The sequence below is a fragment of the Tinamus guttatus genome, unplaced genomic scaffold (assembly GCF_059628265.1).
Source record: "Tinamus guttatus ecotype Peru unplaced genomic scaffold, ASM5962826v1 Tinamus_guttatus_pri_ptg000389l, whole genome shotgun sequence".
Taxonomy (NCBI): Eukaryota; Metazoa; Chordata; class Aves; order Tinamiformes; family Tinamidae; genus Tinamus; species Tinamus guttatus.
The window spans coordinates 7757349-7828300 of record NW_028288923.1 but is presented as its reverse complement, the minus strand read 5'-3'; the positions used below and the strand labels follow the sequence as shown (position 1 = coordinate 7828300).

Genomic DNA, 70952 nt, shown 5'->3' with positions numbered 1-70952 from the left:
AGGTGAATGGTATTAGCAGTGCGTGACAGCCCAGGAAACATTCCTATAGTATAAGACAGGAATTCTTGTCTCAAATAAACGAACACAGCTTTTTAAAAGTCTATGGAGATTGTAGTATAAATTATGAATTGATTTAAGATTGTTCCCTCACAGTTTATGGGACAATTAATTCTCTCTTTCTGTCATCTTTAGAGGGTAGCCAGATACAAATACAGTGTAATATCTTTCTACCCTAATGATGTTAAGTAAAGGTAGATTTCGGTATCAGTTGTCTGAAGTGTGAGATAGACAAAATTACTTATCAGAGAGTATTAAATCCTTGCAAACATTTTGTAAATCTTTCAGAAATTCCTAATCCAAACCCTAAGCTAAAATAAATTACTGTTTTTATTATTTCTTTGATTAATTCTCCTGATTAAATCTTCTGCCTTACCTTTATAAAACACACTCACAATGGTATTTTGATATAGAAACTGAAGATCTGCATCATATTCGAATTGCCAGCTTGCATTTGACAAAAATGCCCCATCTTGTGGCCACAGTGGTGTAGGAAGGACCATGCAGATGCACAGGAAATTTTGAGCAGCGCCTGTTAACTGCATGAGAGGAAAGCTCAGCCCTTCCTCAAGGGCTGGCTGCAAAACTACTTTATGCAAAGTACTGCCACAGTTAAACCTACTGGTTCTCATTATCCTCTTACTCTCTGTGACACTAAATGGGAACTACTTGAGCCAAATGGTTATGAGAACAGAAATTGATTCCTGCTGTGTTTCCACTGTCAATTCAACTTGTCCTTTCTTGCTTTCCAGGCCCTGGTCCCCTAATGGAAGTTCACTCTGCCCTTCCCTCCTGGACCAAAGCCAACGGATGCCTTCCAGGAGGAAATCTGGGAGGAAATCAGGAGCGCAGCCCAATTCTGTAGTGCAAGTCCCATCGAGTTTGCCTCTCTTCTCCTGGGATGCTCTTCCAGAGCTATTCTGGTAAGCCAAGTGCCCTCCAAGGTCTTCATGCCTTGCAGTACACAGTCTCAGGGTCAAGCTCTGTAAATACCCTTGTGGCAGGATGCCACAGATATTTTGAACTAAGAAGCCTCAAACATTTTTGATAATTATATCCCAGGCTTAGAAGGGCATTGTGTGGGGCTCCAAGGAGACTCTGCTTTAGTGCTAAGCAGTGTGGACATACTTGTCTGCTTGCTGATAGTCCAGAGGGATAAGCATGCTCTGTTGTTCAGACACTATCAGCTGTGGATAGAACACTTCCCAAGGAAGAGGAATTAGAATCCCTCAATACAGTTCCAAGAGCTGTACTCAAAAAGAACAAACTAAATGGTAGTCCTTGGAGAAAGAAAAATAAAAAGGGATCTGATTGCAGAAGGTAACTGAAAAAAAACTTTACTTAACAGTGTCTAGAACCAGTATCTATTTAGCAATGAATAAAAAGTTCCATTCATTGGAGTGTTCAATGGGCTGGATAATGCATGCTCTAAGTCATTAGGGCTCTATAAATCAGTTTGAGTTTGCTGGGAATCAAGATCTGCATGTTTCTCAGTAGAAGTTAATGTTTTAGTGCGCCTTAAAACAAGAGCAGAGCAGTTCCTGGCCTGTTCCGGAGCTGCAGGCCTGAGGATGTGCCGAGAGGCAGCCAGGTGTCCGTCGCGGCAGTGCACACATGTGTGCGTGCGCACACAGACCCTCCTGCTCTTTTCCTCTGAACACAGTCCAGAGACGCCCGTATCTTGGAGCTATCCCTCTGTCTTAAGTAAAACCAACACACATCTCAAGCTAAACTTTCTCCTGGGTGTTCCCTGATAACGCCTCTTGCACAAATTCACTTCTCTGTCCATTCTCCCTGTTCCCAATATATTTACTTTCTGTGCTAGCCTTGTGTCTTTTATGTTGATGCTCACAGGTTTCACACAATATTTGCCTGGGCATTTTGCAAAGGATTCACTACATCTGAGTGTTGTTTCTAGCTCTTGTTACTAGGGGGAAGTTGTTGTCCTCACTGTCGAAACCTGAGAGCCCAGCCCAGTCTCTGTCAGAGGTAAAATGGTGTAAGAATCTGCCTTGCAGACAGGGACACATCCTGCTAAGGGAGGTCCCTGAAGCTGCTTCTGCTGAATTCATTTCTCCTTGCTGAACTGGTAGCAGGCAGGTAGAAGCAGAGGCAGGAATCTAGTCACTTGAGCTTGCAAGTCATGCCTGGCAATGACCTCCACAAAGGCAGGCACTTCGCTAAATGCTTCACTTGCATGTTTTTAGTCCTGCTGCAGTAAGTAGGACCCACGTTAGATTTTGGGGCTTAGACGGGGAAAATATTGCTGAGCTGGCTCTGAGAACAAGTTAGACAAAATACATTAGCATTTGGTCTTGCTGATGCTGACTGAAAATAACGGTACTCAACACCAGGAGTCCACTGGGGCTGTCCCTCCAGAGAATCCTTGTCCCAGGTTCCTCACCTGAACTGGCTGCAGGGCTGACAACTTGACAAGTTTCCCTTCTATTTCTCTGGGTAAGAAAAGCTTCAGACTGACGATGGAGAATCTCGAACTTCCAGTGCTTGCAAAGCTGGCACCTTCCTGACGAATTCACTTGAAAACAAAAGAAAAAAGTAGATTTATAAGGAAAAGAGGGACTCCAGTGAATTGTGTGAGAATGAGATATAAAACTAACTGTTTTTCTTTTTTCCTTTGAACTGAACCCAGGAGTCTCAGTAAAGTTTACCCTATTTAAAGCATTAATTAGGGAGCTGACTGTACATAAAGATAAAACAGAACTCTTACGAAAGTCTCCAGGGACTGCAAAAAAACCAGTTTTGTCTACATGAGGCAAAAGAATTTTAATTAGAAGCAATCGAATTGAACTGATATGAGCAACAAAAAGAGAATTTATCCCACAATGTATTCATGGGACGTAATTGAATGTTCATTAGCTAAGAGTTATATACTGACTGTTAATGAGCAGAAATGAATATGTATTATTTCTTATTAAGCTGGAAATGTATGGAACTAATTGCATTTAAATATAGTAGCTATAAAGCTCTGTTTATTAAGTGTCACTGCCAAGAACAGGAAGGCACGTAGGTGAATTTGCGTTCTTTACCATGGCTTCATTTTAAATATTTATCTTGCTAAGTGGTTTCAACACACTGCTTTTTGTGGAAGGGGTTATTACACTGTGCTAGCAGCAATGCCTTCGTGTGGGGAGGCCTGATGCTTTGTGTGCCAGAAGACAGGGGAGGCACCGCAGCCACGCGGTGCCGAGGGGCATGTGGGTCAAACACGAACACCAAGTTGAGTTCAAATTATTTGCATGTTGCCTCTTCCTTCCTTCAGAGAAAGTTCTTAGAGCTGCTTGCAGGAGACAGGCAGGAGGCTGTTTCCTCATCCCCTGTTGTGTCTGTTAATCCCAGAGATGAGGATGTGCCGCGCTGTGCGGCAGCAGCAGGGCTGCAGCTCTGCCCGCGCTCGCGGGAGGGCGGTGGGTGCCCGCTCATCCCCCCGCAGGCTCCGCGCTGGGCACCGCACGCGCGACACGCGCTGCAACACCCTGCTGCTCCTCCTGCTTTGTGGCAGCTCTAGGCTGGGCTCTGCTCATTCCATAGGAGAGTTCTTCACGGTGTTCCCTCCACCTCCTGTGCGCTGACTAGCACGCGATCAGATGAATCCACAGGCCTTAAGTAACATTATCTCCAGCATACTGTTCAGGAGAGCTTCCTGCAGTCCAGAAGTTGTTATTTACGTTTATTTTTATCTCTTAGTGAAACTATTTTTGTAATCATCAGTATTTTCCCTTTCTTAATCCTTGGCTTCAATGACAGTGACTGTTCTGTTGCACCTTCTCTGTTCTGTTGTACCTTCTCTCGTAATAGATGATAATTGTACGGGCAACTGTTGGTCATGCTGTGGTTTCTCTATTAGCATAGACATTTTTGTTATTTTTAGCTGTGTATCATCCTTCTCTTTTAAACGTTTAGGTTTATTCACTCCTGTGTGTGTTCTGTCTCTGCAGTACTTCGTGGTTTGCATTGCTCTTGCAGCAAGAATAGTTCAGTGCTTTTGCACGGAATGCCTTTAAGGAGTAGGGGGGAAATCAAAAGAGCAGCTCAGACACTATCCTGAACTGCCTTGTGCCTCTGTTCATGCAATGGGAGTTCATTCCAGCTCCTGGGTTTGACGGAGCTGGACTCCTTCCATCTCTCATGTTCCACAGACCCAGCACATGCAATTTTAAAGCTGTCAGTATTAGAACAAATTCTTAATAATTTATGTCCTCGTATGGCCTCTGAAGAATATTTTCACTGTCGCTATATGAAAAATAAATAAATGTCCAAGTCTGTGGCAAAGCACTGAGGTGTTCAACACCCACCCGGACGTGACCCTGTGCCTCGTGCTCGAGGTGACCCTGCTCGACCAGGGGGTTGGACTAGATGATCTCTAGAGGTCCCTGCCAGCCTCAGCCACTCTGTGATTCGGTGGTTTGCTCAAGGCATCAGTGCTGTGTCCAAACGAGCTGAAGTGCTGCAGATGATGGGATTTCCCGCTTATCTTTGAAGAGTAAGAAAGATCCCTGGCTCTTGAGGCCGCTTGGGCTCTCTCTGGCTGCAGAGCTCCAGGGTTGGGCCTGACCCTTGCCCTGCCGTGGGCCCAGGGCAGCCGGGAGCTGTTAGAGAGCAGGGCCACCCTCACCTTTTATCTTCTGCTGCCATCGTGCCAGCCCTTTGCCAGTCACCTCTTGAAACACAAGCCCCTGCACAGAGGTTCTCCCCACGCAGACAGGTGTTTGGGCCATTTTAGCAAAGACCAAAATTGTACAACAAAAACATGTGGCTCTGAAGGGTGGTTTACCATGAGCCGTCCCCCACACAGCAGCAGTCCTGGGTGCCCCTTAACATCTCGGGGCTTCTTTGGCAGACGGAGCCACGGTTCTGCTTTGCGTCCAGGGGTATGAAAGGCTTCACAGGGCAAAGTTAATTGTAAGTGTGATGTGCCTTAGTTTAATGCATAGCTCGTGCAAACCCTTCTCACCAGAAGCTGTGTGCCCTCCAGAACTGCATCCGTGTGGCAGAAAGTTGCTAAAGAGTTGTGTTTTGTCATAATATTTCAAGATGTGGGTACCCTGCAACAGTAGGAGAGCAAGTAAACCGGTAGCTCAAGTCCTTATATATTTGCAAGAAATCAAGAGGAATCGCGAGGGAAAACCAAGTGTGACTGAACTGCTTCCCACTGACCTACTGTCAGCTTGAGCGTCTGAGGAAAGTAAAATCCTAGAACTGCAGTTAAGGTGACACGATGTACAGAAAGTGTTTTCCTTCTAGCAACCTCCTTCTAGGAGGAAGTCCTGCAGCTTCAGCGAATTTTGTCGAGGTCTGTAAACTCCTCACAGCGGTGCGATGAGACGGCCCTGACCAGCTTGTCCTAGCAGTGGAGAGATGAAGGTTGGGCTGTGCCCCTGGCTGCACAAAACCCCGCGGAGGCCGTGGGACAGAGCCAGCTGGTCAGCCCACGAGCCCCGTTCACCCCGTGCGTGGCTAAAAGCCGGGGCAGGCCCCTCGCAGCCTGTCGTGCAGCACTGCAGGCAGCCGCCCCGTTCTCCTGGGTGCCTCTGCTGGGGCAGGGCTGCCCGCCAGGCCGGAGCAGGCGGTGGCTCAGGTGTGAGCCCAGCCCTCTGCCCTGGGGCAGCGAGTGGCTGCAGGTGCTTTGCTAATGGGGGATTTAAAGCAGCCCAGGGGAGCCTGGGCTCTTTGGCTGTTGGGGCTGGGGCTGTGAAGATCCTCTTGGTGACTTTTCCACAGGTGCCTGCAAATAGGGCTGAATGAAGGGAGGGAGGGGGCTACAGGTTAGCAGTGGAATGGGTGGCACCTTGTCATAACTTTGGGGGCAGGAAAATGCGGGAGCATTTTTAATTTTTTTTTTTTCTTAAGGAAGGAGTAGGATGGGTAGAAAGAGTGGCAATCTTGCAGGAAGAAAGAATGAAGACTAGAGAAAGAGGTTGATAGAGCTTGGTGGTTTTCAAGGAGCTGTTGCTGATTAGATGTTAAGAATAAATTGTCTGCTGTTCTGGCACCTGTAGCTGAAATTGGGGTGTGTAGAAAGGCAAGAGAAGCTCTCAGGAAGAATGTGTAGGGGACAAGGATGTTTTCAGGTACAACTCCGGGTGCTCTCCCCCAGTGTTGGAACCCCTCATCGCAGGGCAGTTCTGAGCCTGGAAAGGCATTTGCAGGTTATGAAGCTGCCTGGGCTCTTCCCAGCCACCTTGGAGAGTGGTTTGGACCCAGTGAGGCAGTGCCAGGAGGCTCCTGTTGGGCCTTGAATCATAGAACTGTAACCTGGGCCTCTCCTCTAGTAGAACCAGATCACAAATGTGAATGTTAGGGAAGTGTTACAGAGCTGTAGCTCAGCTGCCATTAGGCACAAGGGTGATGAGTTGTTGAGGCCTGCAGACATCCTGATTCCCTGCGGCAGAGGGACTGGTGCCCCATATCCCCCCGGACAAGCGGGAGCGACTGTGGTGTTTCCCGCTGTGCAGCAGCACGTGGCCGTCCTGGAGGAGGGACCGAGCGGCATAAGTGGTCGCAGTAAGTGCTATCGTGGTGTCAAGTGGTTTTGCCTGCCCCTGCAGAGCCCAAGGGTTTCATTTGGAGGTGGAGACACGTTTCTTAATTCCTGTGGTTCGTACCACAATGATGGGAAGTACTGAAGCCTTGGGCCAGCCGTGCTGGGAGCTCGTTCCTGTTGAGGACAGTGGCAAATGTGTCCCTGCCTTGAGGAGGATGGGGCCGTTTTGTCAGGATGCACTAGGGGAATCCAAAGCCTCAACAATTTGTGTGTCAAAGAGGCCACCAAACGGGCTGGAGAGGCAGAGCAGCAAATCATTTCCAGAAGCTGCCACTGTCTTCATTTGCAAGTAACGGTGGAGTTAATCTCAATGTTGCTACAAAAAAGAATGTTAATGGATATTTTTAAAATAAAATCTGACTTTAATTTTGGTAGTGGGGCTTAGAACTCCTTGATTTTGGGGCTTAGAACTCCTTGATTTGGTCTTGGAAAGCCATGGTCCAGATCAGCCAGCTGGAGTTTTAGATGTAAGAATGACAAGCAGAAATCTGGAAAGTTTTCCAAGCTGTTAACTCGCACTGCAGTGTTTCAGCTGACCCTCCAAGGCCCACATAATAAGTAGAACTAACAGGCAGATGCACAAGTGATTTTTTTTTTTCTTATTAAAAATCAGACTAGCCCTCATTCATTTCTGGTGTTTTTTGAAGGATTTGTCATTCCAGGTGATTTTTTGCCTTTGGATTCATGTCTTATTTTGGAAAGGAAGATCTTTTAATAATCTTTAGTGCAAACCTTCCCTTCCGCAGCAGTTTGTGCTGGTGAAAGTGGTGTTTCCCTGCAAAGCTCATAACGTGCTATATGAAATGTCAGAAATGATGAAGCAGAACAAAGAGCCTCTCAAGGAAAATGTGCTGCCATTGATACCTGAAATCTACTGAATGCTGCTTTATTATCCTTAAATTTCAATACGCACTTTTCTTGGGAGCTTGTGTTTTGGTAGGCAGGGAAATATCTTTTCTATATAAACAGCAGTGTTTGCCTTTTCTTTAAAAAGGTATTGTTGCCACAGCAGGAAATCCTATAACAGACTAAAAACACAGTTTAGGCCATGAGATGTGGCATAAAATCCCTGCAGCTGCTGTCTGTGCTTGTTGGGTTATCATCCATGACAATAGAACAAAAATGCCACAAAGAGCTGATCTTCCCCATGGTTTTATGTACCCTCAAGTTTTGAAAATGAGAGAGAAGGGAGGAGGCAACAGCCCTTCCAAAGGGCACCAGGGAGCTCATTTTGCACCTTTGTTTCATGCCTTGCTCCAGGCTTTACAGCAGCCCTCTTAGCAGATTTATTTCTGAGTGCTCATCGCACCTTGGTAGAAAGCATTTAAGTTTTCCGTACGAATGCTTCCGTTCACCTTTTCCTTTATAGCATTTTTATCCACTTACTTCCCCCCGCGTGTCACTTAGAGCACTTCTCAGGGGCTGGCAGGGGTTAGTGTGACCATTAAGGCATTCCAGTTGGATGCTGAGGTGTTAATGCTCTGCTGCCAGCTGCGTTTCATGCCAGCTATCTGGGTGTGTGAGGATTTCCTTCCCAAAATGCAAGGCCAGCCTCGTCCTTGTCTGAAACCTCCCTCGAGTGCTCTCCCAGGCGTTACTTTTGGTTTCCCATGAGATGGGACTTGGGGTTTAAGACCCTGGGAGTTGCATCTGCAGCTGTTCTGCTGACGTTTGCAAATGCACCTGCTTCTCCTTGGTAGCTGCTTCAGGGTGTTTTATTCGCACCTGGGGAGGGCCAGTCTGGAGTTTTGTTTGGGGAAGAGGGTGAAGGAAAAGGAAACTTCTCCGTTGTGGTGTTTAATCACAAAGTTTGTAGCTGAGTTTAAATATGTTGAAACCTGGATGGGAGATACAGTGTTGAAGGATCTTTGAGATGAAAGACCAAGAATTTAAACTTTTTAATATATGGGAAACTGGGGAGTTTATATACTAATGCCAAGAGCGCCCTGTGGCCGTTTCTATTCGTGCAGGGTCATGCAGCAGTGCTTGGGTTGAGAATCTCCATGACAAGGTTGTGCTTTCACCCCAGCCCAGCCTGGTCCTTCCTGCCCATCCTTGGGGATGGGTCAACACTGATCCCGGTGGTTCCTTCTCGCTCCTCCAGGGAACGTGGTGCCCTGCATCCCGTGCCGGCTGCTCTGGCACCAGCAGGCGTTTTGCTCCCGATCTCTGCTTGTGCATCCCCATAGCCACCTCTGTTCCCACCAGTGCTCCATGGGTTAATTAGCTCCTGCTTCTGCTGTGCCTTGAAGTAGAAAGTGCCCTTTTTGCTGCTTAAAGCTTTTGGAAACCCTTTGTGGTATTGGGATGCAAGACTAATAGTTTTTAATTACCAAAGCAGTGCTTTTGGGCAACACAATCCCAGTGCCAGCTTCCAGGGAGTGCTGTGTGGTTTCCTGTTGTGGCTGTCCTGTTGTCTCTTTTTTAGAACGGATATTGCCTGATGTTAAAATATTTAGGTATATTTTGATTTTATTTTTAATTGCATACAGAGCTGCTTTGATTGAAAATATTTGGACGGAGAAAACCCTGTCACTGTACTTGTGTTCAGCCCTGCAGGAAATTGCTTGTCTGTTTTTGTTACTCAGCTCTAACACACTTAATGAAAATGCCTTTTTAGAACAAATCCAGTGTAGGCGGCTTTGGAAAGAAAAGGCTACTGACTTCCAAAATAATAAGGAGAAAACGTGTAAAACAATTTGTACGTGGGCCACGTTGCTTTGCAGTTCCTCCTGACTCATTGCATCAGGAGCCTTGGGAGAAGTTAAGTGGTCTTTGCTGTGGGCCGATGATGTAACTGATAAGTCAAATGAACAGGGTTTAATATGAATATTTGCCAGTTCCTCTGTTTTCAATTTACTTATTGCACGTGATATTGCAAGTTACTGAAAGGAAGAGCTTTGTTCACTCCTTCCTCTAAGGAGGATCCACGTCCTCGAGTTTGAGCCTCCCGGGAGGTTTACAGGTCCCGGTCTCAGGTGTGTCTTTGCCTGCAGAGGTGGGGGTAGGAATGTGGTGGAAGGACTTTTTTCCCTTGTACATATTTTGGTTGCATTTAATTAATTCTGTTTTAACTAGAAAGTCACCTTTAGTCTAAAAGTGATGGGAATAGATGTATTAATTGGTAGCTGAAATTTGAGGGAGAAGTTTAGAAAATCAGGCTAAATTGTCAGTGTTCCTTCCAGACTAAAAGGTGCCCCACTAAGTCCAAGCCTGGACAGAAGAAGTGACCAGCCTGTCGTTATCCCATGCTCCAGCCTGCTGCCCTGCTTGGTGGGCATCAGTTTTGCCCTGGAAACATGAGCATCTTGCTCTTTGGTAACCTGACGGGTGTTTGGGAAGAGTTCCGTGACGTGGGGCCGTGCCGGGTTGGGATTTGCCATGGGCCTTCGCTGCAGTGATTTGCTGTGGCCGGCAAGTGGCATCCTTTGTCCATACCTGCACGCCGGAGCTCCGCGTGTCTGCAATCCTTCCTGAGTTGAAATGCTTGGGAATTGCTCCTCCTGTTCATGTCTGAGGTTTGGTGCCTCTGAAATAAACTCGAGCTAGGAGCGATGCTCCGTTGGCTGCCCTAAAGCTCCCTTCTCCATAACTCTCCTCCTCGCTGCACAGATGCTCTTCTTGCCCAGCCACGTGCCTTGAGCTTGTTCAGGGCAGCCCTTTTCCAAGCGTAGGAGGAGGTTGGGCTGTGCAGGTCCCCTCACCTTTGCTTGTTATTTCCCCTGTAAATTCTGCAGAGATTCCCTTGCTGTCTTCAGTGTGTCATGTGCCGTCTACACCAGTCCAGCTCACGTCAGAGTTATTTGGAACATTTTCTGTTATTTAAATGATTCTTTGGAAATTAGCATTAGAGAGCAACAGAGCTGCATTTTCTGCCAGATAGAGATATTCAAGCTGTGTTTGTCGGAGCTTCTTCCCCTTAGGGTGCTGTGTATCTTCTCAAAGTGAAATCTGAGTAGGAATTCTTTGAGTAGTTTTTCTTTTTCACCCTATTTTTTTGCCTCTGAGCATGTGAGGTGGATCCTCGTGGATGTGAGAACACAGAAGGGCACTGTTTCGCACAGCACTTTGCTCAGGAGCCATGGGGAGGTGGCTGTGCGTGTGGCTGGGTTCTGCTGCTGCCCCAAGATAGTTCTTGCTTATAGCAAAATATTGAGTTAATCTTCATATGTGCACAGAGAAGGTAAGAATCATTACCTTAATTTTTTGAGCAGAGAAACCAGAACCAGTTCAACACATGGAAAAATAAGGTGAAGGTAATTTCAAAAATGAGCACGTAAATGGATGCTGCAACATGTGTGCTCTGAAACTCTTCAGACTCCGCAGCCTTTGCTGGCCATGATTAAAATACTGATGAGGAGGAATGAAATATGCTACAAGGAGATGAAAGGGGAATTAATCTTGATGTTTACTTGTGAGCTTTAGAAAGGTGAAAAAAGAATCTGTTCCCTCTCCTTCACTTCAAAAGAAAAGGAAAACTCGCTGTGAAGGTGGGTAGGACTTCAATGCTCGAGTGTAGCAGCAGCCTTTGAATAGAGACACAGTTTTCTCAGGAGCACTAGAAGTTGCCAATGTGTTCCAGAAATCTAATATATTTTAGACGTATTTATTATGATGTTAGTTTAACTTTCAGAGACTACATCCAGTTTTACATGGCTAGTATTTACAGAGACAAACTTTTCAAAGACTAGAATTATTTAATAAGGCATACTTTCATTCTCTACACACAGAAGCCCTGTGAGGTTGCAGAATCCACAAAACCTTCAATTTTAGGAATATTCTTGCCTGTATTACAGGAACCTTTCACAGTCCTGAATGCAGTAGTAGGATCCACCCCGCCACACGCTCCAGTTGACTCCAGGCTTTGATGTTGGAGACGGCTGGTCTGTCTCAGAATTAATTCTGTCTTAGAATTAATGCAAATAAGTTTTCAGAAGTCCTTTAGTAAGCGCAAATGGTCTCTCTGGCACTCGGTGCAGACAGTTTGGAGCACTGGAGAGGGCCACGGCTTGTGACTGAGCAAGACCACTGAGGGGTGTCGCATTTACCAGGCAGGATTCCCATTTAGTCTGGGCAGAAATTTGCATGGTTTTGCCCTGCCACGTGAGCAGTGGTGATGTCATTGCCCAGTTTGGTTATTAGCCCTAAGCACACTGAAACCCTTGCTAAGGTTAAATCCCCTGCAGGGTTTATGTCATGGGAGAATAACCATCTTGGAGTATTATAAGCAATCCATGTTTAATAGCTTCCTGGATAGATTGCTGAGTGGGGCTTTCAATAATTTAATGTGAACTGCTAACACAGTGGGAAAATCAATTGCATTTATCGTGCTGAAGGTAACCTGCTCAGAATGCCACCTGTGAGTGTCTTTCAGAGGGGCTTGGGGACAAGCACATAGGGCGTCTCTAATTGGAGAGATCAGATAAAAGGGTTATGATAAAACATTCCTATAGGTTTAAATTGGAGCTGAATTACTGCCCCCCAGGATATTATTATTCTCTGTTAAAATCTGCAGCTTTTCCTTAGTCATCATTGCAGTCTCCCTAACACTGTCTTTGGGCACCCCTTTTGAAAGCCAAACCAAGGCAGGGGCTCGGGCTCTTCACAAAGATTCATCCTGCCTGAATAAGAAATAAAGAATCAGGGCTATAATGCTCTGAAGATACCAAGTTACTAGGAGGCATCATGTGTTTGTAATTTTAATATGACAGCTTTCTAGATTTAGGGTTTAAATTTGCTCTGCTGTCTTAATTAAATACTGGGTTCCTGTTCAGAAAAGCAGGGTTGCCACTAAGTCGTCTGTGAGATGGGCTCTGTTCGTACTAGGTAAGTGAAGCTCCCTTGCTGAGGACGTGACCCCGTTGTGATAAGCAGCACTTTACCCTGAACAGTGAATGTGTTCATTAAAGGATGTGAAGTAGCCTTGTTTTGAAGTCTTTAGTTTAATGCAACTATGTTGGTGCATGGGGTTGTGTATCCAACTGACCAAAAACAGCATAGCCAAAGGATGCAGAGAATACTAAGTGCTTTGCAGGGTTAAGCAGAAGGTGATCACCTTGCTCTTGTTTAGGCACATCTGCAGGTTTGGGCTTCTAAATGTTATAGCAAGTATAACCAGTATCTTGATGCACTCTAGATTTGTTCTGCCTGTAACACATATCCTGGGTGCCTCAGGCCTTCCTGTCTGCATTTGCTGTGCCTTGCATAGGAAACTTCTCCTCCCAGCTATGAAATGCTGCCTAATACAATAATATTTTATACCTAAACAGGTCTAAATATTTATTAGTGTGAATACACTGAAGATAAAATAGCAGATCAGAAAGCTTTTATATGGCCTCTCCAACTGTAACACATACCACCCTTTTTCTGAACTCCTCATTAAAAGTAGAAAAGAGCAGTGTACTTGACAGCTAAGGGGGGTGGGTCTGGGATTGAAATGAAAAAAATGCATTTTAGGAATTAATGATTTCACTAGAGAAATACAGAGGATCAAGGACAGAATTTGCCTGTCTTGCAACTCCTGCCAGCTGATAGTTCCAGATTTTTCCAATAGCACAAAGTTTTTATACAAAAAGTAAGAATATGTGCAAACACATGTGCAAGTGATGTGGTCTTGTTTTGAAAAAGGAAGAACTTAGGAAAGGACTTATTTCCTTCTGGTTAAAATGCAGCCTGGAAGCGGATGGTCCTTTCTGTGGCTGTTGCTCCTCCGGATTGCAGCCTTAGTCTCTTTAGCTGCAGGATGTGCTGGAAACTCAAACTACCGTGTGAGGATGCTGAGAGCTGGAAGCTCTCCATTACTAACCATTATGTTTATGCAGTCAGTGATAAAACACAGGACAAGAGGAAGAGGATCAGACAGTGATAGGTAGGAGTACGTAGCAACCCATCCAAAGGTAGGACTGGGACATGGGCATAAGCACAGGGAGTGCTGCCAAGTAACAGGGAGGATTTTAAGAGGTTATAGTGGGAACCTCTTTGGGCACTGGCAAACAGCAGAAAGGGGGCTTTGAGGACGGGTCCTACTTGATGCTGTAGAGCTGCTGAGCGAGGTACCTGGGGTGCTGTGGTGATGTTTCCCGATGGCTTGGCCAGCAGCGATACGAAGTCCCTTGCAGAGGTGCTGGGTCTCTGCCCGTGGGCAGCATCCAGCGCAGGCTGCAGAGCTGCCTTCCAGCCTCGGCCCCTCTGGCTGCAGCGTTAGGGCTGGTGCAGGGGCCCAGGGAAGCTGTGAGCCAGTCCAAGGCAAAGCAGTGGTTAGAAACCTTTTTAAAGCTGCTTGGACAGCCCAGCATTGGGAACTTGCCTCTTTTAGGAGAGGTCACCTCCAAATGAAGAGCTCCAGGGACAGGCGGCCAAGCTCCAGGCTAGGGCAAATGAAAACAATTATCCTCTTACAATTTTACGTTTGCTTTGACAATGGTGGTGAGGTCTTTGCAGCACAGCGAGCTGGCAGCCCTGAGCGGCCCAGGGGAGTCGCAGAGGGTCCCACCTCTGTCTCCTAGTGCTGCCGGGGAGGGAGCCTGGGTGGCCTGACTGCCCCCAGCCTCAGCCCCAGGCTCTCCTTGCTGCCTGGGCTGGACTGCTCCGCGTGCCGAGAAGGGAGGAGAAACTGGTGCTGAGCAGCTTGTCCTGTCGCATGGGTGTTGTAATTTAGTGCTAGTGTTAAATAAGATACTTTAGTATAGCAAGGAGCTATATGTGAGTGTGCATGTGCACATGCAGGATGTAATTAATGCATAATTTTAAAAAAAGCTGTTATATACATGCACCTCTAACCGTAGCTGAGGGCATTCCCAGGCTGCAAGAGACCATGCACTCACTTAGTGCAGTCCCCACATAGCCCAGGCCAGGGGTTTCTTCCCAGTTATACTTCCTTAGCACCAACATTGCTGTGTCTGAGTGAAAGAAATGCTCCAGAATGGCAGCCAGGGGCAATGTGAAGGGTGGGATATTGATCCAGTTGGGATCCTTGTTGGCAGCTGTGGAGACTACTCCAGCTTGCCGGGCTCTGTGCCATTTTTCTGATGGACTCTGAGGTGGTGGTGGCGTTATGGGAGTTTTGTTCTGGTTTCATGGTTTTGTCCTTGTCCCTACCTTGCTGTACCTCAGTTCTTATTTGTTTCCTACATAACCAGTCTGGAACAGAGCATTTCCACTTGCAGAAATAAATCTGTGCACATGCAGAGATCCCCTGGGACCCAAGGCCTGGCTGTTTGCTGGCTGAATCTCTTCCCAAAGCCTTTGCACGGCTGTTCACCGAGTCATTGCTGTGAGAAACATGCGTGGCTGTGTCTGTAAGGAGAAATAACTTGTTCAAAATGGGCCCAAAGGACCTACTTCGTTGTAATTTAAAGAACAGTTGATGTCAATGTCTCGAATTTATGGGAAACTGCTGCTCTGAAACCAAGATGGACTAATAGGAGGCATGTGCACTTGTAACCAAAGTGGGACTAGTGAGGTGCTGAGGTTAAGCGTGCTTCATAGTGAGGCTGCCGTGTGGGTTGGGTATTAAATGCTGGCTTTCTGTGAGACCTTGGCTGCCTTTCCACTCCTGGGATGGAGCTGCTCTGAAAGTGCTGCCCTTTACCCTCTTGGGTCCCTTGTCCAAAGGGGAAGGGAGCCCTCAAATCTCAGCCCTCGGTTCTGCCCCTAGGAAAAGGCTGGCATCCCTACCTGCAGAAAGTGCAGTGAAGAAATTGTCAAGTTTCTGCTGCACCATCATGACCAGATGATGCTGGGGTGTCACCAAGGTGGTGGTGCAGGCTGTGTCCACATTCCTACAGTGATTTTTAAGAGTGAAATTAGACCCCAAACCCTTGTCAGGACAAATTTCATGGCTTCTGGCATTTTGTTGGTTGAATTTGAAAGGTAAATCAGCAGGTCCCTGCCAGCCAGTCTGCTCTATGACCTAGCAAATGTTCTAGTTCAGCAACAGATGCATTTACAGGTGGCCTGAGATAATGGCTGCCAGTCTGAAGCCAAGGATTGGATTGCTGTAAGGAAGAAAAACCTTGTATCTGGTTTTCTGACAGTACCATAGTCATTGAGGAATGGATTTACAGTGACAAGAAGCAAACAGGAAGCTGTGTGCAACTCCTTAAACCCACCAGATGTGCAAAGTCTTATAGACGGCAGTCTGTTTATTACAACCAATGTCCTGGTAGATTGCCAGGGTTGCAAAACATACGTAGGCTGGAGAGGAAAAGGAAACGGAAACTATGTCAGTCATCAGCAGAATATGATTTAGCAATTTCAGATCTGGAAGGATGGCTTGCAAGTGTTCTTCAGGTTATATCCATGATTCACAACCCTTCTTCGTATTAAATACAGATGTTAGAGCATGCAGTCTGGGGCACTATTGACACAGACTCTTAGGGGATGCTTGCTGAGGATGGATGCTTAAAGCAGTAAGAGCTCAAAATCTCCAGGGGGTTGTTGCAACACTTGGAAGGACCTCCTGACCCTCAAAGCTACAAACTGTATTCAGCAGAAGTAAAGATATTCATGATTAGGACAGACCATACAGCCCTGCAGTAGCTCAGTAGCTGCTGGAAAAACTTCAATACCAACAAGTGTAGCTAGAACTGCCCTGTTCTTGTGCCTCACCTTGCTGCCTGGGGCAGCTGCTTGGAGGGGCAAGCGGTTGCTGAAGAGACCAAGACTACTTGGGAGGAGGTGTCCACCTCTCCTCATGGCATAGTCCTGGTTCATCCAGGTAATCATCATCTAACCAAAGCTTCCCAAAATGGGAACTATCTCTGGGTATGGGCCAAGGGAAGGATCATCTCGCAAAGGCAGAAGTGCTGTCTCTTGAAAAGATCTGGTAGAAAGCTCTGGTTAGAAGAGGAGGCACTGAGATTAAGCTTGATGTTGCAGAGGATGCTGATCACTGGTGCAGGTGTCAGTTGGTTAATAGCCAGCCTAAATCCTGGACTAAGGGTGAGGAGGACACAGGTTGCATGATGCCGTCCACAGCATCCCCCAGAGCCTCCCTGGTGAGGGAAGCTTGGGGAGCTGCCTCGCAGGGTGGCACCACGGGTAGGGACAACCCTTTCCCTCACTGCTTCTCAGAGTTACCCAGTGACACGGGCGAGATGTGTGTCTGTTGGGTCTCCATGTGCTGTGGGAAATAGCCTAGTGTTTCTAAATAAATCCCAGTTGTGTACTGGGGTGATACTGTCTTTCCTTTGACAGATTTTTTGTCACAAGATGCTGCTGAATTTCATAATGCAAATGATTTAAGGAAGCAGGGCCAGGAGCAGTTGACAGTGTCATTTGATTTTATTTGTACATTGGCACTTCATGTGCGGGACATCTCTGCTTTTTTAAATGAGATATTCCATCAGATTGGGAAAGAACATTTTTCTGTTGCCCAATGCCTAAGCAAAAAACCTAACCAAACAAAACCCCAATATTATAAAGAACAGGAAGATAAGACAAGTTAAACAATAATACTTGACTTTTATGTATAACGCATTGACTTGAAAAATCTGAGTCGTTCTGTCCATATAAACAAGTTATATAGTAGTAACAAAGTGCATGAAGCAAATTGCTAAATTTAACTAAGGTATTAAAATAAAAAGTACTTTAAAACAATACTTTAATACAGATTCTTGCCATGATTCCATCATGCATCAACACAAATCAAATCCTGAGGCAACCTGTGCCTTTGACAGTCTTTCTGCATTATTATGTAAAAAAAAGTGGAAGCGATGGTCAAACTCACAAGAAAGTGAAGAACATCAAGACAAATAACAGAATTGTATTAAAAAATAAAAAAAAAGAAAAAAAATCAAAGTGCACTGCTGGTACGTCTCGTTTGAGCCTCTCTGGGATGTGTACAAATGGGTCCTGATCCAGTCTCCAAGAGTTTCTGTTTGTTTGAGCACCAGGGAGTAAAGAAGGGTGTGTGTTCTGTCAGGGGCATTACTAGGACAAGCATGAAAACTGAAAAAATTGTACCAGAATATATATATGTAAACATCTTTTGTATACTGAGGAGGCAAATGCTCTTAAATTAGCTGATGGGTGCAGTACTGGTACTTCATGTTTTGGTGCCAGTACCAGACTGGTCCAGTAATTAGCATTTGGATCTATTTCTAATTACAGATAAGGCATATAACAACAAAAAAGTAAATATTTGGTTATTATAGCTCATACAATTCAGCAACCCAACCAGTCAGTGCTTATCTTGCCGATTTTAACAATCTTCAAACTCTTGTCTTCCATCTGTAGATAGTACTGATCTTTGAAAAAGTAGGTGTATCCTGCAAAGAAAACCAAATGCATACGCAGGTTAGGGATAAGGCAGTTCCTGATCAAAAAGCCTTCTTGGCACATTTGTGTTCACTGAGCTGAGTGGCCTGGCAGAGGCATTTCTTGAAATATTGAAATTTTAAAAAGTTAGATGAAGACTCCAGACAGGTCTCATTTTAAATAGTCTTTAGTCTTGGTACCATTTTGTGAGCCTGGATTTTCTGGGTAGAAATATTTGCTTCAACTGATATCAAAACCAAAATCACTTAGGTCTTGCTGACATCAGCATTGCTGTCCCATGCTTCTCGACTAAGTTTTTCCAAACTTTTTAATATCAAGGAAGCAAATGACAAAGAAAGGTCAGATTTAAATAAAATGACTTTCACAAGAAGGATATTAAAAAGCCTATTATTATTGGCTTGGGCTGAAATATTTGGGCAAGGTGGTGTTCCCTAAATGCTTTATTTTGAAAGGCTAAGCCTGTGGTTAGTAGGCTATTTATCAATTGATGCTTACGGGAAAAGGAGGAGGAAAAAGAAGCTTGAGCCAACAGAGCTCAATGCTGCACTAGCCCCTAGCTCCAAAGTGGGAGAAGCTGGAGCTGGTTGTGTGAAGCCCCAGTGGGGCAGGACATGATGGGATGGGATGGGATGTGCCGCTTACCGCTGTCAGTGAGGCCCAGGACGGCGTCGAGGCTATCAGGAACCCCATTCCAAGAGTCGGCAATGAACTTGGGGGACGCCAGCTCCATTTTCTTCTTTTCTTCATTGTACCTGAAGAGAAGTGTATCCCAACATTATGAATCCCTGTATCCATATAATTGAAGGATTGCTGGTGAATTACATATTACTTCCTGTGACCTTTCATTCTCAGATCTTCACACAGCTTTGTCCTCCCCCTCAGTGATGGTTAAAAGATAAGTGCATGTTACAAATGTATGTGTTTCTCTGCAATAAACCCAATGGATCTTGCCCTCTGTGCTTTGGAGGGAAAACCCCAGCTGATGTAAATCCACATCACCCAGGGAAGGGAGGACAGGCAGCTTTCAAAATACCCCTTTGCATCAGGTTTGTGTGGGAAGGACAGGGGAGGGACTGTGGCGTGGAACTGTTTTGACTGCATGTGGCAGAGTCCTTGTGTAAAACACGGCAACCACATCCTGAAGGGTTTCAATGTCTGGGTTAAACACAGGTGGGTTTTTTCCCTCTGATATTTGTCAACTTCTTGCTCTCTGCTCTAAACAGATAGAAATCGCTTCAAGTTACTTCGGTTTCCTAACAACAAATGACATGTTCTGCAATGGCTGCTCTTGATAAGGCACCTTGATAAAAACACTGTCCTCAGAGGGGGAAGTGGGAGGCCCAGGGTACAGTTAATCCAGAGTGGCCGGAGCGGAGGGGGCAGCAGCCTGCCAGCTCATGGCTGCAGCTCCAGGTGCGATCCAAGTGTTGCAAGCGTCCACTCAAGCTCCTTGAGAGCAATAAATAAGATCTGTGCTGCAACAGGGCAGTAAAAATATGAGTAGTAATATCTTTAGGTTTTAAGTTTTTTAAGAGAGATAGATAATGGGAGAGTGATGTCCTTAAAGAAGCTGTAAGAAAATTATGATCAATGGGTAGTTTGGGAAAGGATATTTTATTTACCTGCAGGAAGCCACTGCCTTTAAGATAGAAAATAGATACTTGTCCAGTTTAATCATAGCAGAAAATGACTGTTCATATAAAATTGACTTGGTTATGCTAGTGCTTCCTTCATACCTGATATAGCATCTCTCTGGAAAGGGGTGCTACAAGCTTGGAGAATCTTTTAAATTTCTGCTTGGTGATTTATTTATTTATTATTTTTTCTTAACTCCTTTCCAAATAGTTAATGAATGGCTGAGATTTCAGCCTGTTGTGTGCGCTCCTTGCCCGAAGTCCTGTTCCTGACATGGGCTTCTGGGGGCAGCCTCATGCCTGGGTGAGCTCACCCTGCTTCCAGGGAGCACCTAAGTGTGGCTCCGCATTTGGGGATCATTTTTTGTGCCAAATCTGGTTTTATGATCACACAATTCCATTATATGTGTTTGTCCCACCTTTCCTTAGGTGCAACGTGGGGTATTTGGAGCTCCCACCCAGATGGGGAGGTGGCTGGTGATGCTCAGCTCCCCACTGCCACCCCCCTGCAACGTCACTCACTTCCAGTATCTGTCTCCAGCAAAAATGTACGTCCTCTTGTTCCTGCCCCAGTTGAAGGCGGCGTCGACGCGCTGCACGTCGGCGGGGAGGCCCAGGCTGCTGAGCTTCTTGGGGTAGCCCCGCTCCAGGTTGCTCGCGGAGTAGACCCAGTACTCGTTCCCTACGGGGAGAGCAGAGCCAAGGCACCGCTGAGCGCCGCGTGTGGGGACATGGCTGCTTTGGGCCTTCCCCCTGGCGCTTTCATGGCCCCGTGGTCCCACCAGCCTTCCTAGCGTCCTGCCTGCAGTGAAGCCCTGAGCTAGAGTGCAGGTGTGCTGTAATTATGGTTACTGGTTTGCTTGCTCTGCAGCTGGGTTCACCTCTGTGTGCTTTTTTCTCTCCTGCTTCTTGGCTGTGTCATTTATGTCTGTGAACGTTCTGAGGCAGAGACCGTCTTCGCCCAGTGGACAGCTCCTTGCCAGAGAGGTGTAGTTGCAGTTATTGCAAAACAAATAATACTGGTCATTTCCTGTGTGACGGAGAAGGTTGTAAACCATGCACAGGCATCTGAAGGGCAAATGCACAAGCTCATGCTCAACCTCTGTACAAACCCATGGCTTGTTAGATTAGGGGAAAATTTTGACCGATTAACTTGGAAGCTTTTGCTCAGATTCCTAATTCTGTTGCCTTTCCTGTGCAACAGTTTCTAATGTGCTTCCAAATACAAGCTAGGGGAACAAGTCCGGTCTGTGCTCTTCATGTGGAGTTGCCATTTGTTTAGTGAAAACCAGCCCCAGGCTCACTGAGAGCTGTGGGGAGATGCAATCACAAAAGGATATTTCTTCAGCTCTGGGTCTGACCATAAGCAAAGACTGGACATGAGAAAGGTGCCCAGGGCAGCGTTTGGGTTTGAGGGCGATGCTGCTTTGAGCAGTCAGGAGCAAAGGGAGGGTCTCACTAGTAAGTGTGTTAGGATAGCAGGGTTGCACGTTACGTGCAGCCAGTCTTTGATCTCATTTTTAATCTCTTTTTAAAAGCAGATTAGTTATATTTTCCTGAAAAATGAAAAGTGGAGGAGAGAGTAATGCAGATGTATTAGAATTATATCTATATGTGTGTGTGTCTATAGTGGGAAAGTGGAATGGTGATTCTCACTTGGCTGAAATAAAAGGCGTTCTGAGTTTTGTTTTGTTTTATCCTGTAAAGTAAGGAAGGGAGCCTCGCAGGCCTGCAGGATGGGTTGTTATTCCTTTTCTCCCCTCCTGCTGGGCCCAGCAGAGCGGACGGGGAGCAGCCTCCAGGGAGCCAGGCCCCCGCTGCAGCCCCCTGTGTGCTCAGGCAGGCCCAGGTCACATCCGTGACTCTGTACTCTAAAGCATCAAACCGATACCTGAAAAAAATATCGCTTTCTCGTCCTGCGGGGCCTCGTACACGGCATCAATCTTCTCAGGCAGGTCGGGCCAGAAGGTGGCAACCAGCAGCGGCCCGGTGGGTTTTCCGCGGGGGTTCACGGTCCTCCACATGAACCTGAGGCGGACAGAAAGTTGTACGAGATTTGCAGTGAACTGGCAACGTGGTGAAGGCCACGCACATGTGTGCACATGTAGTGGCTAAAAACACACAATTCCTTTGAGAGCCCATTACTAAGGCAGTTGCACGAGGCTCTGCACGCTGGATGTGAGTGAAGTCACAGGCGCTGATTGCTGTAGAGTTCCTGTTGCCTCTTGCATTGGAGCAGGATGCATCCTGAGCCCTGATTGTAGGAATAAACTCCTTAACAAGGTGTTTAACCTGCTGGGAGGCTCCTGCCATTGTGCTGGAGCAGCCCATGGGGACCGACAGAAGCAGGGGTTTGTATTCTGTCAATTGCTCTTGCAATTACTACTGTAGTGACTGAATGTTCACATTTAATAACAGTACATCAAACAGCTTGGAAGTGAATTTCACTGTGCCAGGAACTGCCAGCACTAAAAATGTTCATTAGAAAAATTCATAGGGTAATTTACTGGCTATTGTATGTATAAGCAGGATCATCATTTGAAGATGTTTTAAGTTTTTAAAGATCTTTAGAGGGTGATGCTTTGTGCTGAGGGTATTAAAAGTGGCACTGCTATTTCTCCCTCCAAAGAACAACCGACCTTTTTTCCCTAACAAAATAAAACCTCTAATTTAATAAAATGAAAGGTCAACAAGGTAGTGAGATATCGCTATTAATAAACATCATGTTAAATATCTTTTACTAATAATACCCAGTCATTAAGTCCTGCATGTTGCTGAGGCTCACGATGCTCCTAGCACCTTCCTCCTTCAGACTGATAAAGAGCAATTGCCCATTCCTACCTGTATCGCCATTTTTGGGGGAAACTTGGAAGATGAAAGAGGATTAGGGTTTTGCCTAAACCTTGGAAGATCAGACCTAAATCAGTTTTGTAAATTGCTGTTTTATCAACAGAAATTTAACTGAGAACAAATAAAGTTATCTGGGACATAGGAAACGTTCCGAAATGCATTTGCAAGTATAATTATCTGCAACATATTCAATTATGGTACTCTATAGTGTTTGCTTGCCAATGTAACTGGCAAAATGAATTATTTTCATTTTTTTTAAATGAAAAATGAATACTTATTTAATCTGACATATGCTCCTCATAACCAAGCTAGTAATACAGTTTGCATACAGGTATGTATTTTTAATGTACAAAAATATCTCTGATCATACCTCATTAGAGCTTTGTATTAAAGAGGGGTGAAGAAGAATAATGCATTTAGCTAATTACTCTTGCTCATATCAGTATTTAAATATAAATAAAAAGGCAGTAAGGAGTAATGATAAAATGTATTTCATACATGTCTGTAGAGAAATGGATCCTATGGGGTAAGAAATGGAAGTCCATATAACAAATATCTCTAACACTATGTGAAGAAAGGTAGCTCATGATCGCATTTGGATCAGATTTAGGGATGAATCAGCACTAATAATTACTACCTACAGGGACTCCAGATTTTCAGGAGCCAACAGAGTTGAAGGCAGGTTTTGTGTTAAAGCACACATTTCTTGAGACTTATTAAAATGATGAAGTCTTCTCCTGCAAAGGGAGGTTTTGTCAAAACTCGAGATGTTGAAATTAGTTGTTTTGCCTTTCTTGTTCACTTTGAAAGTTTTCCAATGTTTTAAGTCAGGTTAAGTTTTAACATTATATGTCTAGGCAGATTTCATTCATTACAGTCTGGATTTCAAATTATGCTTTAGTATAATCAAGATTTTCCAGCATTAACAATTGCAGTTATTTAAAAGCACCAAATCAGTGTGTTTGGTTTGATTTAGTTATTTGAATTCCCTGGGAAACTTCAGCAGTTTAGATTGTCATTCCTTTTGAGAATAAAACAACCTTTTAGCCTTGGCTGTTCCCTCTGCACTGACAGGATTTCTCCCTTTATCTCCTTGGGTTGAGATATGATTTGAGGGGGGAGAGGAGAGTCCTTTGCCTGGGATTCCTCAGATCCCTGCGCTCTTTCGGCCTCTTGTTGGGGTGAAGGAACAGCCGGGGGTTCTGATGGTTTTTGTTATCAAGGCAGATAAGCCATAGGAGTCACAAGACATGATAGACGTTTGTTTTTTTAATTTCACTCATGACTCACGGGGTTGCTTCCCAAATGGTTGGAGAGCTGGGGGACTCGCAGGCAAATTAATTCTGAAGCAGAGCACTTAAATAACGGCTGCCTGCTTCTGCGGAGCGCGAGCGTGGAGCGTGAGTCACTGTGCACAGGCTGTTCTGGGGCTTGCGCAGCTCCTTGGCTGACTGTATCTGGCTGTGAGGTGCTTCTGACTGTAAAACACTGACCTGGTTTTGGAATAGGTTTAAAATTGCATCTTGTTGAATTAGGCAGTAAGTGATTGCCAGCCTAGGAAAGTGAAGGCCAGTGGCGCAGGGGACAGGCAGGGCTGCAGGAACAGCCCCCAAAAGGCTCTTTGTTTGCCTTTATGGGTTATAAGGAGGCCCAGCCTGCTGGAGCTGAGGGGAACCTGATCGTGGGTGTCCCCATGCAGATGTACTCAGTGCCTTTTTTTGCCCTGAGCACATGTAGGAGGAACAGGGAATGCTGCGTTCTCGTACCCAGGACTTTTTAATCACAGTTTCTTCATTGCTAGGACACGATGTCTGCAATAAAGATTAGGTCAAACTGCAAACCCAAAACACATTGTCGGGTGTCACCTAGATGGGAACCAGAAGTAACTGCATCCGAGGAAGTGCTGTATACAAGGGACTGTAAAATTATCCATAACCCTGACTTTTCACTGTGAAAAGGCAGTGGGCGGAATTAAACGATGCAGCACAGTAATAAATCCTTCACAACTTCCAGATGGAAACTTAAAATCTGGAAGGGGTGACTGGACATTACACCACCTGCAGACACAAATAACTGTTAAGCTGCTGGTTTCAGAAAGGGCGTTTTGTGCAGGGCCACGTTTGTCACCTCCCTTGACGTTTCCGCTCGGGCAGGTGGCGAGCAGCAGTGACCAGGTGAGTCTGGTGCCTTTTCAGTCTCAGTTGCCTGCAACTGTTGCTGCATGTCCAGGGATAGCGTTTGATGTGGGCACATGTGGTTGTCCCACATCTGCATGGGGAATGGAAGATAAAAGAAAGTTCGGAAGATAAAAGGAAGTTGCAGTGTCCTTGCGGTGTCATTTGAGCATCTTTGTGTAATATTACTGAAATGATTTTAAACTCACCCTGGACTAAACCTGTTGGGGGCAAGACTGTATTCAGAGATGTCCATAATGGGGCCCTTTTGAGCAGGCCCTTTTCAGTCCAGCCATCACAATGCCTACGCTGCAGTTTTGCTCCTCTGTGGTGGCACAGACATTTGGCGTCATTACCACTAACCCTGGATGCATTACTTCTGGGGGAGTCTCTTAGAATTTCCTATTAGAAACTCAGTCCAGTTTTCCTGCAGTTGGCTTTGAAGCTTGCAGCAGCTTGTAGATTTAAGTGCAACCTATAGGGAATGCAGTCCGGAAGGGCAGTGCCTCCAGATTTCTGCTCCACTGCAAGTGATGAAATTTCCACTGCTGAATGGAAATTGTACTACAGTCCTTGTTGTATAGGCTCCGAAAGGCATCCGGAAGGATTTTATAGGGAATGAATCCTCCTTTGGCAGAGAGTAGACTAACTAATACATCCCCTCCATCGCTAATTTTGTGATTAATGTTGCAGATGGGTAAACCTCTAAAGATTCAGGGGTTACATCTGTTTTGAGTAGATATTTAGCAGTTTGGACGTTTCTCCCATCCACTTGACCCCTTTGAACTGGTTGCAGCCCTCGTGTGACTCCACAGGAGCCAGCGCAGTGACATCAGGGGTAACTTTGGCTCTCTAGTCTGTAAAAACTGGGCTGCAAATATCATGAGAGCATTTTTTTTGCCTTCTTGTGTTTCTGGCATTTCTTTGGTTTTGGCTGGAGTTACCGCCAGCCCAGTTGTTGTCATAGCATATCAATTGCAGTCTAGGTCAGAAACAAGGAGTGAAAAACCAGCACAAAACTACCTAAAACCATGAGCGAAGTTGAACATTCCAAAATCTCAAGAAAGTTTGTGTGTAGCTGTAGGAAAAGGTGAATTTGGGGTGTAACCATTGTTTATGTCAACTCTCTCGCCTCTCCCAAATTAAAGACAATCTTTTCCATATTATTTAACAGTAAACCCAGAATTTGTGGTCTCCTTCTGGTAGGAGTTGGCTAAGGCTTTTTGCTATCCCTAAGAAGAAAGGGCAGAGATGGTGCCTGATCATAAATTGCTGGTTCTGGCCAGATCTGATGGAGTTGTCCATCTGAGGCCAGGTCAGTAAGCAGAGAGCTGTCTCACTCACCTGTCTTTGAAGAAGAAGATCTCTCCTCTAATCTGCGCGACGCCGTCAAAAACAATGTCGTGCTTGCAGAGCTCTGGAGTGACAGGTCCAAGGGTTGGACGAGGGCCTGGGCCTGGCCCTGGCCCTGGCCCGGGTTCAACGTCGGTCGATACTTCTGCAATGATGAACAGAAATACTGTGAGTCTGAAATACTGTGTGTCCCCAACAGAACTGTCAGGATTTCATACATGTAAATATCAGAAGGGCAGTAGCTTGAAGACAGTAGCTGAAGCAGAGGGGAAAATATCTAACAGGATCTTTTCTGAAGCAGAGGGCCAGAGTGTAGCTCATGCGGCCGTAGATCTGAGTCCTGGCCCTATGTGGCTGAGTGACCTCATTCAAGACACTGTCTCCATATCTCCTTTTTCCATCCCATGAATCTTGAGCCACCTGTTTAGCTTCAAAGACATTCAGATGCAGCTGTACTGAGCTGAAGTGTTAATCTTGGGATTTTTTTGTTGTACTGACTTTGAGAAAGGAGAGAAATGCACTTTCATGTGTCTTTGTTCAGGCTTATCTGCACCTCAGCTGAGGAGACATCAAAGTGCATTTCTCTTCTTTCCTGAAGTGCTAGCAGTTTGCAAGTTTTAAAGGTACAAGTTTTGAGGCAATTGTGTGTTATATTTTTCCACCCCCATTCCCGAAGTGCATGAATATTTGATTACTATTTGGTTTATCTGATTTTATTGTATTTTGTTGGCTACTCCTGTATTGCCTTCTGAGGCACTTGGCTTTTTCTTAGATGCAGGGTTGATGTACTTAATTGAACAAAATATGAATGTAGCTGGTATAAGAGAATCTTGAATAGTAAAAGGTTTGTTTCATATATAGAGAGAGTGGACTTAAACAGTAGTAATTCCCACTCATTTTACAAAAGTGCCAGGAGAGAAGACAATAAATTTTAAGCAAGTACCTACATAAAAATACTTAAAGCTGCCTTCTTTCCCTGGGGCTTGCCAAGCACGTTTTTACACAAGTATTGGCTCGCAAGCATCATTTGCAAATGTAATTATGACTGTACGGCCCAAAGTGCTGCAGGGAGGGATGCGAAGGGGTTTCCAGCTGGGACAGGAAACGAAGTCCTTCCGCTCAGCCCTGGGTGGGATCTGGCGAGCCTGGGCTGATGCAGGGCAAAGCACCACACCAGGAATTGCAGGTGAGGGGAGAGCACATGTTTCCTTGGCCCAGTAAAGGCAATGTGAATTTTCATTGATGGGTTTGGCATTTGTCAAGGGAGTCTGGGGGCTTCCGGTATTGCAGAACATTTAGTGACTCCTCATCCTTAAGTTGCGCTATTAGCGAGAAATAGGAGCTCTGGCAATAACATGAAGGAGGCGGGGGAAGGAACAGGGAATGTTTCTGTCATCTGTACAATTTCAATTCCTGCAAGTCCCAAATCCCCTGATTCAGCCTGTTTTTCTGATGATTTCGGCCAGCAGAGGAGGCCCTCACCATATAGCTCCTGGATCCCCTTAATGTCATCCTGGGAGAGTCGGAAGTTCTTGGTGTAGGTGTAGATGGGGGCCATGAGAGCTCCGGGGTCCTCAGAGTGCTCCAGCCCCATGGCGTGGCCAAATTCATGAGCAGCAACCAGGAAGAGGCTGTATCCTGAGCAACACAAGATGGAAACATAGTGCACAGGCTATTCACCATATTCCCATTTCGTTTTCCCGCTACCCATCAAAAGTCTCCCCACAGCAAGTATCTTACTGCAATAAATCACAGCGAATATTTGCAGCCTCTAGTTTTGTGCATTGTATATGTTGCCAACAATGACAAATCAAATTATGGATTTTGATTTTATTGTTTTTTTCAGCACAGGTTTAAACTCTAGACTAGACCTCAAATCACATTTTGCATCGTAAAATAGCACCCGGGGGCCCAGCAAGTTGGCATGTGTGTATTTGGCCGTGAGCAGTGCCTGAACGGGCACTGCCATGCCCGTGGTCAGGTTAAAAGCAATCCGCCTTATCCTAGGGCAGCATTTTGTCAATTAACCCCCAATGGGCAAGTCTCAGAGGTTTGGCAGTTATTTTCACCCCTAAAAGACAAAGGGGAAATGCTCGTACTTGGAAAACTGATTTTAGCAGTTGTTTAGAAATGTCTTTAAAAAACCTCAAGTTTTTCTTAGCCACATTACAAATATGGGCAAAGATTAACTGAAATAAATGTTCATTTTCACCATGCAAACTTAACAGCACTGGTTTCATGTTTGGCCGATATCACAGTGTAATTCTTAAGAACTATTGAAATACTGCAATTCCTACTGGGTTTTAGCCCAGTGGAGGGAAAATTGCCAATGAGAAAAACGTTTTCCTTTTTTTGTTGTTTTTTTTGGTTGTTTTTTTTTAATATATTTTGGGAAGATACTTCCTTATAAACATAGCAGAATGGAATATACCGGGTGGAGGAGCGCGTCACCGTGGCCAGCAGCTTTACCTTGGTCAGGACAGAAGCCCCACTTGCGGTCATCATCGTAGCTGCTGGTGGACGCACACCAGAGCTTGCCGTCGTTACGGCCCGCGCTCGTGCACGACTCGTACTTATTGCCCAGGAAGATGAAGGGGAACACGCAAGGGGCCCCCTCGGAGTTTCCACCGACTGTGGACATTGCTGTGGAGAACAACAGGATAACGTGTGAGTGTTACGTGTTGCACGACTGATGTTCGGAGCTAAAATGGCTGTCACATGCTCCCGCCGCGCTTGAGGCAGCTCTGGGGCCGTTACAAAATGGCTGCTCGCGCGCAGACACGTGGTCCTCTGGCTCGGTGTCTTTGGTGCATCCCTGCTAAACTTGGTACCCTTGATTGTGCCTAATCCATCAAGTTTCATACGCTTGGGGAGGGCTGGGTAGTTTACAGCAAGGGCAAGCAAGAGAAGGCCGGAATCCTACCAGTCTCTGGGCAGAAGCCATATTTCTTGTCTCGATCGTAGTCCTCGGTGGTGCCGCACCATCGGTAGCCGTCTGTGCGCCCTTCGGTCGTGCACTGCTCGTAGGACTGGCCTTGGAACTTGAAGGGGAACTTGCAGGGCTGCCCGTCGCCATTGCCGCCCATGGTGAACAGGGCTGGAGGGGAAAGGACGTAGAAAACCGTGAGTACTGAGCGTGCTGCAGCGATGAGCGGTCGTGACAGGAAGGTCCTGCAAAGATGTTAGGTTTAGGTATCCCTTGTGCCCTGTGCTGTTCACATGTATTTCACAGCCAAAATGAACTGTTCTGGCAAGATAGACTTTGGCGCTTGTTTGTTTGCGTGTTTTTTCCTTTGCTCAGACTGATGCACTGCCAGGAGGAGACACTGATCACTTGGTTAGACTTCTTCTGGCTGAAGGATGGCCAAGGGCTCTAAGGATGGACGTACTGTGACACAGATGAATCATTTTGCCTTTCTTTTCCACTTAAATCAGTAATTGGCTGCGACCGCAGCGTTAAGGGCATGAACTCAAGTTTGCTCCAGGCGCGCCGAGGAGAGGACGTGGAGCTCGCGGGCCTGGCCTTGCGCAGCCTCAGCTCTGGCCAGGCCCTCCTCTGTGTCCTCGTCCTCCTGGCACCGAGGGCCATGGACAGCTCCTGTTGCCAGGCTAGACTCAAAGTGACAGGGACACACCTGACCGTGTCTTACTTTGTGACCCCAAAAGGGGCATGGTGCCATTTTTTGTGCTTGCACCCCAGGCTCTGTAATGCGTTAGGAAACCTGCAGTAAGTAGGGCAGTGTTTATACAGATCGAGGAAAGACTATTTTTTTAAATGAATTGGAAAGCAACGTAAGCGGAGTTGTTTAGATGACTCACTTGCCACATGAGCTGCTTCCAACTCTAGATCTGGCAAACGCTACATTTTAATAGCTTTTTTTTATTATTAGTTTAAACATGGCCAAGTTGCAAAAAAACATATGGAAAGTCAGTCTCTCCGTGCTTTGTGAGGAGTCCTTCTGAGTCACAGGCAAAATGCAGTTTTTCATTTTGCCCGAGGTACCCTCGTGTGATGCTCACAGTCTCCTTCTTCAGCAATGGTCTTTAAGCTTTCAGAGAGGCTTTCCCCTCTGTTGGTTGCAAAACTCTTTACCTTACTGCAAATTAGAATTAAAGAAAGGTGCTAGATGGGTTTGCAAGACCTGCAGCTGCTGCTAGGGGGGTGCTTGGGCTGTGCAGCTGGCAGGGGAAACATCTCTGCCTCTTGCTCCTGTCTAGGCTCTGGATTCCTGCGCTGGTCCTGCACAGCTGGCTGGCTTGAATTGGGAGCTGCCCCAAAGTGGCTATGGAACAGGAGAAGGAGAGAAACTACCTGAATGGGTAGGGGAAAGGGCAGCCATGGTGTGTAGGTGTGTGTCTGCCCAGCTGCCTGTAGTCTGTGCTCCGCTCCTGCAGTGGCTGAGCGTGCCTGATATTTTCAAGAAATAAACCTAGGTTTATCCTGTAGGAGAGGGGGCTTGGGGAAAGCAGGGAAGGAAGGAGATCACAAGGTGAGAGAGGTATGTGGTAGGCTAAAGGAGATAGTTTTTGGTAAATTCAACTCTGTTTAAAGTTTATACTCCTACTTGTGTGTCCCCTCTAAGTCATATGAGTAGCTATCACCATGATAGGTCCCAGCTGCAGATGTGGTATGTAGGCAATCAGGTTTTTAGAAATTAAAAACCATTTTTTATCATGTTAGGAGTAGAAGACTGATGTGTTCTATAACAGATTTTCTCTGAAAGCTGTTATCATCCTCATGTAGAGAAATTGAAATCCCCCTTTGGAAGCTGTATGGTTTTGCAAAGCCCTCAAGCAATCCCAAAACTTGTGGGGCAGGAATCTGTTTATTGTTTGGTTACACAGGCTGGCAGAGGAGTCCAAAGAGAGGGAAGCTGAACTCCTTCCACACACACACACACAGCCACACACACGTACACACACGCCTGTGATGTTTTAGCAAACTGTGGGTATTGAATTGGCATATAGACACACATATGTGCACGTGCTTTGCAGGATATGCCGGGCTTGCCTGGGCCACGTAGGGCTGTTCTTAGCTCTGGCAAAGCCCTAAGCCTGTCTTGTCTAGTTAGTTTTGCCCTTGAAGCAGCACAAATTTCCTTTCAGCAAAGCGCGTTCTCCTCTGACACAGACCACGCGTAGCCGTACTGCTATGAGTAAGTTGAGTGCTGTGGTTCCAAGCGGGGTTGGTGGGATTAGCCTGGGCTCCAACAAAAGCTCCATTGTCTGCCGCTTTGCTCCCTTTCCTAGCTCTGCTGTTACTCATTAGGACGCAGCGGTAGCGCGTCCTTCCAAGTGATGCTGTGCGCCCGTTGCTCGGGATGTTGGGTTATGTGTGATGAAACCGTCCCTGCTGCCAAGAGCTCCGAGCAGTTAGTTATGTTCAGTGGAAAAAAACGCATACGGGAAACTGCAGTGCGGGGAATGTGGGTGGATGTAGGTGCCAGAACTGGAGCTTGTCAACGGGATATGGAATATACAGCTAAAAGCTCCTTACCGTCTCTTCTCAACCCCCTTCTGCTAAATGAGCCCTGTAGGCTACTACCTTCTGTACTTGCGTGTCTCTCTAGAAGTTTCTTACTGAGTGATATACAGGAGATCGAATTAACACTCATACGGCTACCAATTGTCTGAAATTTTGTCCAATGCAAGCATCATCAAAGTATTCAAGCATGTATTTGTATGTTCTTAGTGTCTAAAGGGAAGCCTATTGCCATATCATTTCACTATAGAGATAATTATGTTATGTATATTAAAAAAAATGGCTACATGGAAGTATTATACAAATGGTCTCATCTGTAAATGAATGCTTCCTAAGTCAGTTCAAATAGGAAGTAAAATGCTTGTGAAACCTATAATTCTGTTTGAATGTCAAGAATCTGGAGATTAATTATGATCTTGGCTTTCTAAATCCTCTAGCATTTTTCCACTGATACAGAACTGAGCACACGGGACACACACTGCAATTCCAGAGCATGCTGTGGTGTTCCTGTACCTGAAGTGGGCAACTGGAACCGCTTCATGAGTGTCAAAGGCTGCTGTGGCATGTGTTAAAGCCTGAACTCGAAGAATGCAAATGCTTTCCTAGTTAGCAATGTGCAGGGTAACTTTGTACGAGCATTGGATTTCAACTGAAAATCAATCATGCTTATTTTGAAAAGCAGCACAGTAGTGGGAGACATTTCCATGACTTGGTGTGCTTCATCTGCGTGTTTGGCCCTATCCTTCCTCTGAAAGGTGCCCGTAGCTCATGAACCTGATCCAGCAGTGTCCTAGATGTATGAGAGGCCTGCATTGCCTCAGATGCATCTTGAACAGCTCCTTGATCTTAGAGAAAGGAGCTGGCACAGATCATCATCAGTTGCAAACGCTGGTATATGAAAGGGGTCTTTACAGAGCTAAGCCTGAGGAGCTATTGAAGAGCGATAAATCTAAATATGGTGTCATGGACATGGGAGAAGTACAAGGAGAAATAGACAGCTAAAAATAAGAAGAGAATAATCTCCTAGAAGAAAAAAACATTAGAAACCATGTTCCACTTACACTCATGGGGACAAAAGCCGTATTTGCCGTCTGCATCGAAGTCTTTGGTCGTCGAACACCAGAGGAAGCCGTCGCTGCGGCCCGCATCAGTGCAGCTGTTGTATTCCTTGCCATTGAACCAGAAGGGGAATTTGCAGTATTCGCCATCCGCGTTTCCGTACTTCACCCTAACCACTGTACACAGAGACAGCAGGCACCAGGATGAGACGAGCCAACCCTCCCGTTCGCAGGGACGATGCTGCGGAAACGTGCTCTGCGTTTCCACTCTGAAATTCTATGCCCTGCTGGGCTCTCTATTGGCAAGGTGATCACAGCTGAAATAGTAACTGGTAATTTTGAAAGAATTACATGGATATTACTCAGTGTGAACTGTTAGAATGATCAGTCCTTAAAATCTGCCGAGAAAAAATATATGTTTTTGTTACTATGGCAATGCAAACTTGCAAACAGGCTGTTAATATATTTAGTAATTTAGCTTCTGGGGTAATATGGTTTGCGATGTGCAGTATAATTTGAGAGATTCCAGACAGCACTTTGAGCACGAGCAGAATATGCCACGTGCCTCATAAACCTCTTTGGTATTTCCAGTTTGCCCTGAGCAAGCTCTGCTGCATGGAGGGATCCGGTGGTAACGCAGGCACATCCGGCTCCTGGGATTTGGATCAGTTTGTCGCATAGGAATATTTTTCTCAAGCCTGCAGTGCTGGTGCTATAGTGTATGTTAGCTTGCAGGCAATCTACTTATCCGTAGCACTTTTTTATTGGCAGTAACTGGGCATTTGTTCAATACATGCACTAATACAGAGAAGAGTTTGCCCCAGCTCACTGTGATCCAGTCTGGTTTCGGCAGCTACCAGTAAGAGCCTCTGCTGAAGTTACAGGAGAGACAGAAAATGACTGTTTTGGTCTTCAGTTATGTTTTGAATTTACACTTTAAGGTTGTGCTGTGCCAGGCCTATTATTAACTCTGTTTCTTCAAGAAGTAACAGAAGAAGAATAGAAAGTGAAGTCCTATGAAACACATACTTAAGGATTAAATAAACATTTTAGAGAAAAACAGTTTAAATTTCAAGAACCGATAACTTGAGCATGTCAGTGAAAACATTTCATGTGGTGCCTGAAGTGTCACTGAGACACAGTGCTCAAACACTGAGACCTGGTACCTTGGCCCTCGCCGAGGGTCCACAGTTCATCATCGTCAAAGTGGGAGTCTCCTCCAATTCCCGGCCCCGGTGCAAAAGCGTGAGCCAGGAGACCGTCTTTGCCATCAAAGGGGTAGCCGTCGCCGTGCTCTGCAGGAGAAAGCAGACGGGGAGAGAGGCATTTCTAATGACTCAGCTCTTTTCTTTGCACCAACTTCGAGCAGGAAAGCAAAGGGGCTGAGCACTTCTCACTCCGGTGACAAGCTGAGCCCCGTTTGATGCCCTGAGTGCCGTGAAGGAGCCCATCCCTCCTCCCCGCTGACCGCTTGAGGCTCAGCCTCCCCGCAGGGCAGCAGCGCTGTAAGTAGCTCTCCTGTTAGGACACTGTAGGCTTTTCTTGGGAGGCCGGGCCTGTGGCTGGAGCAGGCTGGCAGGGGCATAGCCGGGCATTCATCGCTCGCCCGGGCAGCCCCGTGCCTGCCAGCTCCTCCCGTTGCATCGTTCAGGCCTTCTGGCCTGAGGTCTTGCCTGAAATACAGAGGCCTGATTCTGTGCTCTGCTACACTGATTTCATGCTGGGGTTGGTCTCTTGATATTAGCTCGGTTTATTCATTGCTGTAAACTAGTGTTGGTTGTTAAGGGCCAGGTTTTCAAGTACATTTAGGTGCTTAATTCTCATTCATTTCAAAGCAGATTCTTTGCTTAAGAGGCAGCTTAGCAATGAATAAGCTCATGGAAGTCCCAGCTCCTGTGAATCTGTCACACAGTAAAGTGCTAAGAACGAAGTGGAAGAAACTTTTCCCCCCCAACTATTTCTGACTATAATCAGCAAATGTCAAAACCAGAGGAACACTTCTGCCTTTGTAAGAGTTCCCTTCTGAGACCCAAGCCAGCCCAGATGAGAATCTGAAGTTTTGGGTTCTGTACAGAATCTCTGAAGCCTTTGAGGTCAATTCATCGGTAGCTTAAGCAAGGAAAACCAGCTGGAAAGGGAGTCTTGTGCACAGAGCTCAGTTATTCCTCAAGCTTTTCACGTTAGTTTCAAGGTCTACATCCCAAGTGAGTGCTCTGCACAAGTGCCTTCTTAGCATTATAAATTCTGTGTCTATCTATAAGTTAAAATGCTCCAGGTACACACTGAAAAGCCATATATGTTCTTTCAGGGGAAACCACAACTGATGTGGAAGACATGTAGAACTAACAGGCATCATGTTGCTTACTGTGAGCTGGACCCAAATTAGACCTCAGCTTGAGGTCTGTGCTTTGAGATTCCCTGAGACTAAAGAGTACATTGCAAACCTTTGTACCGCTCTGCCCAAGAGCGGAGATGAGCTATGGAGTTAAAACTAGAAGTCATAAAGCCATTTTTAAGGTCCATCATGTTAGAATCTCTTCCACTAGCTCTGGAAGATGGAACAGAGTCAAATAAATGAAGAGCTTGATGGCATTCCTTGCTCCTCCATGGAGGGAAGCCAGTTCACATCGTCTGAAGATCTGTACCAATACTTCCCAGTTCTATTTCTGATTGGCAAGGTTAAAAATAAGATGTTGCCCCTAGCAATTCTCTTTTGGAAAGATAAATATAGCATAAGGTTATTGTATAAATATTTCTGTCTCTCTCTCTCTCTCAGTTATAAGAAAGAAGAAAAATCTTAGTGAAATTAGATCTCAGCCGGTACAAGCCAAGTGCAAACTAGGACAAGGTTTGCCAGAAAGGCTCGTGGGTGGTGCTTATTGAGGGCAGATCATTCCAGAACTGAGGATTAATGAAAGGAACAAAACCAAAAACATATGTAAAAATAGAAAAATATACCCCATCTGCCAAAATTAATCATAATGTCTGCTTCTCCATCGTTTATTCGGTTAAATCTCAGCGGTGTGACGTCACTCCAGACTTGGAACGCTCGGGCAAAAGCATCATCCACTGTCTCGGGATCCAAATCCGGTGTATAGCCTATAATCCTTAGAGGCAAAAGGAAGAGTTAATTCAAATATTAAATATTCAGGGTTTTAGCCCAAATCTTCCTGGTTTCACCTTTGTGCTAAGGTGCTGGCAAGACAGAACCTCACGGTCTTTTGCTCCACTGAGGTTTATGTTTTTGAAAACTTTTTAGTGGCTTTGCTAGTCACGCTCATGTTTTAGACTTGAACATACAAGCACAGGGCTGGTTTGTCAGAGCACTTGAGCCTTCTATTTACCCAAAAAACAGCTCACTGTAGTTTTAAAGGTTTCTGGAGTGAATTAATTTGCTCTTTAGTAAGACAACAGCCCTGCATGTGACTTCTTAAGTGATTTGGAATCCTGTGGATAATGAATTAACCTGTTTTCTTTTACTTCTTTTTAATTTTTAAAGTCCCTCATGTAGTTACACTGTTAGGTCTTTAGATTAGAAGTTAGTTTTTAGCATGGAAAATGTCCATCCTGCAGTTTATTTTAGCGGTGTTTACTCCTGGTGTTGCTGACTGATCACTCCTCATTTATGGTCAGATACTTAAGTGGCCTCTTGCTTTGGGCTTTTCAACAGTCAGGCTAATCAATAGTGACTGGTAAATGCACAATAATGCATTTGTTTTATTTTAAAAGTGTTTTGATGGCCTCCTTTTCATGCCTGCTGAATACAGGAGTTTGGTCTCCATGTGCTCTGCAGTTGCAAAGTTCTCTTGTCCCCCCTGGGCAGCCGGGCACACGAGCTGCTCGAGCTGCTCGTGCTCCAGATCCCACAGGACACTTGCAATGGAGCACAGAACAAAACCAACATCCCATTAGTCTCAACGAGAACCTTTAAGCTCAGTGTTACATGATTATTCCTCAATATTTCCAATTTAAAATTTCAGAGTGTTTGCTTGAGCATCCACTAGTTAGTGAAACCCAATTTCAGAGCAGTAATAATTCAAGAAGTCCTACCTAGTCCACCAAGCACTGCCCCACATCTGCCTGCCTCATTCAGCTGGTTCTTGAAAGCAGAATGCATAAATGTGTACAGGACAACCCTGCTAGCCAGTACCTGTATGTTATATGATTTTTTTCCCATTTTGGCTTTCTTGGAAAGAAGTTGTAGTTGGCCACATCTGGATTACCACAGCGTGGTTTCTTCATTGTCTCAATGGTATTTTGATCCAAATCTCCTGTTTCAGGCAGCCCAAAAAATTTCTGCATTTTCTTCAAAGTATCTTTCAGTACAAATAAATTGCAATTGTCTTTTGGGCACCCATAGTATTTGTTCAGGTATTGCTTGAGGGGAAAAAAAAAGGCACAAAACAAAGACTTTAAAATTCATAAAGAAGACACTTAATCACTACAAACAAGTACTGCAATTCCATGCTAATTTTCACATCTGTAATTTGCAAGTTTTCTTTTCAAAATTACTATTATTAGTAACAGAGTAAGCAGCAAAATCACATTAATTGACATTAACCATCCTTGATCACACAACAGTGCCAATTAAGCAATCATTCCCTCTATTTGCTATCACCTTTACTTAAGGAACTGCTTTATTAATAAGTAGAGCATAAAGCTTTAATGTAGAACTACAAAGTAAAAATTAGGGTTTTTTTGGGGTTTCTTTATGATGTGTAAATCTGCTTACAGTTTTAGATTTTTTTTTTCCTGTAGACTCTATGATTTTCCTGTAGACTTTATTATTGAGAAACTTGTCAAGTTAAGGTATCAAAGAAACTTCAGAAAGGGAGACCACGTTAAGTGAGAAGGAAAACGCGTTTGTTTATTCTCACTGCATGGAGCTGTTTGAATGTTGAGTGTGTGTTTTTGAGCCAACCATTGCAAAGACTGAGCAAGAAGGTCTTTGATAGCATTGCAGTTGCCTGGACACCTTATCGCATCAGTGTCTGCTTAATGTCTTCATGGAGTCCTCCAGCCAATTATGGCTCAGCGAGTCTTTCTGATGCAGCTAAGGTGACAGGCCACAAAATATCTCCTCTTAGATAGCAGTAGTCATAAAGGATTAAAAAGCAGCACAGATCCATTTGTTTTCTGGTTCTCTTTAAAATAATAACAAAACCCCAACTCTATTCCATGTTCCATTTCACATAGTATGGCCTAAGCATACTGCAATTAAAAAAAGAGGCTGCAGAGGAGTAAGGCAGCACTTCTTCCCTTCCAGTGCCGGGGGTGGTTTCCGCGCACAGGGGCAAGTCAGTGCCCCTCTGATCATGGAGCAGCAGTGGGTGGTTGTTCCTGCCACTCGCTCCCGCCCAGCATCAGGTCTTTCAAATGCTTTTGCTGTGTCATAGCAAAAATGTGTTTTGCTGTTACACTAACCTGCAAGTATGTGGCTACGGTCTCAGGTGGCTGGGCAGGGTCCCCCCTTTTGTGCACTGCACAAGTGACCTCCCACAAACCGTGTGGCTTGTTTTGCCCTTCATGGCCAATGCTGACAGCCTGTGAGCTTCTTGGAGAAGGGACGAGCCCTGAGAGGCTGTCATGGGGAGAGCTGCTGTGAAAGCAAACTCATTCGAGGAACAACAATAATAAAAAAGAGCCCTAACAAAAAGCAACCAAGAAATCTTCCTTTATCTTTACACCTGGGGGAAAAAATCCTTTGTCAGCTCCGTTCTTAGGAGGGGAACACCAAACTTTGGCTACAGAGCAGGTTGCCTGCTAGGTCAAGGTCTTGGATTTAGCATTTGGATCCAAGTTGAATTGGGCAAAATTGTAGTTCAAGCTGTTGTCTTGGCTTGGGCCGTTATGCAAATAATCACTGTTGAGAATAAATACAGGATTCAGCTATTGATTTTGCATCCTATTGAAGGGCAGATAAACAGACTAGAGTGAATATGTTAGTTTGGGCACTTCCAGAATGGTTATGACCAATAACTAAATAATTATTTTCATTCATAAATTACAAACAACTTGATTGACTAGCTGGAGGCTTAGGCTTAGGCAGTAGAGTGAATGTTTTGCTTTCCTTATAGCTGCGCTGAGATTTCAGGGTTTCCACTACCCTGTACCTTGCTCTAGAACAAAAGCTGTGGCCACGGAACGCAGCAGGTGATGCCAGGCCGCGGTGCAGGCGCCCGCGCTGGGGACCAGCACAGCATGGACAGACAGGGGCCCCGCAGCGACGCTGCTGCCGGGAAGGGCTGCGCGTTCAGCTTTCAGGTGCGCTTGTCTGTGGAGAAAAGCACCCTCGGAGAGTGCATCCAAAATGCTAACTGCAGACTCCAAGGTGGGAAAATCTTGTGAACAAGCTAAAGGGGTGTTGCCCTCAGCTCTATGAGAAATGTCGTTAATTATTTTTAACCAAGCATCCCAAGAAACTGGACAGACTGTCTGCGCGCTCAAGTCCCCGGGCCACGCGTTGCTCCGGAGGATGCCTTTGCTTTGCCCATCTAATCAACTGACTGAAGCTCACCTGGGATAAGGCCAGGGGCAAGATCTCTACCTCAGTGAGAGCCAGCAGAAGAGATGCTGTGAAAGCACCAACTTCTCATCAAGTCCTGGAGTTACCCCACTCTGCCCTGCACTCAAATGGTCCAGAGATGTCTTGAGGGGAAAACAATTTACTCAAATTTCCCTTGGAAGCTCCTCCATCCACCTAGTGAGTAAGCGCAGGTATTTCATGATTTTTATAACCCCTTCTTCTTATGGGGCATTTTCCCAGTGGAGATGGGTGCCCTGGTAATAATGGGCACACGAATCCCACGGGGGCTTCACCTCTGCTGTGAGTGAGTCTCCTCTGGCCTCTCGCAGTCAGCGAGGCCTAGTGCCCTGATGTGAAGCACATTAAGAGAATGAACAGGCCTGTTTGTAGGCTCTTCTATCGTGATTTTAATCTTGATGTATTTTGGGCATATTTTATTGGGCGTCTGTCTGTATCTCCTAGTGAAGCACCGTGCCACAGTGCAGGCCACATATCAGAACCGAAGTTTGCTAAAGCAGCAGGATGCTGCTCTTGCCATTTGTGGTTTGGGAGCATGGTAAATATAAAGCAATATAAAACGTGGCACGATAAAGAATTGTATTTGCAAGGATTATAAATACAAACCGAAGCCCTCTCAGTTTTTCCTAAAATGGTGATTTTAGTGAAGATGGGAAATGAACATAACCAGCTGTTCTATGAGGAGAGAATCCTGAAGAAAATGTAGTGTCTCTGTAAACCACATCTTGGCCTCGGCTGCAAGCTGCAGTTTCCCCAGAGTCAGCAGGGAGCTGCGGGGAGCTGGAATTTAGGTCCAGCCCATTAATGAAACAGGGTCCAGCTGCAACACAGCAAATTGTGTCCTGCTCCCGAGCGCTGGGGCCGCTCACGTGGAGGGGCTGCGGGAAGGCGGCCAGGGAGCGTCACCCAAAGACAAAGAAGAGCTGCAGCCGTCACACTGCCTGGGCTTTGCCTTGCGCTCCACAGAGAAAATTGGTTGTTGGAGAGAAATAAAGAGGAGGGGAGATGGGGCTGGCTGTTATTGAATAAAAGCCTCACTGTGCCTAAGAAAATAGATTATTTAAGAGTGGTTAAGTTACCGTTAGGCATGTGTGACCCCACTCTCCCACACGCGCTGCCCCCATCTGCTGGCTGCTGTGCTGCCAAGGCAAAAACTTGAGTGATTTTTTGGGGTCAGTTTGTCTGCTTTTTCTAAACTTTCCGCTGCCCCCATGTGCGAATTCTCAGTCCATCTGCCCCCAGAACCCCTTCAACCTGGCAAGGTTTCCCAAGAGGCACCCCAGCTCCTAAAACAAAGTGACCACCTTTCAGCCCTTTATATGCTCAAATAAGAATAATTTATCTCAATCTACCTTAAAATGGAGTTACTGCTGAAAAAGAGAAATGTCTATAATTTGCATGCTAAAATAAGAATAATCCATCTCAATCTCCCCTTAAATGGACTTTCTCATAATATGATTTTTATGAAGGTCCACAGGGCTAAAATAAGGTTAGAATAAAATGCTGCAGAGCTATAGCTGTAATTTCCTAATGTCACATTCAGAAATCCAAAGTCCTTTTTTTTTTTTTTTTTTTTGTTCCAGATTGAATTTAGAGAAGCATAAGTCTTCAAAGCTGAGATGAGATTTTCTTTTCAAAGTTAGAACTAGTCATTATGGCTTCTGAAACCCGAGCAGGCTTTTGCCTGTAATTGCTCCTTCAAGCTGTGCTTCTGCCCTGCCTGGTAAACAACCTGGAAAGCAGAATTCTGCAGAGCTGTGCGCTGCACGAGCCGTCAGCTCTGGGGGCTTAAGTCAAATAATAGATGCATCTTTTTACCCTCCTCCCCTCTCAGCCATTGGAGTCTCTTGACTATAGCCACAGTGATTTAGTGAAGTTAGTTTGCACATTCAGACTTAACACACACACAAAAATAATAGTCTCTTTGCTGGCTTTAAAAAATTTAAGAGAGGAAATGCTCCTTGGCTCTGGCTTTAGCTGGTGAAAGCTGATACTTTGCTCGCTAGCTTGCTCTTGCAGAGACTCCGGCGCGCGGACGCTGCAGTCATTTCCTCGGCTCGAGCAAGCAAGAAACATCTGCTAATGAAGAGCAACAAGATAAATCTGAAGCAAAGATGAAACCAAGACTTACCACTGCTAGTTCTTTGTCTGTTTTTGGAGTGCTGTCTCCAGGAAACTTAATGATTGGTGATGGTGCAGCTAAAGTTTTGCTAAAAAGATAGACGTGGATTAATAGTACTTCAAAAATGAAGCCAAAGGCAACGTGAGTCTTCATTCTGCCTAGAGTTGCGCTCCTTGGAGAGAGGTTTTCCTGCCCGGCTGTCAGTTACTTGAGCTTCACCAGTTGCTTATCTGCACATCTTAACTCCCTGCACCGTTTTCTCTTTTGCTTGCTCTAGCAATTCCTTTGTATGTTTAAAACATCCAGATGCGCAGCCTCAAGCTACCACAAGAGGAAGTCTGAAAACTGGTGGAAACATGAGAAAAGGGCAGTTACGATTTGAGATTGCTGTGATTTTAAGGTAGCAACAGGCAGATGCTTATTACTGCTGAAAGAGGCCACATTTTCTCCTTGTATGCGGGGACAAACACATTTAGTTAAGCCAGAGAGCACCAAAGGGTGAAATCTGAGCCAATGCTCAAGGGTCCCGGGTGCCTTTTACGTTTGAAAACTTTTCCTAAATGTTATTTTCTCGACTGAACTTTTGTATTATTTTTTAGCCCCTTTTCTTGCCACAGCCATAAGACTCTGCTGCAGTCATATGTGGCTTGGCTGCTCCCCAGCACTTTCAGTAAACATTTCTATTACAGATGTGGAGGCAGATGCTGCGCCGTGGCCGGGCCTGCTGAGTCCCAGGGCCACGAGAGGACGGGGCAGGTTGGGCTCATAGGAAGGGCCCCCAGCCACCGTCAGGGGAATGGCCCCAAATTCCCCATGTTCTCGTGCAGGGGGCTGGGCCATCGCTGTGGCTGCATTAATCTGAAATACTGCTATGAACATATCCACCTTCATGGGCAGGACAATCTCTTTATTGTCTTGGGCATGATATTGTGGGCTTTGAGATGTTGTTACGCACTGACCGTGTTTTAGCAGAATGTCCTTAATGGAGGGGCTCGGCTCGTGCCTGCTTAAGGCAGGAGGCCGGCAGTTCTGCGTGAATGAGAAGCGCGTTCCAGCCGGCCGGGCGTCCCAGAGCGCCGCGCTCCGACCCCAATCCCAGCAGCGCGGAGGGCCCTCCGAGCCGAGCGCCAGCACGGAGCCCGGCCGGGCCTGCCCTGTTACTGGCGAAAGCTTTCCGGATACGACTCTTGTTACCAAATAGCCTGTGGATGAAAAGGGAATGTTTTGTGGGTATTCGGTATTTATTCATAATATTTTGGTATTTGATTGAAAATATTTAATATTTACCATTCTTTGGCTTCCTTCTAACATCAGACCGTTTTGCTAACTGCACCCGTCATCCACAGGGTGAATGTGTGAGAAGAGCAAAGGCTTCACACAGGGGCCAGGTGGCTCAGAAAGCTCTAGCCAAAGCCTTGGGTGCCTGTGGAATTAATCTGGTTGAAAAGCAGCCCCGGTAGGTGCATGGCCCCTGGGTGAATCAGCCATGGGAATGGTGCTCGTCAGGCAGGAAAGGAAGAGGAGTTACTGGAAATTTTAACGCAAAGAGATCCTTCTTTGTAAAGAAAGCAGCTTTGGGTTTATGCCCTCTCATGCTTCCATGCCCCTTTCCAATGGCACCAGAGACTTTCCCTGCATGGTTCAACTTGGAAGTTGTGTCTCCTTTTTCAACTCGCCCTTCAGCAAAAAACGCAGTCCCTTCTACGAGTCGCCTTAACAAAAACAGTTGTGAAAACATGATCTGCTTTTTCCACAGCTGGGCATTGGGTTCTGGAGAAGGGCTCTCCTGCTTCGGTGTGATGGCAGCTCCTATGCATGCCTGGCCACAGGAAACTGGGAAAGAATAAAACCTAGGCAAGCCTTCCCGACATGTGCCAAGCCACTCTTAGTTTATTGAAACAAGTAAGATTGTGTGTTGTGTCACTGAGTACCGGGGTTCTCTCTGCTCTGCAGTAGGCCAATGGCTGTTGTGAACCTTGCAGCACCCAAACTGCCCCGTTTCTGTAAGGATTCTGGCTAAGTGGTGGCAGCGCAGGAGCTTTCCTTCCGAAGGGTCGTGCAGTGAAGCCATTTAAAGCCAAACGTCTCCTGGCACATTCCTGCCATGCTCATAAACCTCACTGAAACCACAGGCAGAAATGGATGAGGCCCCTTGGGCAGGGTCCGCAAGACCATTGCAGGTGGAAAATCTCCCTATTTTGTGTCCTAACTTTGTGGATAGGGAGAGAGCCTGGAGGTCACTGCAGCCGGCTCCTGCGGCCAGTGCTGCTGCAGCCTGTGAACGGGGATATCCTGCCCCTACCAGGCCCCAGAGCTGGCCCTGCTTGGAGACGTGCTGGATGAGATGGTTTCCTGAGGTCCGTTACAGCCTCACTTGCTCCATGAGCCTACCAGCCTTGCTGAGTTTGAAACAACCTCCTAAAGCTGCCTCCTGTTCCCTGACTAAAACAGCTTAAACCTGCAGACTGAAACATTGGAGTTGATGCATTTCGATACTGCTAGATTGACAGTGTGATTGTCATTAATATTTACTCATGGTACTCTATGGACATAGTCACTCTATACTCTGCATTTACCTCTTATATAGACTTCTGGCTACTGAATAGTTACATAGTAGTTAAAACTGAGGCGGGGAAAAAAAAAAAACAGGAAAAGTGGAAGAGAAAGAAGAAAAAGACCCACTGGGAGGGAACACAGGCCACCTAGCAACTTTATGGAAGAGCTGAAAGAGAAACCTAGATCATTTTCTCTTAATTTAGTATTCAGACTGTGAAATATTTTGTCAAGGTACATCATTGTTACCTCTGGATTAGCTGCAGAAAGTGAACACAGTTATAATTACAGCTACAGCCTGGGTTCTTTTTGTAGAAAAAAAAAATGTTTCAATGTTGCAGGTACCTTCCCTGTGGAGTAAGAGGTGTGTTTGATCCGCATGGCTTCTCCTGATGCAGGAGGGAGAAACCCTGCTCTCCAGTCACCCGTGTTGGTTTCGGGCTTTTGGCTTCATATTCCGTTGCGGAACCATCTACTTAGTGAGGAAGATGCCAGCTTTGCATGTTAAATGCCTGCTTTTATGCATCAGTAGGAACTGCATGGCAGAAAGCACACATTAGGAGACACAAAATGCCTCTTTTGAGGATAAAAGCAATGACAGCAAAGAGGGAATCATCATAATGTCTTGTGTTATTAAGCTGTAAGCTACATATCTCAGTAGGTCTAACTGTGATAACAGGCACTGTTAGTATCGCTATTTCCAAAATTATATTAAAAGCTGATGATTTCCTTGTGGTTCCAGAGAAATATTAGGCAGAACATCAATGAGCACTGTTCCTTGGAGGTTTCGACTTAGTGGATTTTTCATTTTTTGTAGTGGGTTTTTGTATTTTGGTTTGAAACCTTTTGCTGAGCTAAATAAATAAATAAATAAATATCAGGAAAATGAAGGTTGCAAGAAGGCACCTGGTCATCTGCCCATAGCCGGGTGTGGAGGGATGTGAATCTCCAAGTAAACTCTTGCTGTACTTTATATCTACATTCCCATCTTGCTTTTGCTAATTCTAGGTTCTGAAGGGTCAGTTTATAGCTTCCACTTTAGGAATCAAATCAACAGTTTGATTTAATGACCATGGGCTCACATTGATTTTAGCAGGATTTTTCAAAAAAAGAAAAAATAATACATTACAATTGGCAGAAAGTTGCCAGCGTAGTGCTCTGAGGGGGTTTCATCCAGAACTTCCAAGGGATTAGAAGGCTGGCAGTTCAGGTGATGGAGAAGTTTGCTTGGGCCTGAGGAAAGCTGTGATTGGGGCTGTCCCAGGTGCAGCTTATCCAGGTCTTTGGCTCCTTCCTGACTTGTCATGATTGTCCTGCAGCTCCTTTTTTTGTGCCCTGATGCTGTTCTGTAAGTTCGTCAGGGTCATTGCTCCATGACCACCTTCCTCCTAGCTGGAGGAAAGGAGTTTATAAGGATGGGGAAAATCAAAGAATTCCAGGAAGAAAGCCTTGGATGTGGCTAATCTCAGGGGAGCAGCTCTCTTCCCACCTGCTGCCTAGGACAGCGCTGCACTTCTAGGAGGGCTTCCCCAGGGGTGCTTGCCTGAAGCCCCACCAGACCTGAGGTACGTGAGACCCTAACCTGCTCCCTGCTGCTCTCCTAGAGGTGCCTCTGTCAAAGAGGGGCCATCTGTGCAAATAATAATGTGCATATTCTGAGGGAATACACTTTTTTCATGGTATTTTGCACTGGTAAAACAATAAGCTGCAAGTATCTGCCGTGTGCTTCATCCTGTGCCAGCAGTAGCCGTGGTGGGTGTTTGCTGGACTGACTGGTGGACGTGCCCCCTCATAGGGGCAGAGAGAGGCTTCCTAAGAGCAGTTTTCCAGCCAGACATGTCTCCTGGAAGCAGGGATTAGCCACAGCAGCCTCACTCCGTTCGAAAGGATTAATAACTTAATGAGCAAGAGCTCATTTATACCGCTGTCAAGCGAGTCCATCTAAGACGCGTGTGCTGATCCCACCAGGGTGCTAAGACTCAAGTATCCACATGGTTTGTACCCACCCTGGCTGGGTGTCCTGTCTGCCTGCTCGGTGCAGCCTCAGACCCCTGTGATCCCCATCTGCAGTATCCGAGCCCTGCACGAGGGAGTCTCGAAATGGTTGGAAACACGTGTGAATGTGTGAGCGTGTGCGGGGGCCGAGGGGCCAGATGTGGCTTTCAGCATGTAAGGTAGCAATTATACTTTTGCTTTTGTTTCTCTCATCTCTTCTGTTTTGGGAAGTTAGGTCCTAAGGACATGAAGTTCCGCTGCCACATGGCTTTGGTTTGTTAGCTTACTGCTAAATTAGAAATGAATTTTTGGTAGTTCTGTTACTCCAGATGAGGCATTTTCCATTGCATATGTTCATTGTACTTATGTCTGAAGCAGAAATTCCAGCCTGTGTCCTCAGCTGCTGCTAATTGTCATTGCAAAGCTCCTGCTGGGAGAGTTGCTTGGGCAGGACGAGGTGGAGCGGCTGCAGTTGCAACCCCAGGCCCAGCTTACATGTGGCACCGGGGCGGGCGCCTGAGGGGAGGTTCAGACTGCAAACTCTGCTGAGAAATTTCTCTCATCTTTACACGTTCCCCCTCTTTTCAATTCTTAAATTTTGAGTAGTGTACTCCAGAGCAGTTTTAGTTATGTAGTTTCAGGTATCTGATTGGATGGAATGAGATCTGGTGAGTTCATTTTGCTTCAATTTGGAGCCTGAAACTTTGTTGCGTCTTGGTGCTGTGGCATCTTTGTAAAGGGTATTTTGGCTTCAGGACATCTTTTGGAGGGATGTTGTTTAACTTTTTTCATAGAAAATGAGTTTTGCCTAGTCACGTGGATGCATGTGATGAAGCAAGTAGGTATGCGAATGCTATGGAGCTTCTTCTGTTGATTACTAATAACAATTCAGACATTGGGCCAAGTGTATAAATATTCATTAAAGGGACAAGTTGATGGCAAAAGCAGCAGAAATCAATTCTAACTGACAATGTGTAATTAATATAACCTGTTGGGGGCCATGTAGAGATGGCCTGGAGCTCCAGTATTTACAAGATCAATTAAACATATTAACAGCTCCAGCACTGTGCCTGTCCATGTGGCTTGCAGCTCAAGAGCAAAGTTTCATCCCCTCCTCAGCCATGCAGCAAGGCAAGGTTTTAGTGTGAACTTTCCGTTGCCGAGGAGCTTGAGGAAACCTTTCTTTTGGAAGATGCATTAAGCTAGTCTGAATCAGGATGTTTTCGTCTTAATTTATTGATGCTTTCTGAGGGCTGTGCCTCTGTCAGAGAGCTGCTTCCAAAGTAAACCTCACTCCTAAACACAATAAACCTCCACGCAGTCAACATAAAAAATGTGCGTCAACTTGCATAGTTTTCTTAGAAATAATCATGACTTTTGGTACCTGGTTTTCTATTCCCCCTACCACCCTTTTTTTTTTTTCCCATTTTTTCCCCATTTTGTATATTAGCTCTTTCATGATTTGCCAGCTCTAATTCACAGTGACTTGCAATGACGTGGTTGTTATTGTAGTAGGTTTCTCTTTCAAACTATGAAAAATACCTGGTTGTTCAGTGTTGGGAGGTAGTTAACTTTGTGAAGCAACCCCCAAAAAGTAAGCAGGGCTACTTGAAAACGAACTGGATTTTATGGATAAAATATGTGGAACTAATGTGGCTTTAAGAGAAGCTCTGCGCTGCTGGTGGCTGCCGCGCTGTTTGCCTGGGCTCTGTGCACGCAGCGGGGCCACGCGCAGCTCTGGGTGCAGATGCTGCCGTCCGTGTTGCTGTTGGCTAGGGCTGTGTTTTGTGGGTGATCTTGCTGGTTTTAACGTGGCATCTCTCAGTGCAAGCTGTGAGCATCCCTCTTCCTCCTCCTCCTTTGCAAGGTCTCATGTGTTTTGAAGGTCTGTGTTGGTACCTAAGGAAGGGCTGCAGTGGAACTAAGGAATATTGGTCACTAAGTCACGTAAAAGTCCTTCACAGAAAAAAATTACCAAGGGGAGGGGATGAATAATGGGAAAAAAAAAAATGTATTTGAATTCGTTAGTCACTGCAAGCTGGCAAAAAAAAAAAAAAAGAGATAGCTTATTTACTAGCTATACAAATAGTTTAAAGGTAGGGAAATATGATTCACAAACCATTCTTCAACATTAGATGAAAAAAAATTAAACTCTTTTGCATATCAACCAGCAATAGTTGACATCTTTACCTTTACTGTGATAATAATTTCTTAGTATCATAAATATAGGAATAACAGCCCTGTAGAGGATGCATTGCGTGATTTCTTCAGTGCTTATTCCTGCTTATTTTGCAAGAGGCTGCAAAGTTTCTCTGTTTTATGTTGCTAATGTTTCGCGTAGTAATTCATCCAACTGCTAAGACTATAATTTAAAAACTGTCAAAATCAAATTCCTGGGCACAGCCATGGAGGAAAGGACTTATCTGGAGTTTTTATTTTTATTGTCAGCATACTAAAGTTAACTGTTAAGTGCACGTGATTATTTAAGGTTGTTTGGCTGGCAATGCATTTGTGCAGCAGCCTTCATCCCCCTGGGTTGTTCCTACAAGTCTAGCCACTGTTCAGGCATTCGGAGCCAGGTTTGGAGCCTTTTCAGGATGCTAAATCAAAGTGAAAGTGACCTAACTACAGGTTTCCTTTGAGTGGGTGTTGTTTTGTGGCACTGTATTAGGAGATCCTGGGTTATTTTCGCGCTCAGATGCGCCCAGGTGTGTTCAGTGTCTGGAGCAAGGTTGTCCGGGAGTTTCAGGCGTCGCAGATGCAGCGGGCGCTGCTTCAGCAGCCCGTTCAGTGCGTGGTGCTCGGGGCTCTCCTGTGGAGACTGCCTTGTACCAGCAGTAATCAAGGTTACTTCTTGTCCTTCAATAAGACCTACTAGGTCAATGGGCCAGTGCTAAGGACTTGGGAGCAGGACTACAAGCTCAAAGGGGAAACATCCAAGGAATGGATGAGGCTGAGAGCCCGGGGTGGCTCTGGGGATATTGAGCTGCTGTTAGAGGGAAGACCTGGCCCAGCGGCACCTCGTGCGCGGCCGCTCGCCATCCGGGTCGGTGTTGATGGGAGCCCCTGCGCAAGGGCAGCGCTTTAATGGTCAGTGAGGTGGTTTCTCTGAAGGGATTCAATTCCGACTTTGTCTTTCAGCATTTTTACTACCCTTCCTGTGCATTTTATGGGCTGTTAATTTCCTTCATGCTTGACCGGTATTAATACAGGGCACATAAATGGCTAAATGATTTCCAGAGGTGCCTGGATGGACTGCACACTACTGTCCATGCTTCCTGTCCAGCAGCCTCGTTCTGGAGCCATGTGCACAAGTTTTATGTTGTTTTTCTCTGCTGATTTGCAGATAATATTAAGTATATTGCTACTGCTCTACATAAAATTAGGATTATGCATTTTTTCTGCTTTCAAAGAAGAATGTGGTTATGGTTTTATTCTAAAATCTAAATGAAAATTTACTTTATTTCTGGCATCAGGGCAGAGGTTAAAAAGGAAATCCATAGGAAAAGATTTGCCTTAGTAATTGTGGTGCTTAGTAATCATGGATAGAAGCTTTTTTTCATGCTCTGGATCCAAGATCAAAGGGAAAATCATCAAAGATCATGCTCAGCTTTCTGGAATTTGTTCTGATCAAGAAAACTTGTTTATATAGAAGTCAGACAACATCCTAATAATCTGTAGCATTGCAGAAGACAAACTGCAGCCTTAGTTGTGTTGGATCTCTCACGTAATGAAGTGTGTGTTTTTCCAGTTATATTTACAGAGACCACCTCACTTTCATTTCCTGGGGATGGTAACCGTATTACTAACTGTTCTTCAGGCTTTGGAGGAGACCTTTCAAATCACCCGTTCAACTGCCAAATGCGGTTGATTCTTGCAAGAACCTTCCTGGCCTCAATCTGATGAAGCACTCAAGCACTTGTCTTTACTCAACAGTCATGTGAAAGAAAAGAGATTAGTCATATGTTTAAATGCTGGATTGGAATATATTTGCTTGAAGAAAATTAAATGCATTTATCATAGCGAATGTAAATTCTATAGTGCCAAGTTCTAATGGCCTGAAGTTGGGGCAGAAGAATAGCAGTACTTATAAGCAACAGGAAGAGGAAAGCAGGCATAATAATAATAATAAAAAAAGTAATACTTCCAAAGTGCCTGTCAGCTGATGAGTTCACATTGCTGTGTGCATAAAAATGATCAACACTTCAACACCTCTGTGAGCTAAGCTGAATATCTCCGTGCTCAGATGGAGAAGTCAAAGCACACAGAGTTTGAATGATTTATCTGCATGAATTGGTAGCAGACCCAAGAATCAAGTCTTGGCGTGACTCAGTCTGCCCTGGTATTATTGCTCATCCCAACTATTCAGCCATCTGCGCTATATGGGAGTCACGAGCTGTGTCATTCAGCTGGAGAAAAGTAATTTTTAAAAGTGATTTCAGTACAGCCCTTAGTTGCCTTTCTTCAAGTTTCTTTTGTAAGAAGTTTGCCTTTTTCTCTCCCACGACACCAAGCCTTGGATTTAATTTTTGCTCTATTCATCCTGGATTTTGCTTTCGCTGAATAGTAGGTTAGAGCTGGCTAAGTCAGCTTGTCCAACATTAATACACCGCTATAATAAAAATGTGACTAAAAGCAAAACTATGTGGAAAATCATGTGGCCCCTCATACTGGCACGTAATGCTGGTAGTGGAGTTTGTTACTTCTCCTTGTTGGAGGTGGAACATGGGCAGAACCTGCCAACCTGGCAGGTTGGCCCTTCAGTAATTGGGGAACAGCTTGGAGTCTGTTACTTTAAAGACTTGTAATTGCTTTAAGGTTTAAGATTTCTGGTGCAGGGAAGCCAGATGTTTTTCTTAGTCCTGCCGTCTGTCACACCGTGCCCATGTACAGGTCCCACTTCTAGTTTACATCCTGCAAGTAACTTCTGAAGTGCCATAAGAGTGAGGGGAAGGGCTGTAAAACAGCAGCGCTTGCCCCATAGACCTGCTCCCCACGTGTCTCCATATCTCCTTATTTAATGGCAATGCACTCTGACTGCTGCTAACAATTAAGGGACAGTATAGCTGTGGAAAGCGAGCTCTTCTTCCCTGTCTGGCCCAGCAGACAGTGTTACTGTCACATAATTTCAGTTGCCAAATTTTTATTATTGATGAGGGTACTTGAGCCATTAGGATCAGACTTCCGATCCCAGGTTACATCTGCAGAGCTGGCAGCATTAAAAAAAAATAAATAAATTATTTGCTTTGGAAATTGAGTAGGCTTAGCCTGGAAGACATGAACTACACTAGTGGTTCATTAAAGCACATTTTCATCATGTTTAAGTTCAAAGAGTGGAGCAAAAAAAAAGTACTTGTCAATGTAGCTGAATAAAAAAAAAAATGTCCCAAGGTGTGAGGGACGCAGTGATGGACTGTGAGCCTTTCTTAAAAGGCTGCCCTGCTCCTACCCCATTAGGCTCTGTGTCGGATGTCAGCGTCGCCCCGTCCCGCATCTGCAGCACCCGAGCTGTTGTGGTTTCATCCTACGTTGCTGGTGATGCCCCGACACTGGGTAAGTGGTTGTTAGGGAGAGCTTTAACCGACCCAGCATTTAGCTGCACCCCAGAACCGTGGACAAGAGCGTGTTGCTGAGTTCTTCCAAAACAGCCCTGTGATCAAGGTGTGAGGGAGTTTTGCTCTGGGGTAGAGTGTGGTCAGGCCCTTTGCAGTGGGAAATGTCATAAGCAAAACAGGAACTCAGTGTCATGTCTCTAATGCATGATGATATTCAGGAAAAAATCTGTACTCTACTAGAGAGACCGGTGTCTGCAGCAGCTTCAGGTATAAAGGAGCTGGCAAAATGTCAGTAGAAAATGGATAGAGTTTCCTGTGGGTTCAGCTCTTTTGCTAATTATCAGAATTCCTTTAATGAGATATGAGGTTATGGACCATGCAACTTGCTTTGTTTCCATATTAGATTGCTGCTATGCTTCATTTATGAGTGTTTGCATAAATCAGTACAAATTCTTAAATGAAATGTGCAATGCAGAGATCTTAACTTAGCCTAGAGTTCCTTCTTTCCTCATATTTAATGGAGCACATGGATTTGATTTTTAAATTTTTAACTCTAACATTTCATTAAACGTGCAAACATAGAGAAGCACCAGCAGTCGAAGCCATCGTTATTATATGCATGGTGGGTTACCCTCTGCCTTTCTGCCCTCATCATTCATTAATGATGCACAGAACCTTGTCATTTGTCTTTCCAATTCTTTGACTTTATTTTATTGCTCATATTTTATGACACATGGAGAGCTGTGTAGCCAGCATTCATCCTCAGCCTTACACACCTAAGGGACTATCATCTCTATTAGGCCAGAAAAGAAGTAGCTCTTGTTCTTTGTGTTTTACCTACAAACTTTAGTCCAACGTCAGTTTCTTATTGATGCTGTTTCTTGCAGTCTTGGATTTTCTAACAAAATCAGTAGCACAGCCCTGCTGTTCACCGGGGGAGAACTGCTCCCTTCAGCCCACCTTTGGCTCCTTCCACAGCTGCTGATTCATCCCTGCCCTCTGAGAGCATTCACCGACCCTCTGCCTTAACTCCACTACAGCACACAGAGTGGCCTGATGTGTGATTAAGCAGCTGCACAGGCTTTGTAAAACCACCAGCTCTTTTTCCAAGTGTCTTTTTCCAAGTCCTCTGGGCGTGTGTCTTTGCAAGATGTGCCATGGTCCTCTGGGCGCAACTTCTGGCTTCCCCATGTCATTCCAGAAAGGCCCCCAAGATACTCTGATCGTGGCGTCTTTGGAGTGTTTCAACATTTCAAGTTCAGTCTGAAGAGCTTAATCAAATGTTCTGACACAACTGGCACACATTAACATTTTTGAGCTGTAAACACAACAAAACCAGGAATTTCTAATTGTCAGTAATTAAAGTGCGGGGTTGGTTTTGAGAAGTTTTCCTGTTTTGAAGAAGTCTGCAGCAGTGCAGCTCCCCAGTGCAGCTTCCCGGAGCGGCCTCGCTGCCTCGGGAGGTAACGGGAAGGCAGCGGCTGGGCTCTCCACGCGTGAATGCGCGAGCGGAGCCTGCTGTTGTGTGTGTTCATAGCAAAAATTTAGTTGGGTGACATCTTTGTATTAGAAGTTGATTAGCTCGCTGTGCATAACATCACTTTCTGCCTGGTGCGACATTTAAAGCTTCTTGGTGTGCCTCCCTGTACTGCCAGAGCAGTCCCTCGCTGAAGAGGTGCAGCAGCTCGAAGCACAGACCCGTGTGGCCGGACGCGGGGTTCCCCTCGCTGCATTCACTGCCGCTGCAGACGAAACGCTCCCGGGTCTGGAGACACCTGCGCCTTGCTCCGAGGGGACACGGAGACCTGCCGGCCTGGATGTGCTCCACGTGGCTCCTCTCCATGGGAGCGCAGAGGCTGTCCTCTCCCGTGCTGCAGCCACACGCCGCTGGGGGGAAGCAGGAGTGGGAATGTCTCCCCAGGGATGCGCCACGCCGGCTGCCTCGCTCCCTCCGGAGCGTCTGGTGCTAATGGCTGCTAGGGGACGGGGCTGATGGCGGCTGGTAGTTCCCAGTGTGTCGTGGCAGGCTGACGCCTGCCGAAAGCCCCGGCCGCTGCTCTGCCCTTCTGCGGCGCTCGCGGACGGGCCCGCGCGGCGCTGGGAGCCGCAGCGCTGGGCCGGCCTTGGCTCCCGCCTCACACCGGCCTCTCCGGGGAGCAGCCCGAGTGTTTTGGCTCCCGAGAGTGGTATTTCTGGTGGCCACATCACAACGGGGTTTTCAAGGGCTTGTCTTTTATTATCTCTCAAAGGGTTTCTTGATCTTCCTTCCTCTTCTAGTCCGTTCAGAAATACGGTAAGAAGAGCCTTTATTGTGGTATTCTGGCACCGCTGTTTTCAGTTTCAGCTGTAGTGAGCAAGCCCAGAAGGGAAAATGTGTTTTGGGAAGACGTTAACCCCTTGGAGCCTGGAGTGATTCAGCCAGTGCAAAAAGGAATGATGTTTCTTACTCAGTTTGAAGATTCTAAGGCAGGAGGGAAACCAAACACATAGTCCTGAGTTTTGGCTTTTGCCTCCAACATGTGATGCATTTAAAATGTTGAATATTTAGGTCATTAAAATATTCTGTTTGGGGCTACTTGCTGTTGTCCGAGTCACTTAGCTGCAACGTTGGCAGCTCAGCACAGCAAGGTGACCAGCCACCCTCCTCTGGCCTGTGGGTGTCACCTGCATGTGCACAGAATGGGTGGGACTGCAGGGAAGTGCTGGGCAGGGGACACTGTGGAGCCATCTGAGCTTGAGTTCTCACCTGGCACCTTTTATCTGTGTACCCCTTCCAGGCCACAGAATCAGCCCTCTAAAGCAGAAACAGGGCCGCAGCAGCAAGAGTGGAGCGGGCACACGAGCAAGAAGGGTGCCTGCTTTCCCTGTGCATGTGTGTGCTTCCTGCGGATAAATGTCTGCGCCAGGAAAATGAGCAAATACATGAAAAACATATCTGACATCCTGACAAATGGAAGGAGGGTAGTTTACCAGTAAGACGAGGTTTGTTACTGAGTACTTAGAGGGGAAGTGTGTTGGGAGATTGCATTAAAAGTGTTAAATTCCAGCGACTTCATTATCCTGAGGCATTTAGTAAGTCGGAGTCCTCCAGAGTCCCCATTTCCTGCTAGCTGAGCACAGGCAGAGAGACCCATCAAGAGGAAACACGTTAAACTGAACATGTTTCCATACAACACAGGCTGGAAAAGAACAAGACTCAGAAGCATTTATTGCCTATTGCAAAGAATGGATGCACAGATTTTATTTTATAGATTTATATTTTATTTTGCATGCTTCAGCAAGGGAATAGGGGGTTGCCTATTTCTCACTGTGCTTTTCACAATAGAGGATCGGCTCTGCCCCTACTAGTAGTGCTAGGACACACATTTTGCAGAGCTGTGATAAAATGACTCAGGTGTTAGCAATTTGCCACTTCCTTTGGAAGCCCGTTTCCCAGCTGAACAAACAGGGCTCTGGGAGCCCTTCCCCCTGCGCTTGCAGGCAGAGGAGGAGCGGAGAGGGTCAGGATCCCCCTTGCTCTGTGGAGCAGAGCTCGAGAGCGAGCAGCAAGGCCCACGGAGTCCAAGGGAGCTCCTAGAAATAAGGGAAGGATCCAGGTGGGAGTCTGCCTGCTGCTCTGCCATCCCTGGGTAGTACAGGTATTTTCCACCTAGAATATTTTAATGAGCATAATCACATACACTTACTGCATGTGGCTCATGATGCTCTGACTTCTCATCTTGTGTTTGCAAAGCCACAAATCAGAATGCTGTTTCAAGATGGAGACATTTCTTGGATTCCTTCTGAGTGCAAATGTTTGTAAGAAGATAGAACCCAAATAATACAAGAATGTTAGATTCATTTAAATACTTCCAACTTCCAATTTCCCCATTGTCCTAGGAGAAAAAATGCTGAAGTTAGAGTTAATATATATTTTTCCAGACTTGTACTTAGTCAAAGATAAATTGTGCTAACTGCAGAAAAGAGATGTTCTAAAGATTTACCATTAAAGATCTATTTTGCCTCCCCCATGTCAGCTGCTGCAAAATACTTCCAATTCTGCAGGCAGAGAGCACCTAATGAAGGCATCACAAGTGCCCAAAGTGGCACTGGGACCTTTGTGGAAGGGTGTTCCAGCCACCCGGGGGCCTTTTACAGCCACCATCTCCTGTGTGGTGCCTGTCACCTGGACCTGTGCACGGCTGCGAAGCACTGAGGAATTCACTCTTTGGGGGTGCCTGGGTCAGTTTTCCTTCTGAAAACGTTCCTTGCTTGAGCGTCAGGAAGCAGAGACCAAGCTAACTGCCATCAGGCTTGGCGAGGATGCGTGGAGTAGCACGCTTATGAGGTGGAGTGAAAGAAGGAAATGGCAACTTGCTCGCCTTTTTCCAAAGTGAAAGTTCACCCAAGACAGACAAGATGTTCACTCCCCTTATACTAATGGCCAAAAGGAGGATATTTAGTGGGCAGCTAGTGCTGTCTCTCCAAGCTCTCTTGTAACCTAAATGCCGTACTGGTAACTGTGCTTCCATGACTGTTACGTTAGTTTGGCAGTGATGCCAAGAGCAGCATCGCTGCACCATGAGAGGAAGATCCCAGCATGACGGCTGTTTGGGGCTGCCAGGCTGCCACGCAGGCCGTGCTTTCTCAGGTGCTGAAGTTGCTCGTTAGGAGCACGTGTGGTGATGAAAGCTCTTGCGGTACGGGGCTGTGAGCAATTATGAGCGAGAAAGATTATGAGCAATCTCAAGAAGAGTGGTATCAACATGAGCTGCCTCCATATACATCATTTGCTTACACTAAGCAATGAAACGGAGCTCCTAGAACTGGTGTTGGCAGCTGTTACGTTCCTCAGAGCATGGGCCTTTTGTCTGCATTTGTCTGCTAAATGCCTTCCAGTGTCTTTTTAAGAAAATGAAACATCCACAAATTCCAGCCCTTTTGCCTGTGTCTTTCTAACCAGGACCAGACTATTCCCCCCTCATTTCTGCAGAGCAGAAGATGCTGATTCTTCTGGCAGAAGCTGCATTGAGACATGGAGAGGTGATGCTCTTTTTGTGTTCTTTTGTGGTAAGACACATTCACTCTGGTGCTCCTACACTGCTATAAGCTCACTGAAATAATGGACATGGCCACGTGGCATTTGGGCAAGAAATGAGTGAAACAACGGCCTATGTTACACGTTACATACGATTGTGAGAGAAAAGCAAGCAGGAACGTTGTAGGCAGGCAACCCAACACCAGTCCCACTAGGTGCCCTGCTGTTGTAGGGTCCTGCCTAGGATGCAGTATCAAAGAGGAGACAGTGACTACACACAGGTGATGATCAAGTTATTTTGTAACTCCCTAGCATAGCTTTCAGTAAATTGGTGAGAGATCTTTGTCTTGAATGCTTGGTGACACATGCGCAAAACCCCCGGCACAATCTCATTCCTAAGACTTCAAATGATGGCACATATTTCTTTGCCACCCAGAACATAAATAAATATGAAAATGCCTCTTTATCTACTGCTGATTAGGGTCTCAATTCTGCACAGCACGGAGGAGATTCAAGGCTGAGGCTCCTGCGCGCTGCCTCAGGCGCTCGCACAGCACGAGGACGGTGCTGCCCTCCCCAGGCGCCCGAAACGTCTCTCTTATGGCGACCACGTAGAGATTGTTGCCACTCACCACGTCTACTCTGCTAAGTGCTTGTTCTTATTAGCCTGAACAGTGAAATTTTGTTGTTACGGGCTGCGCTGGGACGTTTCCCTCTCCAGTAGCGTGTCCTTTGCCAAATCTACACGTTACTGTGTCTGTCTGTGCAGTGCAGGCTGCCTGCTAAGCTCAAGTTAGATTTTGTTTAGCTTGAACACTTTGTAGCTTTAGGCCAAGTTCTGTTCTCAGTTGTTCCTGATCAGATCAAGACTTGCTTTAATCATGTCATCCATACATCCCCACTCCCTTTAAATCAGAATCATTACAGGCAGGATAGATCTCTCAGCCTTACAGAGCCATCTTTTCTGTTGTTTTTATTTCTAGAGTTTTCCTGAAAGCACTAAGTCTGTCCAGAGCTGCTTCTCTCTGAAGAACTGCACAAGTGCCTTCAGCAGCCGCCCAGCCCTGTGGTCTCTGGTCACTTTCTGCCCTACAGCCACTCTGTCCCCTCCTGCCAGCTCCTCTCTCTCCAAACCATCCATGGCACGAGGTGGCAATAGGCAGGTTGACCATAGGGATGTCCACAGGTGGCCTGAATCACAGCCAGCTCCCCCAGGCCAAAGGGAATTGCAGTTACCTGAGCTGCCTTCATGGGCAGCACCTGGGGCTGCTGTCCCTTGGGGGAGTTAGGCTGGGCACAACCTGCTTTGTGAGAGAGAAGTTAGTCCCAAGCTGTAGTAATCCTGGTTTAATTCTGAATGCTGAAGCGTATCAGAGTCTTTGTTGGAAAAAAATTCTGCTACAAAGTAAGTTTTATGTTTTTTTTGTTTGTTTTTTGGGAGGTGGTTTTTGGTGTTTGTGTGTGTCAACTTATTGTATGTGTTTTAAAGACAGTATGAGAAATGTAGAGTTCTTCAGAATTATGTTTGGTTCCTCTCACTCATTTCTTCTAGTAGAAAGCAAGAGACTTTAGAAATCTCTACCAAAAAGTCATTTTTAACAAAGCTATTTTTCAATTTCTGTTTTTATTGCATAGCCAATTACTTTATTCAGTTGTTAAAAGAATATTATGTTTGGAATTAAGTCACTGCATTTATCATGTAGGGAAAAATGAAGTGAAGCATCTTTTATGAAAGAGAAACTATTTAATATGACTTCACTGAAGTCAGGAGAGCTGTGCTAATTTATGCCAGTTAAAATTCTGGCTTTGAACATGTGCAGTAAGTATAGAAATCAAGTTATTAGACATGTTTCTTTAAATGGGATGTAGTGAGCTTTATGGAGCAACATTATAAAACTATCTTGGCAGTTCTTTAGGTATTTTTCAAATTATTTTTTAGTAATTGCATCTTTCTTTTGCCATCCGGGTTGAAACTGTAATATGGGACAAGCAGCAAGTCACTGAGTGCTTCGAGGCCTATGCAATTCTGTGATGTCTCGGTGAAAAACTGGTTTGACCATTCAGCAGCCTTAAACAGACCTCCGAAAGTAAAGAAACACTTCTGACCTGGTGACTTGAAGCTTTGCAGCTTTTTTCATTAGGCTGATTGAACACTTTGAGTTTTCTAAGTCTCACGAAAAACTAAATCATGACTACAGCATGAGGCGACTGTATATTTATATATTTATATATTTATATATATATATATATATACGTTTATATATATACATAGAGCCTGGAGCTCTGGAGATACTGCAGTCCGTGTATCTGGACTTCCCAACATTTGAGAAGAAAACAAATGTGCGCAAGGGAATAGTTCCTAGTGAGAGATAATGTCTCAAGTATTTTGTTCCTCCTTAAAATTTGGATCTTGTATTGGTACCTGATGTAACACAGATAAGTTCAAACTCTAGGTAAAGCAGCTGATTTTGAACCCATGTGTTTTGATTAGCAGCAATTATTCCTCATTTCCTGTATGCAATTTATTTGGGCTAGTTCCAGTTAGAAAAATACCAACACTAGGTGGCTTATGTGGGCAGCATAAGAGATGCTCTGATTTTGTTTTTCTTTTCTCTTTTTTCCTCTCCACTGCTTCCAGTGTTAACTTAGATTCCTCTGCCTGCAGCCCAGTGAGTTTTTAGGAGGTTGCTTCAGTTTCCAGACTCAAGTCTCTGTCAAGAGAACAGTGCAATCAATTATTTTGGGATGTTTTGAAAGAATAAATTAAATGCACATTTCTTAACAGCTCTAATTTGCCAGAGGGAGTGGGCATGGCTAAGAGAGCAAAACAGACTTCTTCCTGACTGTATTTTGAGAGTTTTACTATATACATGTAAGGGAGCACATGCTCGCTTGTAAGCCAACTTTTACCCTAAGCAGTGTATGAGTCAGGGAGCACCTGCGGTTCTGGAACTGAAACGAGTATTTTTGTCAGATGACTTTGAAAAGTGGCAACTTTTGTAAGACAATGCCAGAACTAAAATGCTTACTAATTTACCCAGACAATTCAAATGACATCACCTGAATCAGGAAGTTAGAAAGTGTGGTAGATGTGAGGGGCTTTAAGGAGTCAGAAGTTTCAGTTTATGAAGGCTGAAAGTTGCAGTTTTTGGAGCCTGCGGAAGTTTTCTTTTCTTTGGGCCTTTTGAGGCAATAAAGGATCCAATCCTACAGGCCACCAGAAGACACTTTTTATTTTTTTCCTCTACAAGATGATCCCGGACTGAGTGCAGTGGGGAGCAGACCACGCTCATGGGGGTGAGCTGCTCTGTACCTGGGCAGATCTGTCACGCTGCAAACTGCAGGGATTACGAATTCCTTGATCTGAAACTCAGTGACTGCGGCTGATTATTTTCCTCACTAACTGCCTGTAACGTCCAGCTTCATTGTGTGGACATTTGATTTCAGTTAACAGCACAAACATTCCCTAGCAGATGTTGGGTCTTTTGCCTACAAGAAGTAGGTTATGGAGCAATTCCTTGAACACAATGGCCATGTTCAGAAACATAAATCTACTGTATCCCCACATTAATCTTCTGAGAGTATTAATCAAAAGCTGTCCACTGAAATAGCATGAGAAATAGTGCTGTAAGTCATTCTTGAGACAAAAAGGCAAAAAAAATAAAAATAAAAGGCACTCGTCTACTGTATGAATTTTACTTATTTATTTTAGGAAATTAACTGTAACCTTTTGGGATATAGCTGAAACTTGTCAGGAAAGTTCAGAGAAGTTGAAGTTGAGGGAAGGTAAGTTCATCAATGTGCTTGCAAACAAAACCTCTGTGGTTTTGCACTTTCTCTTCCATTGCCAACTGGGCAATGGGTGAATGTTTTTTTTTTTCAGAGGCTGGATAGCCTTTGAGATGTGTTGTCCGTGTCCTGGACCCCACCACTGTTGCTTTTCTATGCGAATCCATTTCATGTGCGTTGTGGTGAACCCTTACTACTGCTCCATGCGTTAGAGGCGGCTCAGACATGGGAGATCCTCTATTTTAAAGTAGTAGGTGGAAGAAAAGAACATGCTGTGCCCTTGGCAATATGGCCCAGCAACTTAGCGTGCCCCTGTGAGCGGGGCAAGCGTGAGGAGGTTGTGTTACTGGCAGCCTCAAAACACACGGGGAAACTTGATGGCACTTTTCCGTGGCTGCCAATGAGGGAGACGTGCAGAGGAGGCACCGGGAGGTTTTAAAAACCTGTCAGTCACAGAAGCACTAAGGGGTTGAGGCTGGCAGGGACCTCTGGAGATCTAGTCCAACCCCATGCTCCAGCAGGGACAACCAGAGCACGTGGCACAGGGTGGCATCCAGGCAGGTTGGAAGATCTCCAGAGAAGGAGACTCCACAACCTCTCTGGGCAGCCTGTTCCAGGGCTCTGTCACCCTCACAGGAAGAAGTTCTTCCTCATGTGGAGATGGAAGTTCCTGGGTTTCAGCTTGCACCCATTACTGCTTGTCCTGTCACTGGCCACCACTGAGAAGAGTTTGGCCTCATCTTCCTTCATAACTGGCCAGTACAGCGCACAGGGAAGTGTTTGGCATAAAGGCTGTAACTGGAGTTTTGGAGGCTCTGTACCTGCAGATCCTCTTGTGGCTTAGCTTGGCTGATTTGTGTCAAGAAAAGCCCTTAACGGGCCATCAGGGAGCGCTGTGAAGGTGACGGCTCCCTCGCCTGTGCTGCTGGCGCTGAGGAGGAAGGGCCGCGCTGCTGCTTGCAGGGTCAGTGCTCAGAATGCCAGGGCGAAAGATGTCTTGGAGCCACCAAGTTGCTTCAGTAAATATTTATTATCCAGAGTTGTTTTCTGTTCGGCTATTTCCCCAAGTGCTTCGAAGAGCCTTTGTGTGCGTTTTCTCTTTAAAGGCAGAAAGCCCTCGTGCGTGTTTATTTCCGTGCTTGAAAGGAGAAAGCAGCAAAGTAAAGCGCGTCTGAAAGGCAGCAGCGGGGTCTGTGCCGAGGTCCCCAGGGCTCCGAGGCTGCCGGTAAGGCCCGTGGCAGACGGGCAGCGCAGCTACTGCGCCGCACAGCGGGAACGCTGCACGGAGATGAGCGGAGGAGGCCACGCAGCTCCCCCAAATATCATCCCCCAAACACTTATGACTAGGTGGAAAAGATGTAACAGGAAATGGAGCAGGAAAACAGCGCTTTAAAATTCTTCCCGAGTTGGTCTTCCTGTGGGATATGGCCGAATAAAATCCCGCCATAACGGAGCAATGGGTCAGGCATCTCCAAGGAGTTGGGTTCGGTGCTGTCATGTCAGCCAGGGCCGTGGTGCCAGAGAGTCATAGATGGAAGAATCCAAGGTCATACACGAGGATTCAGGGAATTTATTATGACAAAGAGAGACATCAAAGAATGGTGGAACTTTATCTTTGCAATGTTTGTAAAACTCAATATTAAAGTCCTTCGACTTGGGGAATAAAACCTGATGTATGCATATCAGGTGCTGTAATTCCTCGAGCAGCATCCCGCGATGGCGCTTGTTCAGCCTTTGATCAGAGGTTAACTGCACAGGCTTCCCTTCCTCTCTCGTGACTGTCTCTTCTCTTTGCAAGTCCTCTCGGGCTTTCCCTAACGAGATGTTTGTAAGGTATTTAACAAACCTCCAAATAAATAAATAGTCTCAAACTGACAGATCTGGTTGATTTAATGGAGCAAAACTTTAAAGAAAGTCCCTGCTGTCCCTGGTTATATTATTTGACTTTCAGAAAATGAAAATAGTGTTGGAGATTCTTTAAGTGATGTTTTTGGGATTGTTTCTACTGCTGCTTTTGGGAATAGTTTGCATTTTCTTTGGAGGGTCCCTGTCAAAATCAATCAGAAATTGGCTCTCAAATGCAGATGGGAAAGAAACAGCATTAGATCTCTCTGCAGCAAATGCTGAAATAGGTGGGAACGCAAACAACGTGGAGAAACTCTGGCCTCAGTGCTGCTCTTACTGACTTGCAGGGAATCTTCTACCTGCAATTGATGCCGCTGGGGAGCTGGCAGGCCTGTGTGTGTTGTGGTTGGGCCCCAGGGCAGGCTAAGCAAGGGCTTGGCAGCACGGGGGGGCTGCCCTAGTTTAAACTTAGGCTACAATTTTAAATTATCCATCTCTGCTTATTCTTTCTTTTGGCATTATAGAAAAAGTTGTCCTCAAAAGAAACCTCTTTCCTTTGAAGGCTGCACATTGAGCAGAAGAGGGATGAGGGTGTGACCTAAAGGTCTTGGAGAAGGATCCTGGCCCGCAGTGTGTGTGTGTATGTGTGGAAACGTGGCTCGAGTTCCTCAAGTATCAGCATGACCATTTTATTCTAATGTAATAACAAAAATTGAAAGAGTCTACTGTGGATGAGACAGGAATGTTTTCCAGTTCTTCTTGGCTGACCTCAAGAACTGAAATAGTAGAAATGGATGAGACTTAGTGGTAGAAAATGCAGGTTGTTATACTTGGAGGAGAATTACGGGGAAGTGTGTCATATGGCTAGGTAGGTCCCTGACCAAGAGATCAGTGACATCTGGATGTCTTTGCATATCTAGTAAGCTCTATCTGACTAGTTGTCTGTACAGCGCCTGCTGCAATATTTTCCTAAATTTAGTTAAAGCATCTAAGTGGTGCAGTATAATTAGAGTAAGCAGGGAAGAGCCTCACGCATGGCGGAACCAAAGGCAATACTGGTGATTTGTTAGGAACTCTGAAGACTGATCCAGGGTCATTTTGGAATTGCTTTACAAGGCTTCACCAAAAAACCTACCCTATGCGTAGCTGGTGCTGCGGATCTTCAGGGAATGGGAATGGCCCTCGTGTTTATTCATGCAAGATGTGCCCTCAGGTACAGCCCAAAGCAAGAAGCAGTCAGTGAGCTGCATCAGATGTCCCAGTGTGCTGCTTTCATCTCGCTCCCAGAAGTGAAGCTGCAGCTACCTCTTACAAGGAAGCCTTACCCAGTTAAACCATCTCCTTGCCTGTGGTTCTCCCTCACTTAGGATCACACCCCACTTGCTTAAAGGACAGTCAGTAGAAGGGCAGACTCAAACTCTTTCTGACTTTATGGTAGGTGGATAGATGTTTTAGTGTGAATGTAAATCCACTCCTGAATATAATTAAGTGTCATTGTTTTATTTATTCAGAAGCAGAGATCCTATAAGTTTGATACTGAACTATCCATAGATGTTCTTAAGGAACTTACTCTGTTGCAAAGTTTCCTCATGTCCTATAAGTCCACAGTAGCTGGATCTGGGAGCAATTGCTCTGTAGCTAGAGATTTTTGTAGTGCATTCAGCATTGTCAGTCTGAAGCATTCAGAAGTTGTAAGTCAGCCCTCAGAAAAATCATGGGATTTAGAAAGTAATAAGCATTTATATCTTACAACTTTCTTCCAGGTTTTGGGTATTTAGAATTCATATTTTCAAGATTTTCTCTACAAATAGTGATGTTTAACTGCTTTTAAAAAACAGCAACAACTAAAAATAGAGCCTCATGTGGTCAAATAGACATCGAAGCAGGGTCTTCACAGAAAGTGACCATTACCTTCAGTTTGTTCATTGGCAATACAAAGAGTGGATTTCTTTCAAAAGATAAGCCAAGTGAACTAAGCCATGAAAAGTTTGAACTAATTCTCATTTGCAATTAACCATTCTTCTGCAGACTCAACTGATTATTCACTGGCTCAGGACAGTTTTGCTGGGGTTGAAGGCCAGCAAGTAGAAATGACCAGTCTCATTTTGGAATTGCAAATTACAACCACAAAGCATGTGGCAAAACACAAACTGGATTTTAAGAAGAGATTTACATTTTAATAACCTGAAACGATAGGAGTTTTGGCAGTGTTTTATATTGACTGAGCCTTTAGAAATGAAATTAGCTAGATTTAAAGCACATATTTAAAGCAGATTCCCAGAACATACAAGGTATTTATGTAGATAAAACTAACTGTGCGTTACTGTACAACTATGACATGTGTTACATATATTTGTAAATCTAAGAGCTTGTTGTTTTCCTTGATAGGGAACAGGATTCTCTGGTTTCCTCCCAGAAGAACAACTTTTTGATCAGCACTGACACTGAATGATACGCCACTGAGAAGCAAGTATGCCTTCCTAAGGTAAGCTGAAAATAAGATTCATTTTATATCATCATAATTCAGTGTAGACAAGTGATCTCTGCAGCTGTTCCAGTGGTTTCCTTTTCTGCCTCAGTGTTTTGTGTCAATGCACAGTGTCAAAGGTTGCAGTGCTAAAAGGCAGCAGTGCCTCAACATTTTCCAGGCCTGTAGATAACGTAGCGGGTCCCTGCAAGGTATAAACAAGGAAAAAGCTTCCCGGAAAGACAGTTTCAGGAGAAACTGTTTTGGAGCCTTTTAATTTTTTTCTTTAAAAGAGTCCACATAACATTTCAGTCCTCCTGGCCAACTCCAGTTTGTGTTGCTGACCCGCAGGGAGCTGGGCTCCATGTTGTGGGGCTGGTGGGTAGCCTGACCGACCACCACGTTGCCTTCCTGAGCGGGAGTCGAGTGTCACGTCACACACACGAGTCAGGCACAACAGGCAGAAGTCAAAGGCCAGGCCACGAGAGGAACCTTTCCTGGCGCCAAACTGGCTTCTGGCTGTGACGCTCCTTGGGCGGGACTTGGTGAAACTTCTGAACTTGACAAATGTGACATCAAATACAAGGAAGGGAAAAATGGTTCACTGCAATTCAGAAGCAGGGTGGCTCTGAGGGGTAGTTAGTGGTGAATTATGCAAGGTATGTAAGCAGGAAATGATGTTGCGTCATGTAAATTCTCAATCACTTCAGTTTCAGGCTTTTCTTTCCACCAGACTTGTTTCCAAGCTATTTTTGCTCCTGATTCATGTTTTCTAATCTCTCTGATTCAGAAGTCAGAAGCAGAGAAGCAAAACACTGTGTATCCTGTGTAGTTATGCTGAATCTGTTAAGCAACAGTTTGTGATTAGAACAGCTTGGTTCTGGTTTGCTTTGTTTTGGTTAAAATCATTTTCAGGCAACCTTATACAGCAACCTTCCTGCAAGACGTGATCTGGACCTAGCTTGGCTCTCCAAATATAAGAGACTTTTAAGCTCATCTTGAACTTGTATTAGAAAGGCTATATTAGATATGTGGTACACACTTAGTAAGAGCCAGAGATCTTTTTTTAGGCCTGTGTAAATCTGTACATTTATATTTTGTAGTAAATCTGAAGTGACAGCTTGGTTTGAAGTGCCATCTGGTGGCAAATAAGATTTTGGCTGAGGCATCAGAAATGTTAACGTCAGCCAGAAGGAAAATGAGCTTCAAAGGGAGCTCCGTGGCCCTTGGGAAGTGACCAAGGCAATTAGGGCCTGGGTGTGCTAATTAGTGCCCTGGCAGCACAGAGAGCTAGGGCGAGGCTGGCAGGTAACCAAAGGTAAGGATACCATGTTGGGCTGTGTTAATACTTGCCAGGGGCCAGGCTGTGTCTTAAGGTAGGTTTAAAAAAAGTGTATTTAAGAAAAAAAAAAAAAAACAGGCAGCAGCAGTGGAATAAACTGCATCCTTGCTTTCTGTTAAAGGGATGCCAAAAGGCCTCTCTTTTTCTCTTTTAATAGGTGGCAGTGAAACTAATAAGCAGTGATACGGATGGGGATATGCTATAAAGCAAATGCACATCCATGTATATCGATATACACAGCTGCATACATTTGGCCTATCTCTGGTATTTCTTATTCAAGTCACACTTTTGCTTTGTCAAACATGAAGGGGACTGGGCAATGCATGTGCCAGGTTTTGGCTATGGAAGCAGTTCATAAACGTACAGCTACAGTGCCTAATTTAAGAAGAACTTATATGTTTTTCGTTAAGAGAGACACCTTTTAATGCTGAAAGCTCAGGCCTGAAGTGTCTGCAGTGTGGAGTCGGCAAAAGAAAATCAAGCAAAAGAAATTTTTGCAACATTTGAGTTAAAAGGTTGTTAGAATTTCATTTAAAATTACAGGGTTTTCTAAGTAGCAGTGATTGCATTACTGAAAAACACAAATATCATAAGTATTGTATAAGTGTCAGCTAAAATGCCAGCTAGGACAACTTGGAATGTTTTTTTCAGAGATAACAGGCGCTAAGTGCTGGAGCTTTAAGCCTCAAGCCCTTATTTTTATTTCGTTGCACCATCTAGTGGGGAAATCCTCAAGTGCTTGAGCTCCTGGGAGATGTGCTGTCGCACTGAGCTCTCTGTCCCAGTGTGTGTGTCCAGCCTGCCTCTTATACACCAGGAATCTGGAAAGTCAGCTGGGCAAGACACGCTATTTTCCACACAAAACTGAATACGGGGACCGTGTGCTTTGAGACATCCAATGGGCCCATCTTGTAGTGCTCAATATGCTCTTCCTCTGACAGGAGAATTGCCTGTAGAGAAGCATCTTCCTGATGTCTGCCCGTTAGGATGATGGCTGGGCTCTCTGTTAGAAATGTTGCTGAAGCACAGGCGGATAGGAACAGAATTAATGTCATCGCCTATGGCTTCTGCATGGAAAAGCTGTTACTCCCATTAGCTAACAGGGTGAAACACACTGAAATCAGACTGAGGATAGGGAAATTAAAGCTCATGGATGTTTGCGGGAGGAAAATAGAGATTACGGGCAAACTGCAGGCCAGGGAGGGAACTATTTTACATAGTCAGGGCTTCGTGTATGCTCGCTGGGGTCTGTAACCATTGTTCCCTGCTATGACTTGTGTGATACAGTGAATACTTCTCATCTGCACAGTTTTAAATGCCTTAAAAATGAAGTGAGTAATATATGTTTTATAATTATGCTGTATTCTCCTAACTGTAATATTTGTATCCTTTTTTCTCTTTTTTTTTTTTCTAACTACAAGGTAAATTTTGTTTTGAATGCCACCTTTTCTACAAAAGTGACTTATTGTTTGAATTTTGTGTAAAAGAAGCTCAAGTGCTATGATAGCAGTGACCACTAAGTATTTCTGCTACCACAATTCAGAGCATGTCAGGGCCAGGTTTGGGTAACGCTGGTGCAGTGGATCCATTTTCCAGCAGAAACTGGATCACATGAAAGGATTTATTCCTCGGCAGGAAATCTAGAGACTGGATTTAAATCAGTGCACTAATTCTTCAGCCCTTGCTTCACACACCATTGTACTCTATTCTTCTCAGCACTTTGCTTTGAAGGATCACTTTTAATGAAATGTGTATATGTTTCAAAAAAATCAGAGGATGAAGTTTGCTTATATTACTTCCATCTTTATCAAATTGCACAGTCACCAAATGATACAAAGAAATCCAACTTAGCAAAATCATTTTTAAACTAAAGCATCTTGGGAATGAGGGAAGTCGGAGGCCTTTAAAAACATGTGCCTTGCACTCTTAGTTTCTGGAAAAAAAAAAAAAGATTATTGATGGCTTAGAAGTCGCTTTTTTTGAGTTTGCGGAGCACCATGAGAGAGGTGTGTTGAAGCAGTAATACAGGTAGGAGTACCTATATTAGGTGTAGGTACCTATCGATAGGAGTACTTTTATCTTTTAAATTACTGATTCATCTAATTTTCTGGTCAGCCAAAAAGGAGATGCTTTACTTTGGTGAAGGAGGCAATAATTCTCTTTATATTTTGTTGTCTTGACTGTAATAGAGGGATTTTGGGTTTGGTAAGAGAGTAATTGTGCTGTTGTAGAGGAAAATGTAATTAGCATCAGCTGGGAAAAACTTTATGGACTGTGTTTTCCCCCAAAAGATAATATGACCCAAAATAAAAGTCTTTAGGGTATTTGCTTAATGAGGTTCCTGTTTTTGAATGAGGTAGAATAAACTTTTGACTAAGTTTAACTTTGCTTTAAAACAGCTGATGTAGGAAAAATCTCTTCTGGATTTGCAATAACTTTTCAGATAGAAATTCAAATTGATTAAGAAGTATTAGATAGTACAAGAAAAGTGTTTCTGTTGATCTGACCCACATTTTTTTCTTGTTGTTTGCTTTTGTTTTATTAAGTACAACGACCTTATATCTTCTGTGTCCTCAGGAAGGATGGGGATGGGCTTTGGTTTTTAGTTTTGTATGGTCTTGTGGGGAAAAGCGTCTTTCCCCGCGCTCATCTTGACGAGCGCCTTCTTGACATTGCTCTCTGAGGGCAAAACTGCCCCAAACGAGGCAGATGGGATCAAGCAGGAGCAGCTCTTGGTGTCCCGTGAGCAGGCTCATGCCCTTGAGGTGGCTCCACAAGGTGTCCCAAAGGAAGGGCCCCTTTCCTTAGGTTTTCCTGTCACAGCAGTGTTTCCATTTCAGTGTTATGAAGAGCGCTTGAGCGAGGTGCCCATCTTGGTGTTGGGTGCTGTGGTGGTGCTGAGCAGGTCCCCAGTCCCAGCTCTCTCTGTCCAGGGCTCTCGTCAGATGTCTAAGCTGAAACAACATGAAACATTGTGATATCAAGCCCATATTGAACCAAAGTTGAACATCTTGGCAGTGCTGTGAGGAGGAGGCGGGAGGCTCGCGCGGGGTCTGTGCCGGCACTTGGCAGCTTCGCGTGCAGGACCTGCCACATGGAGGTGGCTGCTGCCAAGGGCAGCGACCCCTTGCACCCTGCAGCATGAGATCCACTGAAATGGGTAGTTGGATCACCCGTGCCATGCAGCGCAGGTGCCGCGGTCGCCGGGGAGGTGACACAGCCGCGCAGGGCTCCAGCAGTGAGGGAGCGGAGCGCTGGGCCGCGGCCACGAGGGTGCCGCTGAGGTACAGCCAGCCTGTGGCTGCGAGCGCCCGCCCAGAACAAGGGCGATACCCAAATGCCACCAGAGTGACATCTGCCAGAGCTGGTTGATGCTGCTTTGGTCAAACTGAGCTTTTAAAAAAGCTCTTTAATCTCCTCCACTCTTCTCAAGTGTCGCTGGCTCAGCCTCAGCTCCCGCTCTCGGTGCCTGGTTTGGCCCTGTGCTCTTCCGAATGGCTCCCGCTGTGCGGGTGCAGGAGAGCTCCCACACGTGCTGCCCGGGGCTGCCTCTCCCGGCACCCTGCTGCTAATCACGTCGCCACTCGCGAGCGGAGCCTAATGCCGCCCGCGGGGCTCCGACTTCGCGTTCTGCCTGCGTCCCCGTGAGCGTCGAGGAGCCTCAAGTTCCACCTTTGCCCAGGCGCACGTGGCAAGCAGCCTATCTGGAAGCCATGAAGAAGGGGGATTAGCTCCCGTCGAGCGGGTCTTGCTTGGAAAAGAGCTTGCCAAGTTAGAAGGCTGGGATCTGCGTGGGCACCGTCTTGGGAGGGTGTTGGCTGCCGCATTAGTGCCTCTGAGTATATGCATTATGTATTTTATACATAAAATGTTCAAGCATCTTTTGGCATTGCACAGCCATGATAGCCCACTGAAAGTCATATACAGGAGCAAGTAGCTCTTCGGGTGGGAAATGGCTGGCTGCAGCAGATAAGTAGTGGCTGGAGAAGTCTTATCAGAAATCCTCTAGGAAAAGCAGCCAAACGCCCATGGGGCCCGGAGGAGTCCGCTCTGTCTATCAAACTAAGACAAGCAAAAATGTGCCTTATAGCCAATGTTCAGTTTTGCCGGATATCAGCCTTCTCCCCAGCTGCACAGTGTGTAGAAATGCAGTTATGTCCCACAGGCTGAGCAAAACAGTTTGTCCAGGGAGGGGAGCAAGAGATGCTGGGTTACACTGAGAGCTGCTCATCCACAAAAAGACCCCAGGCTTTTATGCATCAGATGCAGACTTGCACCAGCCTGGTGTTCCTGTCTGCTGTGCTGTGAAGTGCAATGCTACTAGAAAGTTAGTTCTTGGAGGGGTCAAGTTAAATAAAGTGTAGTGGCCTGACTGCCCTTTGTGCTCCCAGGGGTAGCTCCACTGAGAGCTGCCAACATAAATGTGGTGATTTCCAAATACAAGTAGTTTTGAGGACTAGAGTAGTTTTGACTGCTAGTCTGGGGTTCCAATGCTGTGGAGACCTCCTTGGGAGCAGAATAAGAAAGTTCTTGGTAATTCTTTTCCAGGTTAGCCCATCTAGTTTGGCCCTGATTTTTGCAGCAAAGTTTTGCTGCACAAAAGTTATCATCATTACTATGTCATGATCCAGGTTTTAGCTTGTCAGCGATACTGTCACTAGAAACCTGCAAAATGTGTGTTCAGACTATGATCTCATCTCATGAGACTTGTTGTCAATGATGGGTAGAAATGGCCGAACAACGGGGGAGCCACTTGTGCTCATATTGGGGTTTAAAACTTGGCCCGAGTGGTTTGGGAAGGTTGCTTATGGAATCGGTACTTGTTCCAAAGATGCTGGGCTAGAAGTGGAGCACTGGCTTCAGGCATGGAAATGGGCAAGTCCCTGGGGGGCCTCCGAAATGTAGGACACTCCCATCAGCTGGAGTTGTCTTGGAATCTGAGCCAATATTTTCAGGAGGAACTTGATACTTGGCAATTTATCCCCTGTCTGAAGGGCAAGATTAACAAAATGACAACATCAGTTGTGAATGAATGTTCCTGCATGTGTGGCTTTAATATGGGTTGATGTAATATTAAGATATGAAGACTTAATGTCAGAAATAGCCATTTTCACAGTGAGGTAATTTTCTTCCAAAAAGATTAATTCAATGCCCCAAATAGTATTTGAGAGTTTCAAAGACAGGCTTCAGTTTAGGAAGAGCCCACTTAACACACTAGTTGTTAGGAACAAAAATACACAGCAACTGCCACTTTTTTTTAATGCCATTACATC

General features: G+C 45.4%; 1 protein-coding gene across 1 annotated transcript; it reads right to left on the bottom strand.

Annotated features, from left to right (window-relative positions):
* Nucleotides 1–17069: 17069 nt before the first annotated feature.
* On the bottom strand, nucleotides 17070–41420 carry MMP2 (matrix metallopeptidase 2). Its single transcript, XM_088530891.1, has 13 exons — nucleotides 41126–41420; nucleotides 36601–36827; nucleotides 35409–35557; nucleotides 33617–33745; nucleotides 32454–32627; nucleotides 28834–29007; nucleotides 28380–28553; nucleotides 27393–27548; nucleotides 25902–26055; nucleotides 21425–21561; nucleotides 20056–20215; nucleotides 18542–18651; nucleotides 17070–17889 (listed from the first exon to the last, which is right to left on the bottom strand). Exons 1-13 carry the CDS (start codon nucleotides 41267–41269, stop codon nucleotides 17786–17788), a joined length of 1992 nt encoding a protein of 663 aa, XP_088387017.1. The 5' UTR covers nucleotides 41270–41420; the 3' UTR covers nucleotides 17070–17785.
* Nucleotides 41421–70952: the final 29532 nt, after the last annotated feature.

Excerpts from the sequence above, each read along its gene's own strand:
- MMP2 (XM_088530891.1), bottom strand. The coding sequence starts at position 41,269 with ATGAAGACTCACGTTGCCTTTGGCTTCATTTTTGAAGTACTATTAATC. Across the intron at positions 28,554-28,833 it reads TGGCTTCTGCCCAGAGACTG|CAATGTCCACAGTCGGTGGA; the intron begins GTAGGATTCCGG and ends TGTTCTCCACAG. Across the intron at positions 20,216-21,424 it reads GAAAGCGATATTTTTTTCAG|GGAACGAGTACTGGGTCTAC; the intron begins GTATCGGTTTGA and ends CTCTCCCCGTAG.